Raw genomic sequence first — 72,089 nt, forward strand, 5'->3', positions numbered from 1 at the left:
AGGAATAATAGTAAAAAGTTAGGTAAATATCATGGATAAAAATTTTATGTTCATTGATAATTTCGCCTCCCATAGGGGGAAGGCGTTTTGACAGTAATCATTCTGTTGTTATTCTGTGTAATACCAACATTATTTAAAAGAACACAATACTTTTATAATTATAAGAATATATTTATGAATTCAAAATACTGGGTGTTTCGAAAAGACTAGTCTGATTTCAGAAGACCGTACTTTCTACATGTTTTAAGAAAGACACTTGGAGTGAATTTGAACTTGCAAATAGGACTACAAAGCTTTTATTTCCAAAGGACTCGTTTTACAGGATCTATCTGTTACATGTTTGCACATTGAACCTTGAGATACATGTCACAACTATCGTTAGGATCAAAGTTTTCAGTTACCACCAAAAATATGTCACGTACCTTGGAATGGACGACCCTAAGAAAATCCAAACGATAGTCAATCTCGTGTCATACTTGGCGAGCATGTCTGGAGTTACTGCATTCACCGCTGTTGCTATATGCCATCGTAGTTCACTCATAGTTGTTGGAAGGGGCGACACACAGACTGAGTCTTCAACAGTTCTACTGCACATGATACGAGTCACATCAGAGCTGTATGTAACATCTTGCAAGCAACATACTTATTACGGATGGAGGATTATCTCCGTTCGCCAGGAAATTCGGTTGCCGATTCAGTGCATACTGCTTCGGGAAGCTAGGTCCGCAACTGTATGGTATTGAGGAAAGTTGATGATTTTTATTTTGTCCGCCTCATTTATACAGTTCTTTTGCTCCAGTTGTTACCAGTTTCGGGCTGACACTCCCATCCTCAAACCACACACCTATAAATAATGAAGTAAGTCGTACAGCAATGTTTAAGTACAGTATGCATATCCATGTTACAAGCACTTACATGCTTGTAGATATATCTTATTATTAACCGTAACTGGTCATACAACATGGTGCCATAAGACATGAACAGCCTTTATACAGAAAGTTTAACTGTAAGTAACAAGTGCTCTCATTGAAACCCTCATACTGACAAATATAACTTCCAGTAGTCAACTGAACACATCGGTAGGTGTCGCCCTCATTCTTACGCACATGCGCATATGACTGCCTGGTAGTTTGCTATGATGCTGTCGCACCCACTGCCATTTACTGATAAAATTTTTAAAAAGTAGGAAAACGTCAAGTTTACATTATAGGAAATGTTAACAATTTTGTTTTACAGAGTAACGTAGCATCCAAATGAAACACACAACGCCAGGACGCGACGACATAGGGCGCCAGTACGTACACAACCCTGTATTTTTATTGCAAGGTGAACTGCTAAAAATTACTCCATTCCATGCAGTGAGTAATTGATAAAATCCAAAATATACTTTTTATTATATGTTACCTTCATATAGTCTACAGAAATAAAATAACGTGAAAGACAAAACAGTTACATCTTTTTTAAATTACACTATTTACGTAACCTTTAGTAGCAAACATCCAGGTACACAATTAGGAAGACATTACACAGGATCATACTAAGGATCCGACGCAATCGTCATCCATGGCGCGAAGGCCACATTCAAAGTCAAACCTTATTTGTAAAACGATAAAACATACGTAAAGTCGTAGGTAAAAGTCTTATATAAGAATATAACGTTAATGTATCATTACATAGGGCCATATTACAAAAGACCCTGTTACAAATAATGTACGTTATAACGACACAAGCAGATAACTGCCCATCTGACAGCGAACCAATAGTTCTGTACTGACAGGTTACTCTGTAACTGCAATATATGATCTAAAGATGGGCAGCTAGCCTGAAACCGGTCATTGAAAATAAAAAATAGCGATCAAAGACTGAAATGCCATATTTTTATTCAAAGAATGATCGCAGCAATCCCAATAAGACAATCATTTCAAGTTTTGATAAACATGTGCCTAGTCAGGCTGTGGGAGATGTGAAACATCTTTTAAAGCTAAGATTAATATTATGAACGTTAATTAAAAAATACAATTCAACAAGAACTGTTTGCAATTAGGTGTTGTACCGAAGTACGCAAAGGTAAAGATAAATAACAGCAGTATCTCAGCCAGAAAAGTAAAGAGGAGTGCAAAACAGTCATGGATAAGACAGGAAATCACATCAGGGTACATCGAGAAAGACAATCTCAATAAGCTAGCGTTCGATTTACATATGAAATTAGGTAACCTATTGTCGCCACTGCAGTTTACACAAGATGAAAATGATATTAAAGCAAGGATTCAGGTACATAGGGACGAAATCATAAAGAGACATAATAAGAAAATACTAATCTGTGTAGAGCAATAGAAAATGCAGAGAGGGAAACAAATAAAGTACAGTATGTACATAAATTTTATGACAGAACCATTAACCTAACAGATATTGTCTTTTCTAATGAAGAGCAGAAGGTTTTGGATAAGGGGCTTAAGGGGCTCCGGAAAGGCTCAAAATCATGAAAAGTTCAATTTTTACTTTTTTGCGTTTTCTGAATCTGCAGACTATTACCTTTTAATAGATATATAATTTATTCAATTCCGAAGACTACAACTATTTTTAAATATTTTTGGAAATGTGTTCTACATGGGCGTGACCCACTGTGGCGCTGTTAAACTGCTGTCAAATGGTGTTATTATTAACGTCCGCGTTCATCAGGTACATTTTAGTGATGTGAGATAAAGTATGTGTTGTGGCTAACCTGTGATGGTTCAATATATATCGCTGGTGTGATTGTCGATTGTTTCATGTTTATTTATTTTTTTATTATTTACTCTGTCGTTATCTCGAAAATATTCGTAATTAATTCTGTTTCTTGAGTCTCTGTTTTGTTGAAGTATAATAATGAGTAAAAGTAAAGTTATTAGAAATCCTCTGAAGGCTTTTAAGAAAAGAAGAAATGTTGGAATCTTTTTTTTCATACTTCTTCAACCGATGAAAATCCCCAACATAGCTTGTGTCCCAAAGAAGAAGACAGTTGGTGTAAATATAACAAAGGATTACTAACTGGTGAAGTGTACACTCATAAGCATAGTCTGCCTCATGCAATAATGGAGGTGATAAAACCTATTTTCAGAGACTTAGCAGCACCTGAACTGTTGAAAAAGTGTATTCACAGAAAACTCAAAACCCCAATGAAAGTGTAAATAGTGTTATATGGTCGAGAATCCCCAAGACTGTATTTGTTGGAATAGAAACACTTCACTTTGGTGTGTATGATGCTGTTGCGACTTTCAATGATGGCAACATTGTAAGGTGCAAGGTATTTAGAAATATGGGAATGAAGATAGGTTCTAACATGGTACGAGCGATGTTTGCTTTAGACAAGGAACGCCTTCGGGCTGCAGACAGGGCTGTAAAGAGTCTAGAAATACAAGCAAGAGTAAACAGGAGGAGGAACAAAAGGAAGCTGGAGGAGGAGTTTGCACAGGATGAAGATAATCCATCCTATGGACCTGGAATGCACTAAAAAGTTAATCCAATCTTTGTCGCTCGATTCCCAAAACTTTAATTTTCTCATACTAATTACATGTTTTCTAAGAATCTTCCAAACATATTTGTTTCAAACTTTCAGTAAATGTTACACAGTACCTTCTGCATAATTTAACACAGCCTTTTTCCAAAAACTGTATATTTTTGAATATATAAATAAAAAATTGTAAAAAAATGTTGTGAATTTTCATTACAATTGAAAAAAATTCGTCTTTAATAACTGAACTAAAATTTTATAAAATCCCTGTGTTAAGTTGTAGCCCATATTCCAATAAATAATCTGTAAAAAGTTCAACTTCCTACCTGAAATACTTTGTGAGGAAATATGTAATTTATAAGCGTTATTTTAACATTGCAAGTCTAGGGCGTTCCGGAGCCCCTTAAGCATAATTCGCGAACGAACTTGCAAGATCGAGACATCAAGAGAATGATAGCAGAAGTGAAGGTAGCATGTAGGGACGCTAAGTTAACTAAATTCCAGGAGACATGTATCGCCATCAAAGCTAAAGAGGCAACTGAATGCCAGAAAACATTACGTAACGGTAAATATAATGAGCTGAGGTTAGTGAAAGAAATTATCTTAAAACTGGATTCTAACAACGCAATCGTGATTAAGTCAGATAAGGGCAGTACCTCAGTTCTGATTTACGAAAAAGATTATGTATATAAGACAATGCAGTTTTTTCAAGAACAGAATTAAAGAAATCAAAAAAGATCTAACAAAGAAATTTCAGATAGATTTAAAGGCTAACGTAGGAGCAATAAAATTTTTATTCACTCCAAGTGAAAAAGCTAGATTAGTAAAGATGAATCCAAGAACACCTGAATGCGTGTTATTTGTAATGGAACGGAAGTCGTTAATGAGCTCTTGAATAAGGCTTTGTACCGTAAGCTAAAATCTACATAGAAATACCAGCAAGTTTACAACGTAAAAAATAGTGTGTGTTTCGGAAAGTGAAGGACATTCCAGTTCCAGAGGACGCCGTCCAAGCCTCGTTGGGCGTCGTGAACCTCTACACTAATATACCAATTGCAGAAACTTTGCAAATTATAAGGAAAAACCTGATAAAAATAGGTCAAAGAGCATGGGTGAAATCGTCGAACTTATGATATGCTAGAGTTCCCATGAGTTTTAATAGTTTCATCTTTAACGACAAGGTTTTTATTCAAGGTGGAGGTTTAGCTATGGGAAACAGTCTATCAGACATTTTAGCTGAAATTTTTATGAATGACATGAGAAAAAAGTTTTCAGCTCTTCTCCAGAAATTAAGGAGAAGTTAATTTATTACAGACGGTTATGTTGACGACACTATTTTATTATTTAAAGGGAAAAAAGAAGAAGTAGAGGAAATGACTAAAGTTTTAAACGAGCAGCATCCAAAAATTAAATTCACGCTAGAAATAGAGAACAATGGGGCCATTAGATATTTAGATTTGACCGTCAGAAAGGAGGGAGGCAGGCACGTTTTCGGCGTCTATAGAAAAGACACCTGTTGCGACAACATTATAGAAGCGACGTCGCACCACCCGGTCCAGCATAAAAGAGCGTACTTTCATGTAATGTGCAACAGAGCCCTGAGATTGCCACTAAAGGAAAATGAGTTGCGAGTATCAGTAATGATTCGAGGAAAATTACAGTTAAGAAGAAGTTTGTCACCCTGACATACAAAGGGCATGTGTAGGAAAGAATTGCTACAAGCTTTCCAAAATCATCGCTGTGGCATTCCAGAATGAAGGGCAAATAGCACATAGACTAAGACATAGACCATCAACAACAAAACAAATGAAATGAAACAATTCCGGGGTATACAAGATCAAATGTGCTGAATATGACAGTTATTATATAGGGCAGACAGGGTGGAATTTTGAAATTCGATACAAGGAACGTTGCAATCATAGCAAGCGGACAGCATTTGGAGCGCATGTAAAGAATAGTACACATGAAGGGAGCAACATAAATGAACAAATGGAGGGGCTACATAAAGCTCCAAGAAGTGTCTATATCAACGTGCTCAAAGAGATTGAAATATACGCTCATCAAATGAAAAACCCAGACCCATTACTTAATGAGCAAAGTGATTTTATGCGCAGGAGTTATTATGAGGTTTTTAAAGACATGTTTTAGGCTTACTCTTGAATGCAACCTCACGCTCCAGTAAGAACCAGCTGCAGCGGAACTGCCCTCAGCCTACTGGCGGCGAAGTGAATTGGGCGCGGCGGATGAGGACTTGGAGTGGCGCTGTATACGTTCTGACGTAGGGAAATCCTCTCCTCCACCAATCAATACAAAGAAGAGGAAACGCACATTTTCGAAAGAATATATAATATATATATATATATATATATATATATATATATCTTTTGATTATATTTTTAACTTCCTTTAAAAATTTTTAAGTAGTGTAAATTATTTCAGTTCATGGTCCACTCAAAAAAGATTATTCATATGTTTTTGTTTGTAATTGTCTTATTATTAAGAAGTATATTCGCCATTAATATGTATGGTGAAAAAATAATATCTTAGTACATATGCACAGTTCTTACAGATAGAGGGAACTTTTTACTTTTACCAATCAGGTTTCTCCAAACTGTGATATAAGGTTTTAACATATTAAAAATTACTTTCGTTATGACAGCGAACCAATAGTTCTGTACTGACAGGTTGCTCTGTAACTGCAATATATGGTATGTTGGCATTTAATACATTCCAAAATTACTTTTTGTAAAGTAAGATATATCTATCAGTAACTATATCTCTTTTGTTAATTATATTTTTAACTTTATCTAACAGATCCGAAGATGGGCATCTAGCCTGAAACCGGTCATTGAAAATTAAAAAAAAAGCGATCAAAGACGGAAATGCCATATTTTTATTCAAAGAACGATCGCGGCAATTTCAATAAGACAATCATGTCTAGTTTTGATATACTTAGTTGCCTCCAGCACCGTCCGTTTTTTTTTTTTTTCTTCCAAACCAAGGTGCTCACGGTACACCCGACGGCCTGTAGAAAGTCTTGCTCCATCTCAGCCATGAGACAAGCCGTGGGAACTGGAGCACTTTCTCTCAACGCGGCTCTTATCTCTATTTCACCTGTCAGTCACTAAATATAAGAAGCTAAATACTTCACTTCCACACTAACACTATGCAAGGAAAAGTCTCATTCTGTGGAGATAGTCATAACTGGAACCAAAGTAACATAATAATTACTGTTGTGTTATAAGGCACCTACAGTTTACACTATACAGGGTGTACCATATATAACAGAGAAAGCTTGCACGGTTGAATGTATACGATTACAGAAGCAAAAAACGTTCCCGACAACAGTGGCCCATAACGAGAGAACTGCGTCATTATTCTTTACACGTTGTGCAGAAGAAAATGTGATGATGTATACAGAACCAAACATTGTCGGAAGGTGGAGTCGTAAACAAAACAAACGCACAGGATGAACTTAAACAATATAATTTCCATTCTACGTCTACATCTATACTTCGCAAGCCACTTTGCAGTGTGTGGCAGAGGGTACTTTATGTACCAATGTCATTTCACCCTATTCCTCTTCCTGTTGCTAATACTTCGCGGGGCTACTACTGTCGGTAAGCCTCCGTGTGGGCTCTAATCTCTCTAATTTTATCTTCATGGTCTTGCGAGATATACGAAGGAGGAAGCAATATACTCTGCAAAGCAGGAGTAAAGCATCACTTTTTCGAAACCTTGTAATTGTTTCCCATTCAAAAGCATAAGTATGAAATCTGCTCAAAGGATTCTTACGACATTCCTCTATAATTGTGAAAAGCATGGCACCCTGCGACGTCACCCACGGGCTCCACGAGGCTTCGAGGTATCAACTCATGCGGAATAAAGACCACAGCTCAGAAGTTCATATGACGAGTAAAGTGGGTTAATGGTGTCATATTGGCAACAAATTTCACTAAAATTCTCCTCAAAGCTACCGTGGACATGTCACATGATAGCAAAGTCGTCATAGACCCTCTTACCCACATTTCACCCCTTTTTTTTGATCCCTCCATGATGAAGGTCAGAATCGCGAAGCCCAGCGTTGAAATCAAGCGGTTTTCCTATGAGTGGCCGAGGAAAACCTTTCAGACACACCGCTGCTCAGAATCGAAACGAAAAGGCCTCAGAGAGTGACATAAAGAGAATTAACGGAACCACCCCTTCCGTTGTGACGTTGATTAACGCACACTTCAAGGTCTAAAACATACATTCACAGTGCGATGAGCCAAAAGACGACGTTCTTGTCTACCTTTGGCACTGTTGACATCTCCTGGACTATTCAACTCTTCTCGACGGACATCACGAAGCTGTAGCCCTATTGAACGTCATCTCACCAATTTTGCTCTGGTGTACAGAGTGGAACTACTACGGACCATTCAAAGCCATTCGACAAAATCTGAACGTGATTCGAAGCAAGGGGTCCTTGGGCTTTTTCAGTGGTCCATTTTTGACACTCTCCTGTGTCCTGACAGCGGGGGGTTCGGAATTGACACACTCGTGAATAAAACGGAATAGGTTCCATCTAAGACCCCCAGGTCAGAAAAACTCTCGGTGGCATCCTCCCCATTTACTGAGTGTTTCAAAGATGTGCCTTCACAGAGAAAACCTGCTAAGTAGCCCTAGGCGGCTACAGACAGGCATTTCGGGCTAGTTCGCAAGTGCGGCTCTGTACAGGCACATTTTTCAAATCTTCAGTATATGTGAGTGAGTGCTATCAACAGTTTTGCTGAACTGGTCGCCTTAGAGGGTTCCTTTGTCGTTTTAGACTCGCATGTGTCAGTGTCACACCTCTCCGTTGTCACGCCACATGAGAGTGCCAAACACAAGCACTGAAAAAGCATTAGGACCCTTTGCTGCTTCGGATCAGGCTCAAATTCCGTCAAATGGTTTTCAACGATCCCTAGTAGTTCCAACCTGTACATGAAAGCTAAAATTGCGGTTTCACTCACTCAAAATGGGTGTGATCATATGTCCGAGGTTGTCAGGAGTGTCAAAAGCTGTCAAGTATGCCTTCTCGTTGCTTATCGCATAGCGAGCTGTTGTTTACGACGGCGAAATGTGTGGGAATTAGCGTCCCAATCAAAGAGTTTTCACCGCCTGAGATCTCTTGGTTTTGATGCTGAGCAGCAGTATGTCTGAAATGTATTTCCTCGCCACTCGTAAGACATTCGCTGATTTCAACGCAGGGCGTCGCGCTTCGGACCTCCATCACAGAGGCGTCAAAAGAAAGGGGTGAAATGTTGGCAAGAGGAGCTGTGACGACTTCGATATCTTGTGACACGTCGACTGTGGCGTTGCGTAGAATTTTAGTGAAATTTGGTGCCAATGCGACATCATTAACCCACATTACGGGTCACATGAACTTCAGAGCTGTGGTCTTTCTTATGCATGTGTCGACACCTTGCTGTTTGAAGCGTTGTTAAGCACGAGAGTGACGTTGCAGAGCACCACGCTTTTGCACCGTTACAGAAGAAGTCTGTAGCCACCTTAGAGCCAAATTTTAAATTTATACTTTGAAATGGGAGACAGTTACGAGGTTTCAAAGAAGTGGTCCTTTAATTCTGTTGCGCAGTGTACGTGTGGTTTCTTTAGGAAGGTATGCTCACGGAACTTCAAAATTAATCTCACCGAAATTCAAAACGTCTCGCTTGCAGCATCTGGCACTGGGTCCATAATGAGATCTTCACTCTGTAGCGGAGTGTGCGCTGATAAGAAACTTTCTGGCAGATTAAAACTGTGTGCCAGACCGAGACTCGAACTCGGGACCATTTCCTTCTGCAGGCAAGTGCTCTACCATCTCAGCTACACAAGCACGACTGCCGCCGCGTCCTCACAGCTTTATTTCTGCCAGTACCTCGTCTCCTACCTTACAAACTTTACAGAAGAGGTTCTGTAAAGTTTGGAAGGTAGGAGAGGAGGTACTGTCCCCCAACCGGGTCCTTTTGTGCTCGACGTCACAGCTTTTTCCGACCAATACATCTACATCTACATCTACATGGATACTCTGCAAATCACATTTAAGTGCCTGGCAGAGGGTTCATCGAACCAACTTCACAATTTTCTATTATCCCAGTCTCGTATAGCACGCGGAAAGGATGAACACCTATATCTTTCTGTACGAGCTCTGATTACATTTTCTAAGTGTCGTGCCAATAAAACGCAGCCTTTGGTTAGCCTTCCCCACAACATTTTCTATGTGTTCTTTCCAATTTCAGTTGTTCGTAATTGTGATACCTAGGTATTTAGTGTTTTCCTCTTATTTTGTGGAAACTCTTTCTGCCGATCGCAAAAGACCTACCATTAAACTGCGTCGAAATCTTGGCACTTTACTCCTTCCTAGTTCGTTTCCGCCAGTCGGACATTTTGTGCCCACTACAGACGTCTAAAAGTTACATGCGTACAGCATAAGCATACCACGCGCTGTCCACGTGATCAACTACATCACTGGTTTGTTCATATCCATTTGGAAATTCCGAAACCCTTACTAACACCTTTTAGTTCCATTGTCAGATTATTTTTCAGTTTAAAGGATCAATTATTTTTATTATTAAATTTTTTACCTGAAAAAAATCGTTTGTGGTAGAAGTAGCTTTAGGAAGCACCCTGTTTCGTTACACCACCCTTTAACAAGTGCGGGTGTGCAAAGTTTGTAAGGTGCTGATGTACTGTTGTGTTTCTTGTTAACTTTGGTGAAATCAATGAGATGGGAACTTAATCGAAAAGTTTACATATCAGACACATTTGCTCTAACAAGTACAATACTTCAAACCGAAGTCCGTGGCGGCGGTGCACCATTTCAGAATTTAAAAAGAAACGGTTTAAATGAGGAGGTAATAGATGTGGATGTGGACATAAATGTTGATGTAGATGTATAAGGGGCAATCACAAAGTTTCCGTTTTAGAGTGTTGTTGCAGCGTATATGCATAGAAGCACGACTCCGATGCGAGTATATAGTCACCAACATGTAGACAGGAGATCAGTGTGGCATTCGTGTATTTCCGACGTGCGTGCAGTAAGTTCGCAAAGGTGAACTATGGCGACATTATTACCAAATGCTTCCAGACAGGACGAAGGTGCTGATCGCCAATTCCTGCGCCAAAGTGGGAGAAACTCGAGCACCGGCCCCATAGCCCTGATCTCTCCCCAAGCGATTATTCTAATTCCATCTCCTCCTCTATGTGAATCTCCTCCTCCATTTCTCTGTCATCTATTCCTCCTCCTCTCTCTGCCCATTTTCTCCTACCTCTCTCGCTGTTCTGCCCCTCAGCTTTCTTTTCTGTGTCCATCTCCTCTTCTTCCCTCTTTCTGCCCATCTCTTCCACTTCCCTTTCTGTGTCGATTTGCACGTTCCCCTCTGTTCATCTCCTCCTCTGCCATCTCTCTGCTTGTCTCTTCCTCCCATTGTGTCTGCCCACCTCCTCCTCTTTCCTTACTCTATCTCTTCTTCTCTCCTCACTCTGTCCATTTTCCCTTCCTGTATCCCTGTCCACTTCCTTCTTCTCCCACCTGCGCCGGCCTCCTCATTCCGCTCGCTGTCTGTCCATCTCTTCTCCTCCCTTCTCTCTCTCTCTCTCTCTCTCTCTCTCTCTCTCTCTTTCTCTCTCTCTCTCTCTCCCTCTCCCCCCCCTCTCCACTTTGTCACACTCACACCATTAGGCGGCTGATGGTTCATTCCCCTACAGTATTTGTTTCGAGATTTTAGCTAATATGTGTGCTAAAACTCATTGACATCATTCCTGGGGTTTAGGATGACCTTTTACCTGCGGCTTTGCTAGCACATATTTAACATGTTTCACTCGTATTTGTACACTATTTCAGTTTCATTTTGACGCAGCTTAATGTTCATGAAGTCGTATCTCCTGAACTATACTGCACAATGATATAATTTTGTAATTAAATCCAGTGTTACATGTGCTTGCTGTCTGCAAAATGAGCTGTGAATAGAGTAAGTAGAAAATAAGTAATAAATTAAAACGTCACGCAAGATGCGGCAGTTTCTCATGCATCTAGTTGTTTGTGACGTCATATCTCATCAACTATGTGTAATACGATGATATATTTTTGTAGGGACATTCAGTGACATATGTGCTGCTTTATGCTGAATGTGTTGCGGTTGGAGATGGTAACAAAGAAATAATAAATTAAAACCACGCATGCGCTCAGTATTCGCCGTCATGTCTCTTGAGCCATGTGACGTAGAATGATACATCCATGTAGGTACATGTCTGAGAAATGTCTTGCGAATAGAATAAAAGCAAAGAAAGAAATATATTAAAATGTCACGCAAGATGCGGCAGCTTTTTTCCGCATCTCAGTGTCTGAAATCATCTATCCTGAACTATATATAGTACGATGATGTGTTTTGTAGGTACATTCATCGGCGAAGGCGAATACTCTCTGCGAAATGTGTTACGCATCAGTTAATAACAACGAAGAAATAAATTCAAACCTATTGCATAATGCGGTAGTTTTTACTCATTTAGTGTTTATGACGTCGTATTTACTGAACTAACTGTCATGCATTGATGTAATTTTTCTTGTACATTCAGTACTATATGTGAATACCGTCTGCATAATGTGCCACGAATATGAAATGAAACGATCGTATGGCACTGCCGACTGGGAGGCCGAGTGCGAGTCTTATTTCAGTCGACGCCACATTGGGCGACTGGCGGGCCGGTGATGCGGATGAAACGATGATGAGCACAACACAACACCCAATCCACGAGCGGAGAAAATCTCCAACGCGGCCGGGACTCGAGCTCGGGCCGCTGCATGGTAGGCAAGCACGTAACCACTCAGCTAAGCAGGCGGACCGTCACGAATATAGTTAGTAGTAATGAAGTAGTAAATTAAAACGTCGTGTTTCACCTGGCAGTTCCACTGTATGCACAGCGAAAATGTAGTCAGCGACAAACTGTTATCCTTCAACATGTTGTGTGGGTCGTCAGGAAGAAGAAGTTTCTTAAAGGTTTGAAACTGCGTGTAAAGTTTGTTGCAAGTCTCTAAGCGCTCTCATTCTAAAATGCTCGATAACTAAACTATGGGTATCCTCGAGACGCGGTCTACACTGTTTTTTCACACCTACCCCTTTTATAGGAGGGTGGTTCTTACCCCCACAGTGATTGTTTCCATACACTATTTTATGTACCAAGTTTGGTTGGAATCTTAACAGTGGACTAAGAAGGCATGTCTGCTCATCATCTTCAACATCACAGTTGTGCCAAAAGAGGAATGAGTCGAAAGGGTGTTCTCATTGTACAATCATTAACACCTAGGTACCTGTCATCATGAAAAATCTGATTATAATTTTGCAGTTCCTTATTTTTACAACATTTCGAAAGTTAGCGTTGGCAACTTGTTACACCTACAAAGGGTGTATCCAAGGTGGATTAGTCATATGGAAAGACGTTTCTTTGTAGGTAAAACACATAGCTGGGAAACTGTAGTTTGTATCTGTAACTGATTGATTACAAAACATTTTTGCGACCTATTTTTCAATACTTCTCAACTATGAAGGATCTTAATTAGATCAGAACGCTTGGTAGCATGAGCGTGTACTGTAATTTTGATGAAAATATAGAAGGATTTCAGAGAGGCGACGGACGAATCATGAAATATTTGACTACTTTGCATTGAAAGACTGTACTGGAAGAAGTCTGGTGGCACTTATTGCTATAAATCATTACAGAAGTTAATTTTAAAATAACAGTAAAGTGTGATTACAGAGGATACATAGGTCATTTTCTGAGCCGTTGTGCTACAAAACAGGGCTGTCACACAAGGAAAATTGTAACCATTAAGATACATTAAAAGGCGTATAAAAGCTTAGTTTGTAGAATAATGGAACATGTTTTGTGTTCTCGTATTATGACGTTCTTAGATAATACAAATCTCCTTCATCATAACCAACATGGATTCCGCAAACAGAGATCATGTGAAACTCAGCTCGCCCTATTTGCCCAAGAAATTCACAGTGCCGTAGACACTGGCGAGCAGATTGATGCCGTATTCCTGGACTTCAGGAAGGCATTTGATACGGTTCCGCACTTACGTTTAGTGAAAAAAATACGAGCTTACGGAATATCGGACCAGGTTTGTGATTGGATTCAGGATTTCCTAGAAGAAAGAACACAACATGTCATTCTTAACGGTTCAAAATCTGCAGATGTAGAGGTAATTTCGGGAGTACCGCAAGGAAGCGTGATAGGACCTTTATTGTTTACAATATACATAAATGACTTAGTTGACAACATCGGTAGCTCCGTGAGGCTATTTGCAGATGACACGGTTGTCTACAAGAAAGTAGCAACATCAGAAGACTCGTACGTACTCCAGGAAGACCTGCAGAGGATTAATGCATGGTGCGACAGCTGGCAGCTTTCCCTAAACGTAGATAAATGTAATATAATGCGCATACATAGGGGCAGAAATCCATTCCAGTACGATTATGCCATAGGTGGTAAATCATTGGAAGCGGTAACGACCGTAAAATACTTAGGAGTTACTATCCGGAGCGATCTGAAGTGGAATGATCACATAAAACAAATAGTGGGAAAAGCAGGCGCCAGGTTGAGATTCATAGGAAGAATTCTAAGAAAATGTGACTCATCGACGAAAGAAGTAGCTTACAAAACGCTTGTTCGTCCGATTCTTGAGTATTGCTCATCAGTATGGGACCCTTACCAGGTTGGATTAATAGAAGAGATAGACATGATCCAGCGAAAAGCAGCGCGATTCGTCATGGGGACATTTAGTCAGCGCGAGATCGTTACGGAGATGCTAAACAAGCTCCAGTGGCGGACACTTCAAGAAAGGCGTTACGCATTACGGAGAGGTTTATTATCGAAATTACGAGAGAGCACGTTCCGGGAAGAGATGGGCAACATATTACTACCGCCCACTTATATCTCGCGTAATGATCACAACGAAAAGATCCGAGAAATTAGAGCAAATACGGAGACTTACAAGCAGTCGTTCTTCCCACGCACAATTCGTGAATGGAACACGGAAGGGGGGATCAGATAGTGGTACAATAAGTACCCTCCGCCACACACCGTAAGGTGGCTCGCGGAGTATAGATGTAGATGTTTACAACGTTCAATACGAAAAAAGTATTCTCCAAATAGGCATTTTTACCTCTACATTGTCTCGCTCTCTCTTCTCATGTATACACTGCCATAGATCCCAGTGCATAGCTTCCAGCACAGGTGACCGATATTCGTGCAGAGAAAACATGTTGTAGTAATTGCTGTATCCAATATCGCCTCAGATATCGAAGCCAATGATGTTATCTACCAGGCTGTACGGCCAAAAACCTGGCACGCGAATAGCCTGCAACGGAGTGTCGCGGCTCTTGGTTGACACAGCTCTCTGAAGCATGTGGACAGATCCCGTCATCTCCTGGACAACTTTAGAGTGCAGGACTGACAATAAGTGGCTGACCAGAGATGATGTGTTGCTTTTCCACTCTGGCCACCTACTCCACAATTTATGTTTGCTAAACGGGAACAACGCTAGGGCAGATGATCATTCTGCAGCAAGAAGTAACAGAATTATTCAGTACATCTGAGCCTACACCTGTGGTCTCATCGACCCTATCATTTAAGGACAGAATTTCTGACAGGGGTATGTACCAGCATTGCTACACATAGCTTAAGGTATTTCAAGTAAATTATCCCTGTCTTCAAAAATCACTCTTCCTGTACCAGATGTCAGAGGAAGTAGTTTGTCTTCTGTATCATAAATTACAATCAGATTCGTATCAAGACTCGATACCAAATCAAAAAACGCTAAGCGGACGTCGTTATTTTATATGAAACAATGAACATATTTTGAGTCTCATATCAAGGACCAAGATGTGTGTACTTAGGCTTTACAGTTTCCAGATCTGTCTTCCGATAAAGTACTTCATATAATGCAGAGTTTTCAATTCATTTAAGACTCGAGAAAGCGGTGGTAAATATGTAACAAATTTTCCCCAACGCACACGACTAAATGTGACCAACAGCCGTCCCGGCCGGCGAGGAAATACACTAGCTGTGATAACATTAATAGTAAACAACGGAATTCGTGGAAATACATGCCTGCAGAAACTACTACAGCATTGTTCAGATTCTGAATCTTCCTCATCATTCAACTAGCTGAGAACCAGGGCGTTGCCTGGATATTTATTTATTCCACTCTCATTTTAGTCAATCCGCTCCTCCATCCTCTCTCTGTCCATCTCCTCCTTCCCCTCTCCCTGTCCATCTCCTCCATCCACCTCTCTCTATCCACCTTCTCCTCCCTCATCACTCTACCTGTCTTTTCTCTATCAACCTCTCCTCCCTCCTCTCTCTCCCCATATCTTTATCATTATTTGTCTCCTCCACCCCTTCCTCTCTCTGTCCCTCTCTACCACCTACTCCGTCTGTCGACCTCCTCCACCCCCACTTTCTGTTCACCTTGTCCCACACCTCTGCCCATGTATCTCCTCTTCTTCCTCTCTCCGTCAATCTTTCGCCATCTACTCCTTCCCTCTCCATCATCATCTCATCCCCCTCTCTTCTCCTCCCATTCTCTTTGACACTCTTCTCCTCCCACTCTGTGTGTCCATTTCCTCCACCCCCACCCACTCTCTTTGTCCATCTCCTTCACCCCCTCTCTCTGTTCATCTCCTCCACTTCTGTGTCCACCTCCTCCTCTTCCATCTCTGTTTTTGTCTCCTCCTCTTACCTGTCTATGCCCATTTTCTCCTCCCCCTCTGTCTATTCATTTCCTCCTCCTCCATTTCTCTGTCTGTTCCTTTCTTCCCCTGTCTCTCTCCATTTCCTTATCTTTCCTTTCTCTGTCTGTCTCCTCCTGTCCTCTCTCTCTATCTACTCCCTCTCCCCTATTTTTTACCATCTCCTCCTCCTCCTATCTGTACCTGTCTCCAACTTCTCCCTCGCTGTCTGTCCATCTCCTCATCCTCTCTTCTCTCTTCATGGTATCGCAGTTACCCCACTAAGAGGCTGATGGTTCTTACTGCTACAGGGGTTTCTTTCGAAACTGTAACTAATGTGTGTACAAAAATTTATTGGAATTGTCCTTGGGGTTTAGGGCGAGATTATTACCCCTGCCTACGCATTCGCCTATGTGAAATATTTCACACATATTTAACATATATCACGCGTATCTGTACATATATTTCACCTCTTTGTCTAGCGAATCCTCTCATGCAGTTTAATTTTGACGCATCTTAATGTTTATGATGTCATATCTCCTGAACTATGTGCTGTACAATGATATAATTTTGCAGGTACATCCAGTGATACGTGTGAATACTGCCTGCAAAATTTGTCAGAATACAGTTAGTAGTAAAGAAGTAATAAATTAAAATACCATGCTTCATGTTGTAGATTTACTGCATGAACAGCGAAATTGTAGTAAGCGAAACACTTGTTTATTTTTCCTTTGATCATTTTGTGGTGGTCGTCAGCAATTGCTCTACAGCTTCTGGGTGAAAACTGTGACTCATCATCTGTCAGCACTTTTATCCAGTGTCATATTATAGCTGAGACAACTGCACGTGTCATATTTCGCTGACACCAACATCAGCACTTCCTTATCACAAAGGCCATGCGAGGAATCATAACATCCTGCCACGTGGCAAGAGCAAGGAAGGGAGAGGAGGGGAGGGGGAATCCCCTGCCTCCATGTACTCTTGCAATTTTGCATGAAGCATCCCCCCCCCTTTTTACGGGTGCTCCCACTTTGCAGCCATTGATGTGCAAACTCAGCTCCCTGCCGCTTGAGTATTTTTAATAATAATGTGATTGCATGTGCATCATCATTTGTTGTCCACAATGAAGCACCACCAGTAGCAGCATCAGCAGTAGCGATCACTTGGAATGAAGACGAGGACTATCAGTATTATTATATCAATCCAGCCCTAATTCGTAAGTGTGTATTCTTCATTATACTTAGTTTTCTTTTGCTACAATTGTTACAGATGCACAGTAGCAGCTACACCCCACAGAATGTCCGGTATTGCTAGACTATGGCATAGCATCAACAGAGTAGCTGCTACAGGTGCTTATCCAGTGCTGAACGAGAACAGTTACATGTTTCCACACTCACGGTACAGTATGGTTGAAAGACGCCAGGACTGATAAATCAGGAAACCCATGAGTGGGCTGCTGCTGTGTCACTGCAGCCAGTAGTATGCAGATGTCCTCATCTAGCAGTTCTGCTACCACCAGGTCGGCAAAGCACTGCACTGCTGGAATAATAACAAACCATGAGTATATATTCGAAGATATATTTCTTAATATCAATATTAATAATCATATTAACTGTATTATTACGTACTTACTTTCAGATCTAAAAGTATTATTCCTCTTGTGCTTGAGGGTATTGGCTGGTTCCTGCTGATGCTGCTGGGGCTCCATCATCCTCTCAATATGAAGATGTGATCTCAAATGAGGGATCTCGGGCAGCTAGATTCGTAATGTAATAACGGAGCGGTGAGGAGAGCTAAGTTTCTATTATTCCCTTGGATTTCCCGCCATTTTACTGTGCTCCTATTGGCTGAGAGTGATAAGTAGGGTATTCTGGTAATTTTGTATCAAGTGACAACTATTGATCACTCACACAAATGTCTAAGCCTTTTGTGGGTTCCTCTGGGTGACTGATCAGTTCCCAGAGGTGCACCATGGAGCCCAAGTGCTAGTTGTGGCTCACATCAGCACCACCAATAATGCCTTTCACATGGGTACTGAGGCCATCCTCAGTTCATACAGGCAGATAACGGATGCGGTGAAGCTGCTGGCCTCACGGCTGAGGTGCAAGTAGAGCTCGTAATTTTCAGTGTTGTTCCCAGAGTTGTCTGAGGTGCTTTGGTTTGGAGCTGAGTGGAGAGTCTCAGCTAAAGGCTTCATCGACTCTGTGACAACCTTGGCTGCACATTTCTAGACCTAAGTTATAGGCTGGGGATTTGTAGGATTCCCCTTAACATATCAGAGGGTGCACAATGCAGGTAAGAGCTTCTCGAGTAATAGAGTACTTGTGGAGTGCACGTGGGGTTCTTCTAGGCTAGGCGGTAGTTTGAGGTACTCTGATGAATACTCGTCAATCGATACACAGAAAGCGGAGTAAGACCGCTCTCTGAGCAAATAGACTTCAGCTGTCAAAGTTTTACCAGAAAATGGTTAAGTATTCGTAATGAAGTTCCTGAATTTACTGTTCTCTATGGAAGTTGTCGCGCTTAAATTATTCATAGGACCAAGAGCTGGCTGCAAGCCCAAGTAGAAAGCTTTGAGATACTTGGCGAGTCATGGAATGTATATCGCACACAGAAGTCGCAGTTGAGTGTGACAGTGAAGTTGTCTCGTCGCGTATAACAGGTATAGGTGAATGTTTTTACCCAACACCCGATTCCGCTTTGGCAGTTCCAGAGTCATTCAAGTAAAGCCTATGGTCAGTAGTAAACACCCAGATCATGCAAAGCAGCTTTAACTTACCAAGTATAGACTGGGGCGTCTATTGGAGGGGAGGGGGTAATACAGGCAGACAGTTTGCAAAGTACTTTTGATACGTATTCTGAAATTCTGCTGACTGTCTCGAGCAGCTAGTTCAGCAGCCCACAAGCAATGAATATATCTTCGACCTTGCAGTTACAAACAGGGCGGAACATATCGTCAGCGTCACTACAAAGTCTCATTCAAAAGAGTACCGGCGAATGGTGACAGGCATAGGTTGGTATATAGTCGTGAGTCTGTTAAAAGATCTACGTGAAAACCATACAACTACCACCATCATAGCCTAGCAAACGATTGGAGGAGAATCCGAGAAAATTCGCATTCTGAGTAAAATCGCTGAGCAGATCTCAGACTTCCATCGAGCCACTCGTTGAGCAAACTGGTGTCACAGTTAAAAACATAAAAACAAACGCCGAAGTTTTAAATGTCGCGTTTAAGAAATCGTTCATGGATGGAGAATCGTATAAACATATCATCGTTTGACCATCGTACAGACTGCCGTATGGATGACATAGTAATAAACATTGATGGCCCAGAGAAACAAATGAAAGAGTTGAAAAGAAATAAGTCGTCATGTCTGGATCGTATCCCATTTCGGTTTTTCGAGGAGTACTCTACGGCATTGACCCCTTACTTAGCTTGCATTTATCGCGAATCTCTCTCCCAGCGCAAAGTCCCAAACCGATTGGGAAAAAGCGCAGGTGACACCTGTATACAAAAAGGCTAAAAAGCGGATCCGCATAATTATAAACCAGTATCAGGACAAATACCATAAATTTCCTTGAGACCGAGAAGATTATGTCTACGAATCAACGAAATTCAGCTTGCCTTTCTGTCACATGACATACTGCGACCTAACCCAGTATATGGCCCTCGACGGCGAGTGTTTATCAGGAGTGTCCCAAGGAAATATGATAGGACCACTATTATATTCCATACACATAAATGATCTGATGCACAGGGTGGACAGCAACCTCCGGTTTACTGACGATGCTGTGGTGTATGGGAATGTTTCGAAGTTGAGTGTCCGTTGGAGGATACAATCTGGTTTAGCCAAAATTTCTAGCAGGTGGAATTAATGGCAACTAGCTCTAAGTGTAGGAAAATACAAGTTAATGTGAATAAGTAGGGAAAACAAATCCGTAATATTGGATTACAGCATTAGTAGCTTCTAGAATGAGAATTTCACTCTGCAGCGGAGTGTGCACTGATATGAAACTTCCTGGAAGATTAAAACTGTGTGCCGGACCGAGACCCGAACTCAGGACCTTTGCTTTTCGCGGGCAAGTGCTCACCCATCTTTTTTTCGCTCTATTCGTCTTTCATTCATTTTTTTAATTTTTTTTCCCTCCCTTCTCCCCTTACCCCCTTACAGTCCAGCCAATCTCTTACCTGGGTTGTCTTCATTGGCCAGCTTCTAAGCGGTATTTGCAAATAAATCATTACAGTCTATTTGAAAAAAGAAAGCGCAAAAGGATGGAATTCCATTGATGAGGAAGGAAAAATAAAAATTTTCTCCAATTTTTGATGTGAGTGGAATTAACAAAAGTATATGTTATTTGCAGCCCTACGTTACGCAATATATGAAATGATACACTCCTGGAAATTGAAATAAGAACACCGTGAATTCATTGTCCCAGGAAGGGGAAACTTTATTGACACAGTCCTGGGGTCAGATACATCACATGATCACACTGACAGATCCACAGGTACATAGACACAGGCAACAGAGCATGCACAATGTCGGCACTAGTACAGTGTATATCCACCTTTCGCAGCAATGCAGGCTGCTATTCTCCCATGGAGACGATCGTAGAGATGCTGGATGTAGTCCTGTGGAACGGCTTGCCATGCCATTTCCACCTGGCGCCTCAGTTGGACCAGCGTTCGTGCTGGACGTGCAGACCGCGTGAGACGACGCTTCATCCAGTCCCAAACATGCTCAATGGGGGACAGATCCGGAGATCTTGCTGGCCAGGGTAGTTGACTTACACCTTCTAGAGCACGTTGGGTGGCACGGGATACATGCGGACGTGCATTGTCCTGTTGGAACAGCAAGTTCCCTTGCCGGTCTAGGAATGGTAGAACGATGGGTTCGATGACGGTTTGGATGTACCGTGCATATTCAGTGTCCCCTCGACGATCACCAGTGGTGTACGGCCAGTGTAGGAGATCGCTCCCCACACCATGATGCCGGGTGTTGGCCCTGTGTGCCTCGGTTGTATGCAGTCCTGATCGTGGCGCTCACCTGCACGGCGCCAAACACGCATACGACCATCATTGGCACCAAGGCAGAAGCGACTCTCATCGCTGAAGACGACACGTCTCCATTCGTCCCTCCATTCACGCCTGTCGCGACACCACTGGAGGCGGGCTGCACGATGTTGGGGCGTGAGCGGAAGACGGCCTAACGGTGTGCGGGACCGTAGCCCAGCTTCATGGAGACGGTTGCGAATGGTCCTCGCCGATACCCCAGGAGCTACAGTGTCCCTAATTTGCTGGGAAGTGGCGGTGAGGTCCCCTACGGCACTGCGTAGGATCCTACGGTCTTGGCGTGCATCCGTGCGTCGCTGCGGTCCGGTCCCAGGTCGACGGACACGTGCACCTTCCGCCGACCACTGGCGACAACATCGATGAACTGTGGAGACCTCACGCCCCACGTGTTGAGCAATTCGGCGGTACGTCCACCCGGCCTCCCGCATCCCCACTATACGCCCTCGCTCAAAGTCCGTCAACTGCACATACGGTTCACGTCCACGCTGTCGCGGCATGCTACCAGTGTTAAAGACTGCGATGGAGCTCCGTATGCCACGGCAAACTGGCTGACACTGACGGCGGCGGTGCACAAATGCTGCGCAGCTAGCGCCATTCGACGGCCAACACCGCGGTTCCTGGTGAGTCCGCTGTGCCGTGCGTGTGATCATTGCTTGTACATCCCTCTCGCAGTGTCCGGAGCAAGTATGGTGGGTCTGACACACCGGTGTCAATGTGTTCTTTTTTCCATTTCCAGGAGTGTATTTCTACTTGAGATATCTTCTTTCCAAAGTGGTAAACAGAAAAACTTATATTACACGAATGTCTATCACTTCATTGTTGAGGAAATTTGCTCTCCTGTTCTGCGAGAGAAAGGAAATGTAAGAACATTAAATGGGAACTAAAACTGTCCTCTGCAATAACAAGCGTCTGGAATAACATCTTAAAATTTCGACAGTAACTAAAGTCTCAGGAAGCCACTAGAGTTCTTATACATATAGAACAGTGTCAACTTGTACTGTCTGAAATAATGGATTTGAAGTATTTAACCGGTGATTATGATGGGCAGCATATTTCCAAATAATATCCTGCACTCATGATGTTGGCTTATAATAAGGTGTTCAGTTTCGATGTAAGAATAATAATCTAGGAAAGTAGCATGCCTATTCTGCCTAATAAACGATGCTGTGTGACCCATGATCCACGTTGCGGCTTTGTTTTTTGCTCGTGGATACCTCAGTTGTTGTGGCTGAATGATCTCTAAAAGGCCTACACTACTGGGCGTCGTGCGGTCCTTCACCGACAATCTTTGAAGAAGAAAAGTTGTAATTTCTTCTGCATGTTCGCGAGTGAGCCTACAAATTGCCGGCCGCTGTGGCCGAGTGGTTCTAGGCTCTTCAGTCTGGAACCGCACTGCTGCTACGGTCTCAGGTTCGTATCCTGCCTCGGGCATGGATGTGTGTGATGTCCTTACGTTAGTTAGGTTCAATCAGTTCTAAGTGTAGGGGACTGATGACCTCAGATGATAAGTCCCAAAGTGCTTAGAGCCATTTGAACCATTTGCCTATGAATTAGTGTACCGGCATTCCCGCATGCGTCACAGTTGGGCGTGGGATGAAGGCCTATCTTATGCAGCTTGTCATTCGTTGCTACTTTATCGTTGACTGTGAGATACCAGTCGGCTATGACACGTGACGGTAACATGTCGCTGTGGATATTCCGCCATACTATACTCCCTGTTATATGTTGATATTTGTCTTCGAGACGATTCCTGTGGTTTGTTGTCATGAGAAGGTTATAAAGTTTTCTGTTGGTCAGACTGCCGGTATCGACGATGTATCGGATGTAGCTCAGTTCCATGTAGTACAGTCGCACATGTCGGTAATAAAACGGAATGCCGGTGACATCAACGGGTGGGTCAGGGCTATGAAGCTTCCACCGCTGGATGAGATTTGTGATTATACTGGTGCCCCGGGTACAAACTTCCTTCCTGATGCGATTTAGTAGCAGGGTTACACATTTTGTGTGTACCTCAATGAGGTTAAGGCCACCTTTGGACGTAGGTACAGTTAATGCATCAAATTGAACTTTGAAAATGTGCCCTCTGAAATGAAACCAGCATAGCGCTTGCTGTACGCTCTTTGCTAGATGGTCAGATATAGGAAGAATTTGCACCAAATAATTCGTCTTGCTAGTAATGGCGATCCTTAGGTTCTTAACTTTGTGTAGTACGTTCAAATCACGGTCTGAGTGGAGTATCAAAGCAACACGCAATTTATTAAGCATTTGTGACCACTTCTTCGTCAGGAATTTGTCTGGGATGGCCTCAAAGGTTACACCGAGAGTTTTGTGACAATCCTTTGCATTGCACCAGGTAACATGGGATCTATCTCCGATATCGCTTCCGATGGGCAAAGCTGTGGTTTTAGTCCTATTTAATATTGCTCCTGAAAGAAACATGAATGCTTATAGAAGAGTTTCTGCTGACATAAGTTGTTGTGAAGATGAAAGAGCTACGCATATTTCGTCAGCATACGCGATGCATGGTATAGTAACAGAATCGATGCTAATCCGTATCCCACAGGGCACTAAGTTGTGCAATAGCGGCTCTACTGCAATGGCGTACAAAATCATTAACAGAGGACATCCTTGCCCAATGGAAACTTCTTTTGTAAAATGGCCATTAATGAAAATCCTGAAAGATACGTTTGTAATAAGTTTGCGAATTAATTCTATGAGATGAGGTCCAAAACCTAGTTTTTCCATGCTTTTAAAGATTAAGTCATGACGTACAGGATCATACGCCTTTTCAAAGTCTAGAAAGATCAGAGCTTCATTTCCTTTGGTTTCAGATTGCATTTAGGCCTTGCACTGCACTGTCTTGGTAATTACCTAAAACGTTGTGCATAACGGTTGGCATCCGAAGCTTAATTGATCTGGTAATGATTTTGAAATCGGCGTCCAGGAGTGTGATGGGTCGCATGTTTTATACCTTCCTGCTGTTACCTTTTTTCGTTAAGGGCAAGATGATACCTTCCTTGAATGCCTTGGGTATTACTTCCCGGTGCCAGATTTCATTCGCTCTCTCGAGGAGTGTCGCGCCGAGGATATTCCAATAGCGCTGGTAAAACTCAGCGCTGAGACCGTCGAGTCCTGGTGATTTCCCCTTCTTTGTACTGTAGACCACTAGTAGGATTTCGTCCTCCGTGAAAACAGATTCCATATTTGCATTTTCCTCGTGTGACAACCGGCAGCTCAGGATCCTCAGAAAATTGTCGCACAAGTGTTCATCAGCTGGTTGCTTCTTGTAAAGCTGATTATAATAGTCGCAGACGTGCGAGATGTCACGTTGCTTCGTGATGGCATTCTCAGCGTCATCAACGACGGCTTCAATCAACATGGCCTTACATCGTTTCCTCGTTCTTACAAGGGAACCTCCCCATCGCATCCCCCTCAGATTTAGTTATAAAATGGCACAGTGGATAGGCCTTGAAAAACTGAACACAGATCAATCGAGAAAACAGGAAGGTGGAACTGTGATAAAAATAAGCAAAATAACAAACTGAGTAGTCCATGTGGAATATAAGCAGCATCAAGGTCAATGTGACCGTAGGAGCCCCGTGGTCCCTCAGTTTGCGTGAGCAGCTGCGGAACGAGAGGTCCAGGGTTCAAGTCTGCCCTCGAGTGAAAATTTTATTTTCGCAAAGTTATGATCTGTCCGTTCGTTCATTTACGTCTCTGTTCACTGTAATAAGTTTAGTGTCTGTGTTTTGCGATCGCACCGCAAAACCGTGCGATTAGCAAACTAAAGGACGTGCCTCTCCAGTGGGAACCGAAAACATTTGATCGCAAGGTCATAGGTCAGCCGATTCCTCCACAGGAAAACACGTCTGATATATTCTATACGGCACTGGTGACGGCATGTGCGTCACATGACAGGAATATGTTGTCGACCCACCAAACTTGTACACTTGGCGAATGGGTAAAAAGATTCTTCTACCTTCTCGATTTAGGTTTTCTTGTGGATGTGATAATCACTCCCAAAAAAGTGATGAAAACATAAGAGTTTGTCACATAAACTGCAACAAATGAATGCAACAGTTTCACAGTCGCACAGTTTTCCCTGTGCTCTGTCAAAACATATGTTTTTAACGTTTTCAAATTTTTCCGTGTGTGGACCATCAAATCCTGCAAGCAAATCTGAACATGTTCTGGAATTCTGGAGAGCGAAGTTAATTATGTGTGAGTGCCTGAACTTTGATAATTGTCTGAAATTAAAAAAATTAAAGCTTTCACTCGAGGGAAGACTTGAACCAAGGATCTCTCCTTCCGCAGCTGCTCACGCTAACCACGGGACCACGGCGCTCCTCATCTCACATTCACCTTGATGTTGCGTATCTTGCACATCGACTACTCAGTTTGTATATTTTGCTTATTTTTTTCATAGTTCCACACAACTTCTTCCTATTTTCTCGATTGATCTGTGTTCAGTTTGCCAAGGCCTATCCACTGTGCCAACTTATAACTAAATCTGAGGTGGGTGCGATGGGAGGTTCCCTTGTTAGAATGTGGTACAGAGAGGCCCGTTCTGCGGTGGCAACGTCTTTTGGGTGGGCTCGCACAATGATTTCTTCCATTCGTTTGCGTTGTATAGCCGTGATTTTCGCTTTACATTGTTTGATCTTGACATCGACATCGCGAGAAGGATTGGTAGTGTGACTGTAAAGTTCTCTCAAACACTGATAATAAAATTCCATAGTCTATTTCTGCCAAAAGCTTTTTTGTCGAGGGTATGTCATGATGGTGAGGCGTAATTTGGGCTTGGCACACTGAATCCACCACTGTAGAGCGCTAGCGTAACGACGTCGGTGCCACTGGAGCTGTTGCCACACTATGTTCATCTCCTCTTCAAGTTGGGCATCCTGAAGAAGGATGAAATTCAATTTCCAGTAGCCTTTACTGGAGTAGATTTGCTGACGTTGTAGGTTAAGGTAACACTGATATGCGCAATGGTCAGAGACGTTCACAGGAGCTATGTCACAGTTCACAGTGTGTCGCTTGATGGCATCGAACACATATAACATGTCCAGGCGACTGGCAGAATGACTGGTTACGATGGTGTACGCTACCTGTTCACCGTGCAGTTTTTCCCACGTATCGTGAAGACGCATGCCATGAATTAAATGTTCAAGTTCTACACATCTGTTCGCGTTAGGAGTTCGGTCTCTGTCGTTAAGCACACAATTGAAATCACCACCAAGGATGAGATGTGCACGATATGCGCTAAGGACCATGGGAACCTCGTTTTTATAAAAAGTTGAACGTTCTCTCTTATGACTACTACGTAAGGGGGCGTACGCGTTAACGATCTGCACACCATTCAGTCGAAGAGAAATGCCGCGACTACTAGGCAGCCGTTGCACGTCTGTAAAGGGAGTACCTTCGCGCAAAAGTATGGCAGTGCCAACAGCATCCTGCATATTGACGTTATAATTAAGTACATAACCGGGAACTTCGAAGACTGTGAATACCTCCTGTAGCAGAGCAATGTCAACGCTGGTACCATACAAGAAATCAGTTAGCGATCGGAGTTTCACCGCACTTTGAATCCTGTTGATGTTAATTGTGGTAATATTTTAGGTTTTGTTATCGCACATAATGGCACATAGGGATCTTTCTTCTCGACAGCTTCAAACCAGGCTCGTTTTGCAACGACTGGAGTACGAAGTGCTACGTCAGAGCCATAACGTGTCAGAGAGTTGGAAAGGTCGCAGCGCGATAGTCACGCGCGAGAGCCGCTACTGCTGCATCTCCTCGTCCTGCTGCCACCACGGCTCATTGGTGTCGGGGTGCTGCGCGGTGCGCGCGCCGCCCTGCCCGCCACCGCCGGCTGAGTCTGTCAACGTGGACGCATCCGCCTGGCCATCACTCGTGGCTGCGACTGACGTCAGCCAGTTCCTCCGGGAGCGCTGCGGCAGCTGCTCGCTGCTCTGCTCGCTCTTCCTCTTAGCTGGTACAGCGCTCTGTTCCTTCTCGGCGCTCAGTAGTGCCTTCACATGTTGGGTTTGTTCACGAATGCGTTCTTGCCTCGCGGTGTTCTGTGCAAGAAGACGGAGGTTCCGTCTCGCTGCCGCTTTCTGACATGGCTACGGTTATCAAATCATCCGACTTTTCCTATTCCCTTTGTTTCTCCTTCGACGTCCTTTCTTCGTTTCTGCTGCATTCCCTGCCGGTAAGGGTGGTTCGGGCAAACTGATCTGCACCTGCTCCTGCGTCTCTCACGGCTGAGGTTCGGAGGTGGCCGGCGCAGCGTCGGTATCCAGTGCTAACTGTCCCGGTGTGGATGACGGGGCCAAAGTGCCGTCCATCCTACCGGAAATGTCTTTGTCACTGCTTTCCACTTGTACTGACATTGCCGCTTCGTTAACATGTTCCGGCTGCCGGGGTTGGGGTACAGTCCCCGCAACTACCTCACTCAATAATGTAACAAGTCTTTCACTACCGTCTGCAGGACGTTCCCCAGGAAGCTGAACTGGACGTCGACGAGTGCAGTTCATCCGCAGATGTTCTGTGGAATGGCAGATCGAAAAGGTAGGAGGTTGATCAATGTAAGTTACCTGCGCGCGACAGCCACCAATGACAACATACGAAGGTATATGCTTTTTTTAGTCTATACGTACACTTTTAACGCCGCTGTTAACTCGGTACAATATGCACTTGACCATTTTTCATAGGTAACCGACAAAACTACGCCGTACAGAGACAAAGAACGTGCAATGAGCTCATTAGGACACTGGTTGTTGGTTGGTTGCTTTGGGGAAGGAGACCAGACAGCGTGGTCATCGGTCTCATCGGATTAGGGAAGGATGGGGAAGGAAGTCGGCCGTGCCCTTTCAGAGGATCCATCCCGGCATTTGCCTGGAGTGATTTAGGGAAATCACGGAAAACCTAAATCAGGATGGCCGGACGCGGGATTGAACCGTCGTCCTTCCGAATGCGAGTCCAGTGTCTAACCACTGCGCCACCTCGCTCGGCAGGACACTGGTGGAACATTAAATACCCTGATGGTTCTCACCCCGTATCCCGAAGGCACGATCTGGACCTCACTAATACTACCATCAGTATGAGGAAATTGTCTCATGCCAGCATGCTCATCAACGAATTTCTCGTAAGCGTCACTCGAAATAAATTTGACAAATAACGAGAACTGCACAAAGTCCAACTGAAACGTGTCGACTATATCTGCAGGCAATTTCAAATTCTCAAAAATTCACTCGTGAATTTCAAACTCCGTCGGCCGCAATGCAGCGCGATCGAAAACATACTGAACGCTGTTGGCTCTGGTAATTGTCGACATCGTACTTACAACAGTTATAAAGAAAACAGACGTAAGCAACGCTCCCACACTCTGCTCGGCTCCCCACCTCGGCACCGCTCGTAATGTAAACACTGGCCCGCGCGACCATCCGTCACCGCGCGATGTGCACTGGCCGAGTGCCCGACAACTACTGTTACCATCTGATCTACCCAAGCACGACTCATGACCCCTCCTCACAGCTTCACTTCTGCCAGTACCTCGTCTCCTACCTTCCAAACTTCACAGAATCTCTCCTGCGAACCTTACAGAACTAGCGCTCCTGGAAGAAAGGACATTGCGGAGACATGACTCAGCCAGAGACGAGTTCGAATCTCGGTACGGCACACAGTTTTAATCTGCTAGGAAGTTTCACCATTAGTGGTGTTCCGCTTGTCACAGTCAAGTCATTTAAATATCTGGGAGTAATATTACAAAGTGATATGAAATTGGGCGAGCATGTGGGGGTTGTGGTAGTGAAGGGGAATGGTCGAGTTCGTTTTGTTGGGTGAATTTTGGGAACGTGAGGTTCATCTGCAAAGGAGACACCATTTAGGACGCCGGTGCGTCCTTTTCTCGAGTACTGCCCAAGAGTTTGGTATCCGTACCTCGTCCGACTAAAAAAAGACATCTAAGCAGTTCAGAGGCCAGCTGCTAGATTTGTTACCGGTAGGTTCGAAGAACAAGCAAGTCTTACGGAGATACTTCGGAAACTCAAATGATAGTCCCTAGAAGGAAGGCGACGCTCTTTTCGAGGAACTCCATTGAAATAATTTAGGGGATCGCCGTCTGAAGTTGACTGCAGAACAATTCTAATGCTGCCAACGTATCTTTCACATAAGGACCTCGAATATAGGTTACGAGAAATTAGGAGTAATAAGGAAGAATATGCACAATCGTTTTGCGAATGGAAGAGGAAAGGAAATGACTAGTGGTGGTAGAGGGTGCCCTCCGCGACGACGGTACGGTGGCTTGTGGAGTATGTGTGTAAATACAGCTGTAAGGTTTCAGGAAAGTACAGAAAGGGCTTCAACCTTAAACGGAGCAGGTAAAAAACGCGGGATGAGTGTACGCTTGGAAAAATCGGTATCATAATCGTAAATTTTCATAGCTGTGTTGGGAAAGAACTAGGAATCCTAGCGATAATACAAAGTACAGACGCCCCAAACGTTATAGGTACTGTAAGCTGGCCGAGGCCAGAGCTAAAATCAGCCGAAATTTGTACGAACGCCCTAAAGGTGTTTACAGGGGCAAGATTAAATTCATTTGGTGCAGGTGTGTTTGTTGCCGTTAGAAGTAGTTCGTCCTCTAGCAAAACTGAAGTAGATAGCTCCTATTAGATAGTAGGGTTACAGGTTGTATTCGTGTAACTGTTGGTTATTGTCATTTCGAAATGTTGGTGGTTCACATCCCACTACACCATAAAGTTTTTCTTCTAATCTTCGCTTTTTTAATAGATTCGGATACTTCCTTATTAGTTTAACATAATTATATACTATTATATCCGATGTTATGTAAAAATAAGGGCGCTCTATTTGAGGGGTGAGTGTGTTCCGTTGGCTTAAACTACAGGGCACCTTGCACTACTTACAGTAAGATATTTTGCCCTTTTTTTATCTTTTTAGTTTTGTAATTCACATATAGAGATTCAGCTACTGAGTAGGAAAAGTAATCAAGTAAGAATGAACTTAGGATTTTACTAAACAGTGAGAATTATGAAATAATTTTATCTGATGTGGAGAAATACTGTAAATTTGTATCGCACTGTTTGTAATGGAACTTTTACAAGCCGATATCCTCACTGACTGGACGTCGTACTTCCCTTTTTGCCTGATGCTATTTTCACGGATACTGAAGTTTTCATTTATGTGTACTAGAGACAGAACAACCTAACGAGTATGTAGTCAAGCGATAAAAGTACGTTTTAATAGAGCTTAATACGGGAATTTTACGCCTGTCCATACCGTAAACAAAATGATTTACGAGCCAGAAACAGCCGACAATTGCCACTGGAGCGCGCTAAGATCGCGTATACCACGTTGGGGCCCACGCACCGTGTGCGCAAGTCGCATCGTTTCTGAGCGTTCAGCATCACGTTGAACTCGGCACGTTCAACGTTGACCCGACGGCTTACCGTGTGACGAGCAGGAAGGATGCTTCTTCTTCTTCTTCCGTGTCCGGATGCACCAATTATATCTTCCCTTCCCAGTAATGAGCAACGTAGATTGCTTTGTCATTGACTTTAAAAATATCATCTTTAGTGCATGTTATAGACATATCTGGGCAGATCCGTAGGTGGTCCAATTCCTGTATTGCTCCGCATTCACACCTATCGCTATCACTGTAACCCCATTTAAATAGGTTTGATTTGCACCCAGTTACTCCAGTGCGCAGCCGGTTTAATGACCTCCAAGTTGTAAAAGGTAGTTGAAATCCTGCAGATCCCTCCTCAAGTAGTTCCATTGTGGAGTGTGGCACCATTCCTTCCCAAAGAGTTAGCCGCCTTGCGACGGGCTTGGTGGCGAGCTCTTCAGTAGTTTCAATGAAACTCCTGCGGGATTTCAGCCGGACACGTTGTTTTCGGTGCATATGCATCGGGTGTTGAGGATCATTCTTTTGTTTTGATCTTTCGATCTCGGCGGCTACTTGTCTGCGAATAGTGGGTGGTGCTATGCCTATGATGGGGTAAATGATGACTGTGGGAGTTGGTTTGAGGCATCCTGTGGCAATACGTACAGTTTCGTTTACGGCGACGTCAACTTGCTTAGAGTGAGCAGAGTTCCTCCAAACTGGCGCCGCATATTCCGCTGCTGAGATACTCAGCACCAGACCCGTGGTGCGCAAAACATGTGGTTGAGCTCCCCACGATGAACCTATTAGCTTCCGCAGTATGTTGTTCCTGGCACAGGCCTTTTTTTTAGTGTTGTGACAGTGCTGCTTAAAAGTAAGTGCTCTGTCCAATGTTACTCCCAGGTATTTTGGGCTGTTTGTATGTTTCAGCTCTTCCCCTTGCCACATGACTTGGAGTTTCCGTTTGGCTTGTTTGTTCCTAAGATGGAAGGCGGATAATTGAGATTTACTAGGGTTTGGTTTGAGATTATTGCCGTCGTAATAGGTAGCAAGTTCTGTTAAGGCTCCTGTGAGATTCTCCTCCAATTGTTCAAAGGTTTTATCCTGTGTGGCCACTGCTGCATCATCAGCATATATGAACATTCGTGTCTGGTGGTTGATGGGAAAATCATTGGTATAGATGTTAAATAATATTGGAGCCAAGACACAACCCTGTGAAAGGCCATTTTTCTGTGTCCTCCATCGGCTGTTTTTAGATTGTAAGGTTACATTGTAGCGACTGTTCTGTAGCATACATTGCACGAACATAGAAAGGGTGTAGTCCTTAGTGACATTATACACTTTCTGGGTAAGCAACTTATGGTTAACAATGTCATATGCAGCACTGAGATCCAGGAATGCGACCCCAGTTACTTCTCCTCTCTGATAGCCGTCTTCGATGTACTGTGTGAGATTAAGGATTTGACCACAGCATGATTTTCCTGGTCGAATTCCAGCTTGTTCGTTAATGAGGGCTTTGTCCACATAATCAGCTATGCGTTTGAGGATCATTCGCTCCAGCACTTTAAATAAATGACAAAGCAGTGAGACAGGCCGGAAGTTTTTAGCTTCAGCTGGGTCTTTCCCCGGTTTTAGTAACGCAATAACCCGAGCTTTCCTCCACAGTTTAGGAATTTGCATTGTTGTAAGACAGTTATTCATTAGCTCTAGGATCCATGCTTGTACTCCCGGTCCAAAATGTTTAATTTGCTCAGATCTCAGATCGTCGAGGCCAGCGGCCTTATTGTTTTTCAAATCTTTGATGGCATTTTGTAGCTCATGAATGAAGAACGGGCGAGCGAGGAAGCTAATCTCCTCGTTCAATTTTCTTTTAATTTTGCCATTCCTGATCTTCCTTTTAGTTTTTCCGTTCTCGAGTAGTTGGTGAGCTATCTGATCAGGTGTAACTTCACTGTAATTTATTTGTGGTTCTGTTGGGTCGTTGTTGAGACTTTTGACCAGTTTCCATGCCTTCCTACTGCTGTGCTTCATGCCCGTCTCTTGTAGGAGGTTACACCACTTTTCCTTTCTCGCTTCGGAGATACCAGACATCAGTACCTCATTGCTGCTACCATTGAGTCCAGCGATATACTGGGTGCGGCGCCCTCTAGGTATGTGCCGTCGAGAGATTTTCTTGACAAGGTCTATAAAAGTTTCATATGATTATGTCTCTGGTTTAATTTCCAGGATCTCCTTATCAAGGTCCTCTGTGAAAAGTTCCCAATGAGATTTTTTGAAATTGAAGCGTCTCTTGAAGGGCATTACATCTGATTTGATTACTGCAGTAATGCAGCAAGTTATTGCTCTGTGTTGCGATCTTGGAATTGGGTCCTCGATTTGCTTTACAGTTTGCAGGGATACTTTTTCGGAGACAAAGATGTTATCTGGATTATATCCTCGTGTCCATCTTCCGCTGTTAAATGATGCAGGCAACTTTGGGTCATGTATAAATTTCAGTTTAGCTTGGTCTGCCCAGGTCTCCAGCATTTCGCCATCGTCATTTGTCTCTTTATAACCCCATGCGAGACCGTGACAGTTAAAATCTCCTAGTAAAACTTTAATGTTTTTTGAATAGAAATTTCCAGGCTCCGTAAATTTGAACCTCGCACTGGGTGGTTTGTACACGGATGTTACAGTACATGAATGTAGCTCAGTAGTTAAAAATTTATATATTTTCTTCGCAGGTCAGAGCACAGGAGCATACGTCTAGGTTCGGTTTCACAAATATAGCACTTCCGTACCTTTCGTGTGGTCTCTCAAGAACTAATTTCATGCCCTGTTTTTTTGGTCTATGGCTAGTTGGTGCCCTGTGTGTTTCTTGTAACACTAAATATCACAGTTGTTTCGTTTGCACATGTCAGATAATAAAATTTCTTTATTTACAGATAAGCCTTCAATATTGCAGGAAGTTGTCACTAGTGATGGTCTTGATAAAGGCCTTTTTTGAGTCTGTTCGGAGAGTTGTTTTGTCATCTTTGGTTTTGGTGCTCCGGTGTTTGCAGGATTGGCTGACTAGGTCGTTTCCCGGGGACGCCCGATTGCTTGTTGTTCGAGTGGTGAACGCAATCTTCGTGGAGGCTCCTGCAGTGTGGAGGAAGCTGAGCGGCGGCAAGCAAGGCGGTACTAACCGTTCGAGAGCCCACTCCAAGTATAAATCGTTAAGAAAACATACTTGACCTTTTAACAACTAATAATCCTGCGCTGACGTCGTTTATACGCCTGGCATAAAATCAGTATCGGAAAGTTTTGGATGGGGATTGTACTAAGTGCTTTCTCTGAAGATTAGTTGGACTAAATAGTTGAAGAACCCACTCCAAGAGTAAATCGTTGTGAAAGCTAATTTGACATCTTAGCAACGAATAACCCTGCGCTGCACTGACGTCGGTTATACGCCAGGAATAAAATCAGTTTCGGAGCTTTTCGGATGTTTGGTGCAGCAAAATATTATACGACACTTTACTGTCATACTGCCACTTGGACCAGTCATATTTGGTTCTAACATTATATATGCTCTGGGTTCTAACATTATAAATGCTCTGCGAAATAGGAAAATATTTTTTTTAACTTTCTAACATTCTCCATTTTGCAACAGAGAACGCTTGTCTTTCATTTATGCCCACTAATGATCTTCTTTTTTACTAAGTCTCATCCCACTAGATGCATAATAACACCAATAAATGCAATTTTTTTAAACCTTAGAACTCTTGATACAGATGTTCCAGGGCCAATTTTTGTGGTCTTATTCTGCACTTTCGCACTTACTTCACAGTCCTTGAAAATGTATCGCTTCATGACGGATGAATCCAGAATAGTCTTTGGTAGGAGAAGTAATTGACTTACTGAATCTCTCATGTGACTTCAGTTTTAATGCTTCGGGGAAATATCCACTATGCGTTCAACGGTCTATTCAGTAACATTAAGTTAATAGTGGAAAATTTCATTACAGTCATATAGATTTTATAGAACTTTGAAGTAAGAAAGAAACAAATTAGTGCAGAGCAACAGACATAATATTAACAGTATGTTGTGAGGCACAAACAAAAAGAGTAAAATTTTGTAGTCAAATGACTCTGATTAGAAAACGACATTGAAAAGTTTGTAGACATTACGTAACAAATGTAGCAAAACCATACAGCAAACATCAGTGCGAACACTCAACAAACGTGACAAATTATAAACAGGCAAAGATGATTCGTATTGACGGAATCTTCCAAGTAGCAACAGAATCCACCATTCCACATACTTAAGTGCCTATAAAAGGCAGGAAGTACAAGAAATTGTTAATCCGACTATTATTTTAGGTATCTAATTATGCATAAAAATATGAGAAGCAGAAACATAAAATAAGCCAATCACGATTTGCTGAAAGTTTCAAACGTGACACACATAAACATTTTCAAAAAACTGAAGAAAGTTAGGGAAACACTAAAAAAAGAGCCTTCGTGTTTTCTACTAAAGTAACAGAAAAAACGCAATATATGAGCAGACAGCATTGTTAAAGCAAAGCCTCCGAAATCAGTTATAGGAGAAATGGAATGGACGACCCACACACACACACACACGCACACACACACACACACACACACACACACACACACACACAGAGAGAGAGAGAGAGAGAGAGGAAGAGAAAGAGGGAGGGAGACATAGATGGAGAGAGAAACAGAGAGACACAGACAGAGAGGTAAGAACACAGTCAAATAAAGGCACTTTCACAATTCTCTATTATTCCAATCTTGTATAGCCCGTGGAAAGAACTAACACCTATTTCTTTCCGCACGTGCTCTGATTTTCCTTATTTTATCAAAATGGCTCTGAGCACTATGGGACTTAACATCTTAGGTCATCAGGGTCCCTAGAACTTAGAACTACTTAAACCTAACTAATCTAAGGACATCACACACATCCATGCCCGAGGCAGGATTCGAACCTGCGACCGTAGCGGTCACGCGGTTCCGGACTGCAGCGCCTAGAACCGCACGGCCACGACGGCCGGCTCCTTATTTTATCATGGTGATCGTTTCTCCCTATGTGGGTCGGTGTCAAAAATATATCTTCGCATTCGGAGGAGAAAACTGACGATTGAAATTTCCTGAGATGATTCCGCCGCAACGAGAAACGCATTTGTTGTAATGATGTCCACCCGAAATCTTGTATAATTTCAGTGACACTCCCTTCCAAATTTCACGATAGTACAAATAATTGTAATTCCTGATATTTAGTTGAATTTACGGTCTTTAGATAGGACTCATTCATCGTGTAACTTAAGTTTAACGGATTCCTTTTAGCACTCATGTGGATAACCTCACACTTTTCGTCAATTGCCAATTTTATCACCACACAGATATCTTTACTAAACCGTTTTTCAGTTTGTATTGATCTTCTGATGACTTTATTAGTCGATAAACGACAACATCATCTGCAAACTCCCTAAGACGGCTGCTCAGATTTTCTCCCAAATCGTTTATATAGATGAGGAACAACAAAGGGCCTATAACACTGCTTTGGGGAACCCCAGAAATCTCTTCTGTTTTACTAGATGACTTTCCGTCAATTACTCTCTGAGAGGAAATCACAAATCCAATTATATACCTGAGATTAACTATAAGCCGCTTGTGTGGTACAGTGTCAAAAGCCTTCCGGAAATCCAGAAATACGGAATCGATCTGAAATCCCCTGTCAATAGCACTCAACACTTCATGCGAGTAAAGAGCTAGTTGTGTTTCACAAGAACGATGTTTTCTAAATCCATGTTGACTGTGTGTCAATATACCGTTTTCTTCGAGGTAATTCATAATCTTCGAACACAATATATGTTCCAAAATCCTGCTGCATATCAACGTTAATGATATGGGCCTTCAATTTAGTGGATATCTCTTACGAACTTTCTTGAGTATTGGTCTGACCTGTGCAACGTTCCAGTCTTTGGGTTCGAGAGAATGATAACCACGATAGCTCGACATGAATTATTTCAAACAATTATGAGACATAATCGTGAGGTCAGTTCGTGTACAAAATCCTGCCCCGGTAACACTTTCGAAGTTATGGACGGCTGTAGAATTAGCATCGCTCAGTATTTATGCAGAGGATTTCCAACGGCTTATTTAGTAAATGCCACGTCGGGTTGTTGTTGTTGTACGACGCTTGGCAAAAGGGAATCCAGCACGATATTAGTAGGTATCCCATGACATTTGTGACCTGAGTGTATATTGCCCTACAAGGTTAACTGTTCTCCCTATCAGAGAGTTAGAACATGCGTGTTTGCGTGTGATGAAGAGAAAGACCGACATGTAGGTCCGAAATGTACCAGTATTCTTACATTTGGAGCACCATTACGCGCTACTGGGGCAAATGACCACTGAAATGACTATCACCTTGTTAGAAAAAGTAAAATTGACTACTTTACTTTTTCTCTGCAGCTTACGGTACTTCGCTGGTAGTATAAGTATTAATTTTTATGTTAAATGGCTCTGAGCACTATGGGACTTAACTGCTACGGTCATCAGTCCCCTAGAACTTAGAACTACTTAAACCTAACTAACCTAAGGACAGCACACAACACCCAGCCATCACGAGGCAGAGAAAATCCCTGACCCCCGCCGGGAATCGAACCCGGGTACCCGGGCGTGGGAAGCGAGAACGCTACCGCACGACCACGAGATACGGGCTTTTATGTTAACGTCACAGTCTTCATCATCCGTAAATTCCGATTCGGCCGCCAGTTGTAATGATAAGTCTTTGTTCGGCAGTATGCCAGTATCTTAAGTTCCATTTTCCGCCAAAGTATGAGTAATCATCACGCACGTACAAAATGTTTACTACTTTTTATCTAAAGATACGAAAGCAAATGGTTCAAATGGCTCTGAGCACTATGGGACTTAACTTCTGAGGCCATCAGTCCCCTAGAACTTAGAACTACTTAAACCTAACTAAACTAAGGACATCACACACATCCATGCCCGAGGCAGGATTCGAACCTGCGACCGTAGCGGTCGCGCGGTTCCAGACTGTAGCGCCTAGAACCGTTCGGCCACTCCGGCCGGCATACGAAAGCAGAAAAAGAAAAAGGTATTTAAGCTATGGCAGATAAATAGTTATCGTATTACTTATAAGATTAAGCGCACATTGTTCTGAATATCAGTCTGGATGATATAATGATACAAATTAGAGATTAAATTTTTTTCCGTAGAATGTTGTGTATGGAATGTATAGGGTCTCTCTTCTAAGAGACGTCAGGAGCATTTTCTGAAGTGTTTCGACAGATATTTGCAGTTTGTTTTTTGCAACGTGAAGCTGGGACCAGCCCAAACAAACACTGCTCATCAAATCTTTAATGCGACGCCCAGCGCCGACAGCAAGTGATGGTTTGTTTCCGGTTACAAGCAAAATGATACTTAAAGTGGAATTTTTACATGTCCATTTGATTAGCGGTCCCAAATTAGTTTAGTGCGATATTTGGTTTATCGATATGTGTTCAGTGGGACAAGAAGACAGGAAGACTAACCAGTACCCCAACAGCAGTTCCTGAGTAGCGCTGCTGCGTGGCGGTACGAGTCAGCGCCGGACTTGGCAGTGCCCCCGCTGCTGAGTACTGGTTATTCTTCATGTTTACTGTCACTGTGAATATAGATCGATAGCAAGAATTTCGCACTAGAATACTTTGTAGTCGCTCAACCAAATAGGCACGTAAAATTCCGCTTTAAAAATCATTTTGCTTGTTGCGGGAAACAAACCGACGCTTTCTGTCGGCACTGGGCGTCGCATGAAGGACTTGAAAAGTGTTTGTTTGGGCTGACTCTAGCTACACACTGCAAAAGCGAAATTCTGAATATCTGCGGAAACATCAGAGAAAATACGTCTGGCGACTCGCTGGAGAGACACCAGTGAAGAGTGGCAACAGTTTCCTGACACTTGAATGTGGAAAATCGTCTATATTGGCACCTTTTAAAAGATAATCTCAGCGGAAAAATGTATTTGCCATTGTTTCTTCACAATGCTCCATGAGACAAAAACTTTCAATCTTTCAGTGAGTCTGTATTTACTTGTACAATTCACATTATGGGGAGACTATTGTCTCCATGCACAGTTACGTAGATAGTCTATAGAACACTTGAAATAAAGTATATCGTTCTATTCTGTACAGAATACCACCGTCTGGTTCTCTCTATTCCGTCCGTTTTGCCACCTAGGAAGCACATAGAGTTAAATTGTTAGTGGAAAGTCTTCTTCTGTTCGTTAACTAACTACGTTACATTAAAATCAAACCCCTCCATCTGTCTATGAACTCGTTTTCTCCGGAATGAATCTTCACTATGCAGCAAAGTATGCGCCGTTTCGAAACTTCCTGGTAAATTTAAACTATGCTCTCAACCAGCATTTGACCCTGGGACTTCTGTCTTCAGGGGACAAGTGCGCCAATTGGTGGTACTGTGGAAGTAAAGCTGTAGGAGCGTCTTTTGAGTCGTGATTGAATAGTGCCGACAAGGTAGATTAGGATGTTCATTCAAGGGGCTGGACACGCTGAGTGATCAGAGATGTCAGCGATATTCACCCAGAAATGATGACGAAAACGATAAAGAAACACATAGGCAGGAAAAAGGGAAGGAGAAGAAGAAGAAGTCAGTAGAGCAATTGCCCGCGAAAGGCAAAGCTACCAGGTTCGAGTTCCAGTCCAGCACGTGGTTTTAACCTGCCAGGAGATTTCAGTTCTTTTTCTGTTATCGATTTCTATAGATATACCTCAAAATTACATTGTCCACGCCTTTGTTCTTCACTTTCTTATATGTCCAGCCCCAGTAGAATGGTAGAGTCTACTGCCGGCCACCGTTGGGGCGGACGTGTGACGCTGTCGGCCCAGAGTGAAGAATTCCCGGCCTGAGTTCAGCGCGGCTCGCGGCCGGACGCCTTTATTCTACGGACTGTGGGTGAAGCCAATGACAGACAGACGCCAGGAAGCTGACGGTTAGGTTCGGATTCCCGTATGAGCAAGAGAATCCCAGTACTGATGCCGTTGACAGCTGGTTAATGGAAACTCTCGGTCTTTTTAAGCACGGCATTTAGTATGATTTCCTTACCACCGCGATTTACGTGGAAACAAATAACGATGTCGTATATGCAAAAGTGGTGGGCCACTTCGATGGAACCATAGATTTTTCAACTTTCACGGAAGACACATGCAAATAACCTGTGGCATCTGCCGATATGGTTCCGTAATGGCTCTTTTAGACATCCAGAGAGGCTATAAAACAGGTACTAGCTCCTTCCGGAACTGTTTTGAAAATACAGCAGGAGAAATCCTCCACAAACAAACACTTAAGCGTATGTAATGGTTTGTGAGCGGTGCAAGTAGATTTGAAGAATCATACACCCTCTGACTTGATCACAAATGGCTGAGAGGCCCAGCCCCGCATCTGTGTGGCGTGCGGTGGTACAGAAAACCTATGCAACAAAAAATGGTTCAAATGGCTCTGAGCACTATGAGATTCAACATCTGATCTCATCAGTCCCCTAGAACTTATACCTACTTACACCTAACTAACCTGTTGTTGTGGTCTTCAGTCCTGAGACTGGTTTGATGCAGCTCTCCATGCTACTCTATCCTGTGCAAGCTTCTTCATCTCCCAGTACCTACTGCAACCTACATCCTTCTGAATCTGCTTAGTGTATTCATCTCTTGGTCTCCCCCTACGATTTTTACCCTCCACGCTGCCCTCCAATATTAAATTGGTGATCCCTTGATGCCTCAGAACATGTCCTGCCAACCGATCCCTTCTTCTGGTCAAGTTGTGCCACAAACTTCTCTTCTCCCCAATCCTATTCAATACTTCCACATTAGTTATGTGATCTACCCATCTAATCTTCAGCATTCTTCTGTAGCACCACATTTCGAAAGCTTCTATTCTCTTCTTGTCCAAACTATTTACCGTCCATGTTTCACTTCCATACATGGCTACACTCCATACAAATACTTTCATAAATGACTTCCTGACACTTAAATCTATACTCGATGTTAACAAATTTCTCTTCTTCAGAAACGCTTTCCTTGCCATTGCCAGTCTACATTTTATATCCTCTCTACTTCGACCATCATCAGTTATTTTGCTCCCCAAATAGCAAAACTCCTTTACTACTTTAAGTGTCTCATTTCCTAATCTAATTCCCTCAGCATCACCCGACTTAATTCGACTACATTCCATTATCCTCGTTTTGCTTTTGTTGATGTTCATCTTATATCCTCCTTTCAAGACACCATCCATTCTGTTCAACTGCTCTTCCAGGTCCTTTGCTGTCTGTGACAGAATTACAATGTCATCGGCAAACCTCAAGGTTTTTGTATTTCTTCTCCATGGATTTTAATACCTACTCCGAATTTTTCTTTTGTTTCCTTTACTGCTTGCTTAGTATACAGATTGAATAACATCGGGGAGAGGCTACAACCCTGTCTCACTCCCTTCCCAACCACTGCTTCCCTTTCATGTCCATCGACTCTTATAACTGCCATCTGGTTTCTGTACAAATTGTAAATAGCCTTTCGCCCCCTGTATTTTACCCCTGCCACCTTTAGAATTTGAAAGAGAGTATTCCAGTCAACATTGTCAAAAGCTTTCTCTAAGTCTACAAATGCTAGAAACGTAGGTTTGCCTTTCCTTAATCTTTCTTCTAAGATAAGTCGTAAGGTCAGTATTGCCTCACGTGTTCCAGTATTTCTACGGAATCCAAACTGATCTTCCCCGAGGTCGGCTTCTACTAGTTTTTCCATTCGTCTGTAAAGAATTCGTGTTAGTATTTTGCAGCTGTGGCTTATTAAACTGATTGTTCGGTAATTTTCACATCTGTCAACACCTGCTTTCTTTGGGATTGGAATTATTATATTCTTCTTGAAGTCTGAGGGTATTTCGCCTGTTTCATACATCTTGCTCACCAGATGGTAGAGTTTTGTCAGGACTGGCTCTCCCAAGGCCGTCAGTAGTTCCAATGGAATGTTGTCTACTCCGGGGGCCTTGTTTCGACTCAGGTCTTTCAGTGCTCTGTCAAACTCTTCACGCAGTATCGTATCTCCCATTTCATCTTCGTCTACATCCCCTTCCATTTCCATAATATTGTCCTCAAGTACATCGCCCTTGTATAGACCCTCTATATACTCCTTCCACCTTTCTGCTTTCCCTTCTTTGCTTAGAATTGGGTTTCCATCTGAGCTCTTGATGTTCATACAAGTGGTTCTCTTATCTCCAAAGGTCTCTTTAATTTTCCTGTAGGCAGTATCTATCTTACCCCTAGTGAGATAAGCCTCTACACCCTTACATTTGTCCTCTAGCCATCCCTGCTTAGCCAATTTGCACTTCCTGTCGATCTCATTTTTGAGACGTTTGTATTCCTTTTTGCCTGCTTCATTAATTGCATTTTTATATTTTCTCCTTTCATCAATTAAATTCAATATTTCTTCTGTTACCCAAGGATTTCTAAGAGCCCTGGTCTTTTTACCTACTTGATCCTCTGCTGCCTTCACTACTTCATCCCTCAAAGCTACCCATTCTTCTTCTACTGTATTTCTTTCCCCAATTCCTGTCAATTGTTCCCTTATGCTCTCCCTAAAACTCTGTACAACCTCTGGTTCTTTCAGTTTATCCAGGTCCCATCTCCTTAAATTCCCACCTTTTTTCAGTTTCTTCAGTTTTAATCTACAGGTCATAACCAATAGATTGTGGTCAGAGTCCACATCTGCCCCTGGAAATGTCTTACAATTTAAAACCTGGTTCCTAAATCTCTGTCTTACCATTATATAATCTATCTGATACCTTTTAGTATCTCCAGGGTTCTTCCATGTATACAACCTTCTATCATGATTCTTAAACCAAGTGTTAGCTATAATTAAGTTGTGCTCTGTGCAAAATTCTACCAGGCGGCTTCCTCTTTCATTTCTTAGCCCCAATCCATATTCACCTACTACGTTTCCTTCTCTCCCTTTTCCTACACTCGAATTCCAGTCACCCATGACTATTAAATTTTCGTCTCCCTTCACTATCTGAATAATTTCTTTTATATCATCATACATTTCTTCAATTTCTTCGTCATCTGCAGAGCTAGTTGGCATATAAACCTGTACTACTGTAGTAGGCGTGGGCTTCGTGTCTATCTTGGCCACAATAATGCGTTCACTATCCTGTTTGTAGTAGCTTACCAGCATTCCTATTTTCCTATTCATTATTAAACCTACTCCTGCATTACCCCTATTTGACTTTGTGTTTATAACCCTGTAGTCACCTGACCAGAAGTCTTGTTCCTCCTGCCACCGAACTTCACTAATTCCCACTATATCTAACTTTAACCTATCCATTTCCCTTTTTAAATTTTCTAACCTACCTGCCCGATTAAGGGATCTGACATTCCACGCTCCGATCCGTAGGACACCAGTTTTCTTTCTTCTGATAACGACATCCTGTTGAGTAGTCCCCGCCCGGAGATCCGAGTGGGGGACTATTTTACCTCCGGAATATTTTACCCAAGAGGACGCCATCATCATTTAATCATACAGTAAAGCTGCATGCCCTCGGGAAAAATTACGGCCGTAGTTTCCCCTTGCTTTCAGCCGTTCGCAGTACCAGCACAGCAATGCCGTTTTGGTTATTGTTACAAGGCCAGATCAGTCAATCATCCAGACTGTTGCCCTTGCAACTACTGAAAAGGCTGCTGCCCCTCTTCAGGAACCACACGTTTGTCTGGCCTCTCAACAGATACCCCTCCGTTGTGGTTGTACCTACGGTACGGCCATCTGTATCGCTGAGGCACGCAAGCCTCCCCACCAACGGCAAGGTCCATGGTTCATGGGGGGGACCTAACTAACCTAAGGACATCAAACACATCCATGCCCGAGGCAGGATTCGAACCTGCGACGGTAGCGGTCGCGCGGATCCACACTGTAGTGCCTTGAACCGCTCGTCCACACCGGTCGGCCCTATGCAACAAGTGCCTGGCTACTGCTTGAGCCTGGCAAGTACTCAGCTGAAATCAGACTTCAAAGGAATATTCTTACGCAGGCCGTTTGATTAACGGACGTCCTGTATCATAAGAGGTGGCTGGCATCCACCAGGTCTCGAACCCGCTGCCTAGACAACAGACGCGCTTACCAAACCCCCTGCTGTCTCAGCCGCCCGTTCGCTCTCCACTAGCTTGATAGCCTCCGCCACGTTCCAGATCCACGTGCCTTGCAGGAGAAAAGAGAACGAACCAAAACAAAATATACATTCATCTGAGACATCGATCTCTCCGCAGCTTACCTTTGTGGCGCGTAATGCAGCGACGGCCTTGAGGCCATATCTGTCGCCCTCACAAACGTGATCCTCAGCACCACAAAGGGCTCGCGCTCACCCGTTGTCGCTCCCTAACGAAAAGACTGGTCCCGAAATATCCTGGCTAAATTGGCCTAGACATGCGCCACTGTACGTGGATTCCCCAGACATCCGGCGCAAAAGACACGCGGAGCTAAGAGAAATTCTAACAAAATGGACACAGATGATGTGGAGTATGACATAGTACCCCCCACTCCAATACAATTGAGGCACAATAACGCCCATCAGTCGCAGATTGCACAACCGATAGAGATCAATCAGTTGAGTTGCACTCTACCTAAACTAGGACTCGGTAATTTTGGTATAGTACATAAATTATGTCGTAAATGATAGGAGTACCGGTAGTGTTGGTAACATTGGCAGGGTAAGAAACATAATGTATGCAATGATTTCTCTCCTTTTTTTCACATTACTAAGACCGCACATTGTTCAGTGTTGGTCGGTTGTTACATTTTATAAGTAATAAAAACTGGTTGAGCGCACAACTTCTGAACTTTTATTTAACCAAAGCTATTACTTTTGATGTAAGTGAAGCTCACATGCCGAAACATAAAAATCTGTGAAATTATTGTTGTCATTTTGTACTCAAGCAACGTTCATCATCAGGATCAGAGGCTAGAGTTTCCAGTTATTATCGATGTGTGAGAAAGTTGTTTGTGAATAACAGAAACATATCTTTTTTTAAAATTTTTGCTATCAAATTCCTCTGTTTCACGTTATAAATCAACAATTTTCGACTAAGATCTGAATTAAACATTGACAGTTTCAATTCTTTTATACACACTATTTATTTTTAAGTGACAGACAGGAGGATATCTATGTAGTACAAAAATGTCCCTCACGTTACATTGTCCTTTATACTTCCTCATTCAGTTTCTATACGGTTCACCACTCTTGGTTTCTATGAAAATCTACTAAGACACTGATCGCATATGCAAACTATGGAAACTGGGTAACGTCCAACAGGTATGCATCACACCTAACATACAAGTAATGCATTTGTCATCTTAACAAACCAAGGTTACTAATACCATAGTCCACACTTACTTCTGAAAGTCTACGGTAGGTTTACCACTCTATCAGTCAGTGTCGAAACTCAGGCGGTAAGATATCATGGGCTGAAGATACAGAAGACTAACTGAAGATTCACATGCAAACCTACAAATGTGCCACCATAAATCTCAACAGGTTAGCGTCTGATACCAGCGTATTGAGATTCCAACAGTATTTTTATGGTGCTGATGTAGACGTCATCTTTCTTCGACGTACCAACATTATCAAACTAACCGTCGCCACAGGCTACGACGCAGTTATCAATATCGGAACCGATGCAGGCGCTATGATCATGTTCGATCAATGTAACTTTCAAATACTACACCTCTCAAGAAGAGGCATAATCACTCGATGGCATGACCTGCAGTTAATAAATATTTATGCTCTCTGGGGAACGAATCACAGAGCGGAAAGGTGTGACGTCTATGATGCTCAAATAACGCAGCTTATCACATCTTTGCTTGTACGCCAAATTCTGGGTGGATATTTCAAGTGTATGATGTCTAAAGACTATCAAACACCAGGTAAGATATATATAACTTAAAGCATTAGTAGTCGAAATGGCATTCAGAGATGTTTGGCGATGACTGAAACCGAAAACCATTGCCTACACATATGTCAAACTAACTTCAGCCAGCTGCCGTGATAGAGCCTACGCACAAAGGGAATTCCTGCCAAACATCGTTGACTGTGAGACGTGGCTTGTAAAACTTTTCAGATCATACTGCTTTCGACATTTCTGCACAATACTGTCTCAGGAAGTGTATTCGGGCCAAGGGCTCTGGCACCTCGATTGCAGCCTTATGGCGCCGCAGACTTGGAAGCCGAAGGAACGAAAATCCCTGTTTAACGTCCCATTGATAACGAAGTCATTGCCATAGGTATAAAATGACGGGGAATTAAAAACCGGATGGGACATTAAAAAAATTCAAAACAGAGAAACGTTTGACTAGTGTTGACAGAATCTCACCACTTCCTGACACTGACTTTGAATCGCTACAGCTATTGAACTGAACGACTCAGTTTATGCCTAAATAATCTACCAGTATAAATGTGACCGACGAGATTTTTTCTAGAAGTTTGATACAGATTTTCACAGTAGGGCATTCACTGCAACTCACGGAACACAGTTCGTTGTACAGAACTGTGAATGTCCCCAATCTACAGATACATAAATAACAGGAATAAACATCATACTTTTGTGAGGGATTTCTAAATCATTTGTGACTGACACCGTCTAAGAACAGTTTTGTAGGTTGACAGAAGTAGCGTGGAAGTCTTGCACAAACAAGCACTGTAAACAGCACTAGATACGTTGATGATGTATCTATAAAATCTCTGTAAGTCTTGAGAATGGTGCTCCTTCTTAACTGCATAGGTGTTTCAGACATGCTTTTGGTTTAACCATCCTTTAACTACCATCTTTTCATAGCTCATTACCAGTTGCAGTTACAAAAAAATGACTCTTATCAATACATACACTCCTGGACATGGAAAAAAGAACACATTGACACCGGTGTGTCAGACCCACCATACTTGCTCCGGACACTGCGAGAGGGCTGTACAAGCAATGATCACACGCACGGCACAGCGGACACACCAGGAACCGCGGTGTTGGCCGTCGAATGGCTCTAGCTGCGCAGCATTTGTGCACCGCCGCCGTCAGTGTCAGCCAGTTTGCCGTGGCATACGGAGCTCCATCGCAGTCTTTAACACTGGTAGCATGCCGCGACAGCGTGAACGTGAACCGTATGTGCAGTTGACTGACTTTGAGCGAGGGCGTATTGTGGGCATGCGGGAGGCCGGGTGGACGTACCGCCGAATTGCTCAACGCGTGGGGCATGAGGTCTCCACAGTACATCGATGTTGTCGCCAGTGGTCGGCGGAAGGTGCACGTGCCCGTCGACGTGGGACCGGACCGCAGCGACGCACGGATGCACGCCAAGACCGTAGGATCCTACGCAGTGCCGTAGGGGAGCGCACCGCCACTTCCCAGCAAATTAGGGACACTGTTGCTCCTGGGGTATCGGCGAGGACCATTCGCAACCGTCTCCATGAAGCTGGGCTACGGTCCCGCACACCGTTAGGCCGTCTTCCGCTCACGCCCCAACATCGTGCAGCCCGCCTCCAGTGGTGTCGCGACAGGCGTGAATGGAGGGACGAATGGAGACGTGTCGTCTTCAGCGATGAGAGTCGCTTCTGCCTTGGTGCCAATGATGGTCGTATGCGTGTTTGGCGCCGTGCAGGTGAGCGCCACAATCAGGACTGCATACGACCGAGGCACACAGGGCCAACACCCGGCATCATGGTGTGGGGAGCGATCTCCTACACTGGCCGTACACCACTGGTGATCGTCGAGGGGACACTGAATATGCACGGTACATCCAAACCGTCATCGAACCCATCGTTCTACCATTCCTAGACCGGCAAGGGAACTTGCTGTTCCAACAGGACAATGCACGTCCGCATGTATCCCGTGCCACCCAACGTGCTCTAGAAGGTGTAAGTCAACTACCCTGGCCAGCAAGATCTCCGGATCTGTCCCCCATTGAGCATGTTTGGGACTGGATGAAGCGTCGTCTCACGCGGTCTGCACGTCCAGCACGAACGCTGGTCCAACTGAGGCGCCAGGTGGAAATGGCATGGCAAGCCGTTCCGCAGGACTACATCCAGCATCTCTACGATCGTCTCCATGGGGGAATAGCAGCCTGCATTGCTGCGAAAGGTGGATATACACTGTACTAGTGCCGACATTGTGCATGCTCTGTTGCCTGTGTCTATGTGCCTGTGGTTCTGTCAGTGTGATCATGTGATGTATCTGACCCCAGGAATGTGTCAATAAAGTTTCCCCTTCCTGGGACAATGAATTCACGGTGTTCTTATTTCAATTTCCAGGAGTGTATGTCATTAGCCACCGTGATGAAGGCAAGATCCTTGGGGATACAGAGAAATACAAGGGATCAGCATTTGATGTCTGAAGTCAAACACCAGGCTACGTTAACGTTGTGAGCTAGAACAGACCGATCACCACAATCTCTCTCTCTATCTCTCTCGTACACACACACCCACCCACAAACACACACACACACACACACACACACACACATACACACACACAAACGATGACCGGCTGCAAGACCGTAATTCACTTGAAAATTTCTACAGTGGTGTCCTCCTGATATACCTGTGCTCCTCAAACCACAATAGAACTATCGAATCTTATAGTTGAGCCAATTATGAGTGTGCTACTGTAGGAAAATGCACTATAGTAGCCCTTAAAGTTGTGTGGACGAAGTGGCTCAGATAGTAGAGCACTAGAGGTTTTGTAGAAGTACAGTCATTCCACAGATACAAACAGTGGATCTCATGACGAATTCAATAAGATAGTAGTGACAGAGTCTTACTATAGATTGCAATAAATTCCCAACCATCTGTAGTAGTAGTAGTAGTAGTAGTAGTAGTAGCAGTAGAAGAAGAAGATTCATAACCATAGAATCTCAACTACGCGTATCACAGTGACAACACATACTTATGGCTGACAGTATTATTCTCTAACAGAGAGGTATGTCTTGCTGTGTTAGAAGTTTTGATATCGATGTAGACAAAACGTTAAGCTCAATCGTCTTTCCTATAAACAGAAGCTAATCTCATTTCCAGGCTAGCATTGCCTTTTCAGGTGATACCACACATAAATTTCACGTTCTTTACGTTGTACGTAAGACTGGTGGGGTAGTGGAACTTCTATTAGCAACCATATATGGCCCCATAGGTTTTATGAATCATTTTCAGATGAATGCCTGTATCGTTCCTCCAACAAGTGAGTTTGTGCAGCAGATCTTTCCGCTGGTTAGCGTAGTGGTTGTCAGGAGATGGGGAAATTCTAAAAGCCCACTAGGTTGTAGAGCACTGAAATATGTTCGACTGTAATGAAATACTGCTGAAAAAATATTGAATTTAAAGTTGTTCAAGGTCATGAAGATTCTGATTTTATGAAGGCTGCTCTGAAATATTTTGGATGAGGTTTGGACTTTAAGTGTTCCACATGAAGCGGGATTATGGCGGGAAATTGAACAACTCGTTCATTGCACAGTGGAGACCACATCTCGCTTCACCCCATACATTTACATGTTACAGCAAAATTTATAACGAAGTGCCGTTCAAAAACAGTAAACAAGATGACTAAACCTAATACGGTCTGCATGGCGAGCATCCCATGGTAGTGATCCTGTAAGTACTGCCACAGTCTGCTTGGTTCTAACTTTAGAATCTGAAATAGCGATCCAAGATGGCGATCCATGATTGCATCGATGATGTTAGAATACAAGATGGCGACCTATACTGGTGGACCTGAGTACAGTCTGCAACGATATAAGTGCAAATTTGTTGCTCCAATTTCTGTGGCACTGCAGTTATTTACCACCACCATTCATCCTCAGTATCCTCAAGCGGACCCACCACTCTTGCTCTGTACTCCATTGTGAAAAGGTGATCACCATCAGGAGTGTCATCAGAGATGTACTACCTCCAGAGAGAAAAAAAATTACTTGTGCAGACGATTGTATGCATTATACTATTCCTCTCTCTCCGTATACAGGGTGGTCCATTGATCGTGACCGGGCCTAATATCTCACGAAATAAGCGTCAAACGAAAAAACTACAAAGAACGAAACTTGTCTAGCTTGAAGGGGGAAACCAGGTGGCGCTATGGTTGGCCCGCTAGAAGGCGCTACCACAGGTCAAACGGACATCAACTGCGTTTTTTAAAAATAGGAACCCCTATTTTTATCGTATATTTGTGTAGTACGTAAAGAAATATTAATGTCTTAGTTGAACCACTGTTTTCGCTCTGTAATGGATGGCGCTGTAATAGTCACAAACATATGGCTCACAATTTTAGACGAACAGTTGGTAACAGGTAGGTATTTTAAATTAAAATACAGAACGTAGGTAGGTTTGAACGTTTTATTTCGGTTGTTCCAATGTGATACATGTACCTTTGTGAACTTATCACTTCTGAGAACGCATTTTGTTGCATCGTTATTACCTGTAAATACCATATGAATGCAATAAATGCTTAAAATGATGTCCGTCAACCTCAATACATTTGGCAATACATGTAACGACATTCCTCTCAACAGCCAGTAGTTCGCCTTCCGTAATGTCCCACATGCATTGACAATGCGCTGACGCATGTTGTCGGGCGTTGTCGGTGGATCACAATAGCAAATATCCTTCAACTTTCCCCACGGAAAGAACTCCGGCGACGTCAGATCCGAAGAACGTGCGGACGACGTGCTTCGACGACCAATCCATCTATCATGAAATATGCTATTCAATACCGCTTCAACCGCACGTGAGCTATGTGCCGGACATCCATCATGTTGAAAGTACATCGCCATTCTATCATGCAGTGAAACATCTTGTAGAAACATCGGTAGAACATTACGTAGGAAATCAGCGTACAGTGCACCATTTAGATTGCCATCGATAAAATGGAGGCCAGTTATCCTGCCTCCCATAATGCCACACCATACATTGACCCGCCAAGGTCGCTGATGTTCCACTTGTCGCAGCCATCGTGGATTTTCCGTTGCCCAATAGTGCATATTATGCCGGTTTACGTTACCGCTGTTGGTGAATGACGCTTCGTCGCTAAACAGAACGCGTGCAAAAAATCTGTCATCGTCCCGTAATTTCTCTTGTGCCCAGTGGCAGAACTGTACACGACGTTCAAAGTCGTCAGCATGCAATTCCTGGTACATAGAAATATGGTACGGATGCAATCGATGTTGATGTAGCATTCTCAACACCGATGTTTTTGAGATTCCCGATTCTCGCGCAATTTGTCTGCTAGTGATGTGCGTATTAGCCGCGACAGCAGCTAAAACACCTACTTGGGCATCATCATTTGTTGCAGGTCGTGGTTGACGTATCACATGTGGCTGAACACTTCCTGTTTCCTTAAATAACGTATCTATCCGGCGAACGGTCCGGGCACTTAGATGATGTCGTCCAGGATACCGATCAGCATACATGGCACACGCCCGTTGGGCATTTTAAACACAATAGCCATACATCAACACGATAACGACCTTTACCGCAATTGGTAAACGGTCCCTTTTAACACGGGTAATGTATCACGAAGCAAATACCGTCCCCACTGGCGGAATATTACGTGATACCACATACTTATACCTTTTCCGCAATTGATAAACGGTCCATTTTAACACGGGTAATGTATCACGAAGCAAATACCGTCCAGCTGGCGGAATATTACCTGATACCACATACTTATACGTTTGTGACTATTACAGCATCATCTATCACAAATCAAAAAACGTGGTCCAACTAAAACATTCATATTTATTTACGTACTACACGAATATATAATACAAAATGGGGGTTCCTATTTAAAAAAAACGCAGTTGATATCCGTTTGACCTATGGTAGCGCCATCTAGCGGGCCAACCATAGCGCCATCTGGTTTCCCCCTTCAAGCTAGACGAGTTTCGTTCTTTGTAGTATTTTCGTTTGATGCTTATTTCGTGAGATATTTGGCCCGTTCACTATCAGTGGACCACCCTGTATATTATATTTTATGTATGAATGTATGTGCGTGTGTATGTCTTTAATGTTTTGTTTTATTTTTCCCTCATCAGAACAGCTCCCTGACATATCCTATGCAGTGCTTGATTCATCTGAACAGCAGCAGGAATCAAGTCAGCACACATAGCAACTCCATGATGCAGCACCTGATACATTCTACGAAAAAAAAAGAAAAAGAAAAAAAACGACAAACCATGAATGAGTTATACGAGTGGTCACAAATTGATATTCTAACAGGTAGCGACGGAAAATGCAAATTTGTAATTTTTGGCTGCCAGCGGATGAAAGTGGTCAATACCAGGGCATGAACTCTTTGCGTCTTTAATTATGTGTACCCAGCTGGACAGTAACAGTGTCTCTCACACACGCGTGTGGGCTATAAACGCAGATATCAGCATTTGATAGAGGAACTGTAGTTGGGCTCAAGGAAACCGGCTGGAGTAATCAGCGAATCGCTCTACATTTGAAGTGAAGTCATCTCACTATATGACGATGTTGGTAGGAATGGTTGAACCACGGCCAAACACAGCAGCGACTAGACAGATGACAGAACGTGAGAACCAAGATGTCGTCAGGGAGGCACTAAGAGCCCCGGATTCGTCATTATCTTAGATCCGACATACAATTAATGCTTTAGTGACCACAAGGACCATTAATAGGGAGCTGACGGAATGGGGGCTGAGCTCACGGGCCTCCTTGAACTGATTACTATTGACCTCTGTACCTCAACGAGCCAGTTTGCAGTAGTGTCAGGTACTTTCGACCGCGAATAGAACTGCCTTCAGTGACAAGACTTGTCTGGAGATGCCCTATGCAGTGGTGGGATACCAACTGATTGCCGCGCCCCATGCAGCCCCACAAACATGAGTGATGGCCTGGGGTGCTACTTCATTTCGTGCCTGGACCCCTTTGGTTGTCATACACGGCACCCTTATAGCACAGCGGTACGTCAACGTTATTCCACTCACCGTTTTATTGCTCTTCATGGCAAGTTGTCCTGGGCTTACATTCAGCAAGATAACGCCCACTTGCACACGCAAGAGTTCCTACTGCTTGTCGTCGTGCTTACCAAAGCCTACCTTGGCCAGCAACGTCACCGGATCTCTCCACAGCGGAAACGTTTTGATCATTTTGGGCAGTGCCCTCCAACCAGCTCGGGGTTTTGACAATGTAACGCGCCAATTGGACACCCACTGGAAGCAGTTAATGCCATAAATTATCTGGGAGTAGGCATTAGGAGTCATTTAAAATTGAGTGACCATATAAAATTAATCGTCAGTAAAGCAGATGCCAGACTGAGATTCATTGGAAGAATCCTAAGGAAATGCAGTCCGAAAACAAAGGAAGTAGTTTACAGTACACCTGTTCGCCCACTCCTTGAATACTGCTCACCGGTGTGGGATTCGTACCAGATAGGGTTGATAGAATAGATAGAGAACATCCAACAGAGAGCAGTGCGCTTCGTTACAGGATCATTTAGTAATCGCGAAAGCGTTACGGAGATGATAGATAAACTCCAATGGAAGACTCTGCAAGAGAGGCGCTCAGTTGCTCGGTACAGGCTTTTGTTGAAGTTTCGAGAACATACCTTCGCCGAGGAGTCAAGCAGTATATTGCTCCCTCCTACGTATATCTCGCGAAGAGACAGTGAGGATGAAATCAGGGAGATTAGAGCCCACACAGAGGCATACCGACAGTCTTTCTTTCCACGAACAATACGAGACTAGAATACTAGGGAGAACCAATAGAGGAACTCAAGGTACCCTCCGCCACACACTGTCAGGTGGCTTGCGGAGTATGGATGTAAATGTAGATGTAGATGTGGTACAATATCCCTCAGGAGAACATGCAAAACTCTGTAAATCACAGCCAAACCGAATAACTGCTTGCATAAGCGGCAGCGGTGGTACAACGTGATATTGACTTGCTCAGTTTCTGAAGTTCTTCCTCGTGCATAAATCATCCGGTTTTTCTAAAACTGTAGTTATTAGATTGTGTCTGCATGTACGTCACATCTACTGATTTCCGTCCCATTAGGATAATTCCTTTGTGGTGCGTGTTTTTTTTGTCTTAGAGTGTGTATCGCAGCACAACACAGAATTGTTTTCAGACTTCGAGATTACACTATAGCGAATGTTTGCGCTATTTGTTCAGCTGCTACCGCCATTTAATGCATCTATGAAAATAGTGTTGTGCGCTGCAATATACAAGCGGAATGCGAGTGACAGCAAACACGTAGTTGCAGGCATCCTCTCATAACATGAGTTACAGGAAACGGTAATTTTTGAAAATCCACGAATTAGTGATGTGAAAGTAGTGCTCTCAGACTATGAATGGTATCAACTATGTGAAAGATCAACACAAATAACCGAAAAATCTAACGCTAAAACGCCCATAGTGTTACTGATTTGTCATTCAATGTGTACTGGGGACAGTCCAAAACAGTGAAAATATACAACAAGAATACCACACCTTGCAGTCATTTGAGGAATCTAATTTCAGAAACTTGATGTGAACTAGTTCAGCTGTTGCGAGCATGGTGTATGAGCATGTCGATGGTGTCCATCCATATGTGGTATGCCCGTACAAAGCTTTCACGTCACAAAACTTCATAGGAAGTCTCTGATACAAAATTCGATGTTCGTCGAGCTTCCACCAGTCGATTACGAATACATTTCACACAGTGCTCACATCTTCAGATCCCCCATTTGTCACCATATAGAAATCAGCCAGATACGTCCGATTTATGATGTATAATATTAAAAAAAACGCAATTTATGTGCGAAAGCACCTAAAATGCGATTTTCTGTTTATAGGAAGATTGACTGTGCTTAGCATTTTGTCTACTCGATATCAAAATCGGCCTGGCTTGTCACGTTGCTCGCAGATGGGTGGCTGTACAAACTTTACTTCCCAGCTGATCCGGCAACCATGAACTTAGTGACCGTGTGAAAGGGCTCTCTCGTGTGTAATTTTTTTTAATAAAGACTTAAACATTCCTATCTGTTCTCAGCGTGGCACAAGGGGACAGATCAGATTTTCTCGGAACTGGATTTAACTAGGGAGAAGCAGTATGTGTGACCTAATGGAGGATGGTAATACCCGTAAGTTTCATAAGTTACATGACTGTCATAAATATCCATAGAGGTTTGAGTTCATAATAGCTCAAAGAAAACATGTTATGCGTTCTTTCACGTCGCTGAAAGTAGGTAAACAGGCAAGTCCAAACTTGTTACTACTTCTATGCTCAAAAACATGTTTATGTAGCCAACAAGCTCAGATTGACATCGATTGTCTGACAGATTTGGACTGCAGGGGAAACGGATACGTTTGCCTCAGGTGAGTGACATCAGGGGAAAACCCAGGAATTCTGGCAACAGTGCAGGCTGCACTCATATTCATAGTCAGTTAGCTCGGAACGTCGTCGTGGATTCTAATGTCATAGAGCTGCGTCAGAATCCTAGCTCAGCCATCTTGGATGGGCGTCTTGGATTATGGTGCCATAATGCCTGTGACAGTATGCAATAGTCGCCAACTTGAATTTTTCCACTTCACGCCATCACGAAAATGCGCCACTTTGGATTTTTTAATGTACTTCCGGTTTATACTTAGGAGGGCAACCCTATTTCCACAGTGGAATCATAGGAATAGGGGAAAATTCCGCTTGTGCAATGGCGCTGTTTTGAATTTTCCGCATTTTTTTAATTTTCCTACCAATTTTTGTATTTCCCACTGTTCTGTATATAGGTCAACTGGCCTATTAGGAGCAGTCTGGAAGTAAAGCATGTCGCCATCGATGATGTCGTAATGGAAACGGTAGTCTGGTCACAATGCACTATTGGCTGAAACTGGCACAGCCTACCTTCTCACATCCTCGAAATCAAAAGCACATGAAACTCTTACGAAACCAACCTTTTTTTTCAAAGAGGACTTCGACAATGTTGCCCTTTATCCACGAGTTATTTCTTAGTCACCGTGGTACCCTTGCTATGTCATCTTCACCATACTCAATTGGGCACCAATCTATGCAGCTGCAAAATAGTTCTCCGAGCCTATACAGGTGATGTAACCTTGATGCTCCAACATGACAGAGACACATAGCTCGCCCAACGGTTTCTAATAACTTCCAACAACACAACGGTGTACACTTGAATAAACACTAATCTTAAATCCCATCCACAGGTCTGCATTACCCTTCGTTGCAACGACCAGACATCTAGAAACGCTCAGACATGTTCTTTACTGCCTGTCCTAGGATATGATGAGGATCAATTGGCGCAATAAGGTGCAAAATATAAAAAGGTATCTTATGAAGACGTAACAGTAGGCACATCGATCGCATCTAGAACTACATCTTCATCAACCGCTACGTTCTTGAGCGATTTCAGCATGCAGCCGCAGTGCTATCCATGTCTCATGCGATTGCACAGTAAGTGCTGACATCAAAATTTTGGTACGTCTGCCAAAACAATGTAGTCAGCGTACCGCCACACCCAGCAAGTGAGGGGGAAGCTGGACTTTAAAACCCAGAAATCCAATACATATATGTGTAATTATGTCTCACTTTAAGAGAAGATAGCTTTAATTTCAACAACTTCAATTCACATCGGCAAGGGTTCACGTTGGCACTGGCGGAGAGCCATCCGTGCAGGTAACGGATTTACTTTTCAACTGCCTTTATGGAATAACGATGAAAATTCTAGAACGGAATAAGAAGCCGACGCTAATGAAGAAGAAGCCGACACACATGAAGGCTATTTAAAAATGAGTAAATAAAACCATAGAACTCAGTCAGTAAAATACTTGCCCATGAGAGGCAAAGGTCTCATGTTCGAGTCTCAGTCGGACACATAGTTTTAGTTTGACAGGAAGTTTAACGAGAGTTGTCTTCGCTGCAGAATGAACATTCATTCTTCAAACAGTCCCTCGCATTGCGGCAAAGCCATGTCTCCGCCCTGTCCTCTCTGCCGGAAGTGCTACTCCCGCAAGATATCCAGGAGAACTTGTGTGAAATTTGGAAGGTTAGAAATGCAGTATCTGGCGGGAGTAAAGCTGTGCGGGCCGGTCGTGAGGTGTGCTTTGATAGCTTAGTACGTAGAGTACTTCCCTGTGTAAAGAAAAGGTGCCAGGTCCGAATCTCCGTCCAGCTCACAGTGTTAGTCCGCCAGGCAATTTCCGATCTTTTTCTGTTATCGATTGCTATGCTTACATACCAAAATTATAGCGTTCACCACTTTTCTCCGCAACTTGCTATGGGCCCTGCGCTAGTAGATCTTGCAAGGACCGGAAATTCACTACGGTCTGTCCAGTAATATACAACTCACAAAAATGGGAAAGACTAAGTCAATGTACGAAACGTTGACGAAATTAATTACTTCTTTTCCTCGTACATATAGAGTACAGATGTAACTGCTGGAAATAGAAGGAAGTTGTAAAAGACTGATAGCGTAATGCGCGCCTGTACACTGATGAGTGTCTTTGAGAAAAACTTGTGCTACAGATATTATAAAAGATCAGGTGGATGAATCAACATTAAAAATATGTTGGAAATACCGAATATAGACAAATGATTAAATTATGAGCAATGTATTTCTTGTTATTCCATGTCATGGTTGTAACTACAGCATATATTATAGGCTCCTAAAATTACAGAACTGAAGATAATATAGGAACCACAATTGCTCAATGAAACTACTAATTTATTGGAGGAAAGATGAAAATAATAATGATGGGCTACTGAATTAGAGTTGTAAATTAATACCAGTAAATGAAGTCTGCGTGTAATCTTGACAACATCTACCACGAACTGAAGTGATGTCGCAAAAAATAAATGTGTTAAAGACATCATCAGTGAAAAGTAGCTGCAGTCTATTATTATATGGAAAGTAAGGTAACAGGTGTGAAGTAATACTCTTCATTGGGTGTCGTAGATATTTTTAACTTCTTAACACAAGGCACATTTTTAGAGTGTGTCGTTATACTAATTATTTATCCCTCAGTGCCTGTGGTCAGGCCGGCCGTTATGGACGAGCGGTTCTAGGCACCTCAGTCCGGAACCGCGCTACTACCACGGTCGAATATGTGTGATGTTCTTAGGTTAGTTAGGTCTCAGTAGTTCTAAGTCTAGGGGACTGATCACCTGAAATGTTAAGTCCCATAGTGCTTAGAGCCATTTGAACCTGTGGCCAGTCACAGATAAAATAACGAGTTCTGAAGCACATGATGGAGAAAACTTCTAAGAAAACCGGCACAAGAACCCGTAGTTTCCTGAGCTGTAACAGGTTGCTTCCACAAGTGCCTCGCTAAAGCGAGCAATTACCGTCTCGTTCAACCAGCAGGTAACCGGTTTGAGTCGTTCTGCTGGGAAATATTTTCATCGCCAGCATTTGGCAGCAACGAGGAGGTGACATGGCGGTGTACTTCTCATAATTATCGGACTGAAGCGGAGACACATATCACTGTTGATGACTATCGGTCCACCGAATGGAGACTTGATGATAACTGGTCCTTTCGTGGTATTCTAGAGACCTTGACAATGTAACGACACTGTGTTTTTCCAATTTCGTTAACAGTCTCATTATCATCAACAAAAACTTAAATCTGACGTAACGCTCTACTAAACGCATCCTAGTGTTCAATATTAAACAGTTATGCTAAAACCACAAATATCATGTACTAAGAAGGAAAGATGCCAAAGTGAAGGACGGCAATCTTTCCTGACATTTGGCTGGGCATAACTCTAGAGGTCTTCCGCCGTTTATTAAATTGTTTCTGATATGAAATGTTAAAGTGTTATAGAATTACACTTTTATTGAGAGACTTGTTCATTCCATCCACATTAATGCCATTCAGACTGCATCCCACGGGAAAAATACATGGGAAACATGGTCACAACGGTCACAATTTTCACCTACCCAACTATTTTTCGTACATGTATGTTCACTGACACGTATATTTCGTAAACTGTGCAGCTGAAGTTACAGATGCTGTTGCCCCTGTGACTCGCCTCTATTTCCCAAAAAGCATCTTCTGTGCTATGAAAATATATTCGTAAATGATGTGTATTATTTATTACACTTCCTGCTGTTTAGATCCGTGACGTTTTAGCAACGAAATTTAATTTTTTCGTGTGAATTTACAAAAAAAAAAGCGCTTTGCCAATGTTTCTCATTCACACAACTTAGCTGTTGACTGGCTCTCCATTTGGATGTTCTGGTTCCAGTTTTCACAGTATTTCGTAGAATCTCGATAATTATTTGTTTATTACGTTTATCAGCTGTGGCACTATTGAGCTTTATATGTGTCCAATGCCAAGGGCGCCATTTCGTATTTATAGAGGGAGGCGGATGGGGAGGGGTAGCTAGACTTGTGGATCTGGAGTATTTTTAATGTTCTGGAAGACGATTGGCAACTTGCAAGTAGCCATAAAAATGTTCCAGTTCGGATCCTGTTAAAAACTTTGTCCTGTTACTAAAATACTAGGCTACCGTATTGATACTTTACAAAAAAGGATAGCACGTTTTTGAAACAAAAACATCTGACAACACTAACTTTTGTCCTTTCTCTCAGTGCTGAAGTTGAGGGTCGCCCCCACCCCCTCCCATGCCCTGGGCATTGTCGTCCTTGATAAATGCACAAAGCAAAAAGACTAGATTTTTTATGTAATGTGGACGTAGAGGTCATTAGAGATAGTACTTCACTAGCTCCGCAAAAGTACGAGAAGAAGGCCTCAACTAATCATGGGAACGGGAAGAATCAAAATCAGTATAGAGGGGGGGAGGGAAGGGGGGAGGGATTTGAACCAAGGGACATCACCTGTGTGTTGATGGCGTCATAGTGGTTCAAATGGCTCTGAGCACTATGGGACTAAACTTCTAAGGTCATTAGTCCCCTATAACTTAGAACTAATTAAACCTAAATAACGTAACGACGTCACACACATTCATGCCCGAAGCAGGATTCGAACCTGCGACCGTAGCGGTCGCGCGGTTCCAGAATGTAGCGCCTAGATACGCTCGGCCACCCCGGCCGGCGGCGTCGTATTGAAGAGAGTGTAGGGAGGCAGAGGAGGAATTTGGGATGATAGCCATCAAGTGCACGTATATGTAGTTTCTCCCTCTCTCTTTGTCGCTTTGTCTCTCTTTCTGTGTTTATGTGTGTATATCCGTGAGTGCGTGCGTGCGTGCGTGCGTGTGTGTGTGTGTGTGTGTGTGTGTGTGTGTGTGTGTCCATTTCACTGTATTAGCGAAAAGGATCATCACCGAATTCCAATTGTGTAGACAGATTCCAAACATGAAAAAATTAATCCACTTGCTCTAGAGAAAAGATTCGTTATAACATACTGAAATACTATTCTCATACATTTGCCCTGTTCAGTGCGTCATAAATCCAAATTTCAGCGTATGCATCTACAACTGGCATCATTATTATAGGCTTCGTTTCGTTTTCTTCGAATCTTTTACCATGATGTGTTCGAAAAAATATCTACAGTGCGCTACAGCAGCTCCTCAGTCGCTACATAAACTGTAAATAAAATGAAGTTCTTCTGTTCTCAGTTCTTTTTGCGATCTTCAGTCTGTCAAACAGTTACATTGGAATGTGGATGTCATTTATTAAAGTAGGAAAGTGGTTTCCGTTGGTGATCGTCTTGAATTGTCTTGTAAAATATTTCAGGCGCTGTTTAGCAATTAACTTCACTGCGAAAATTAATCGGCAAGATATACATAACCCGTAAGGAAATCTCCAGCACGTTCAACTAACAACCTTGCAGCTGCGACCCCAGTACGTTCATTGTGCCTGTCTGCAATAGCTACAAACGAAAGGTAGTCTTACGCTCTCTCCAGCTACAAGCAGAAATGAACTTTCACAGCAGCTGTTGTTGAGCACTTCGTTCGCTAGCGAAAGTCGCCTGTGTTATCCGCTGATGAGTGTTTTACCTTCGAAAATACGCCGTTCGAAGGGCGCCGATGGCATTTATATTAAGTTCGGCAACTACTGTCGTTGGGGAAGTTGTGCGCCGCAGTCCATGTGTTTGAGGATACGAAAATAAGAATAACTATAGAGTTTCGATCTGAGTGTGATGACTGATAAACTGATATTAATGATGATTAATAAGTTTCATTTTCTTGAATATTTTCTTAGCCGTTTGGAGAAAGACGCAACTAATCGCTAGTATATCAGTTCAAGTGATAACATCGAGCTCTCTGGTGCCAGCTTTGTTTCTTTTATCCTTATACTTCATTGCTCTAACGAGTCCCCGCGTGTTGTGGGTGGCATTTGAACATTCATGAAGCACTTTACCTTCTCTGTCCAAGGTGTCTTGTGGAGTCAACTGTAAAATTATTGGTAGTCGCTGTCATGTTTGAATTGCGCTCTACAGATAAGGAGTTTCTAATATAATTGCCAAAAGCCAAACATAGTGTACATTACACCAAAGGTGAAGCATAATAACGTAAGGTTAATCATTACCCTTAGTGAGTGACGAAGTTTTCACACAAATCGTAACTGTTCTATGTGCATAGAAGTAGTATACAAGGAATAGGCACGTTATGCTAAGGTAGCAGTACGTTACATTGATGTAGTTTCAGTACTGATGGCGCTTTAGTTGCGTTTAGGAAATAGCCTCACCGACCGTAGGTAATCTCCATCACGTTCAACTAACAACCTTGCAGCTGCGACCCCAGTACGTTCATTGTGCCTGTTGGTGCCTTTCTGGTTGATGAGCGTACAGAGAGCTTCTTCGTCATTGATGGTCGAAGGGATGCTGTTACTGTGACTGTATAGAGAATTTCTTGATAGTAAGTATTCAGGGTGTTGTCTTGCATACAGGAGTAATCGGCAGTAGCAGAGAAAAAGGGGTGCCACAGTGGATATGCTGGGACTCTTGTTATTCATTTTGTTTATTAATGACTTGATAGAGAACATTAATAGTAAACTCAGACTGAACATGATGCAGTTATCTATAATGAAGGAGCATCTGAAGAAATCCTGCAAGGTTTGGTAACTTTTCAATGTGGTGAAAAGATTGGCTGCTTTTTTCGTTCGTGGGACCCATACCAAACAGGAGTAACTGGGTATATTAAACGTATACACAGAAGTGCAACACGGGTGGTCGCAGGTTCCTTTGACTTACGGGAAAGCGAGACAGCATGACCGGAGACACAGAACAACTAAAATCTCAAGTGTTTGAAGACAGGTGTCAGTTATTCTACGAAAGATGGCTTATAGTTTCAAGAAGAAGTGCTCAGCGAAGAAGCTAAAGATGAACTTCATCCCCCAGTGAATCATCCTCTAGAGACGGACGGGGTTACACTTGTTGCAGCGCACATAGAGGGAGGAAAGCCATCATTCTTCCTGTAATTTAAAATCGGAAAACCCTAATATTTAGTATGATCATAAGTACCCTCTGCAATTTACATCACAGTCATCAGCAGAGTATGCATCTGGATTTAGATACAAACGTAAAGAGACGGGGTAGCGTAAACACGTGCTTGAAATTTCAGAGCTGCATCGATTCCACACAATCTCTTCCTGCACGATAGTTCGGGTCTACATCTAGCTCCACGGAAGCATTAATTTTCCGTATATGGTAACTGCATGGGATATTTGTGATACAGGGAGAAGAAGGACTGTATCGTATCAGCTGTCACCAGGAACTATTCTTGATCTGTACACAGTTATTGTCGGAATCGATAGCCAGCGCAACTTTACGGCTACGTGGCTGCCAAACACGTGCATCACCTTAGATATTCACAATCACTCTTAGTTGTCTTGTTTCTGTGAAAGAGATTTTTCCAGTTTTATTAATTTTTATATGTGTCTTCCGCTTCAAAGTTTGTTTAATTTCGTGTTTCTAACACATCATCATCAGTTTTCTGCTATATTAGCAGATTCTTTGCCTCTCCGTTTACTGCGATCCATTGCTTCCTTCTTAAGGCTGCTGTATGTTGCACCGTCCATCACGTCATCCAGTATCTGAAATCTTTACCTTCCTCGCTTCCTTTTCCCTTCTATATAACCTTCTAAAACTGTTTCTATCAGTCCGTCATTCTTTCTTAATATATGCCCAATCCAATTTATTTTTCATCTTCTCTTTATTACATCTAGTAACAGTCTTTTCTCTCCCACTCTTCTCAGAACCTCTTCATATTTTACTCTGTCCGTCCAACGTCTTCTTTCTTTCCACCGCCATATCCACATCTCAAAAGCCTCCATCCTTTCTCTGTCTTTCTTCCTCAAGGTCCATGTTTCAGCGCCATACAGGATAACGCTCCATACAAAACATTTTATGAGTCTTTTCCTCAGTTCTCTGTCCAGACTGCTGCAGAAAATTCTCCTTTTCTTATAAAATGCCTATTTTGCCATTACTATCCTTGTTTTAATTTCTGTCCTGCACTTCCAGTCGGTGTCTGTGCTGCTTCCAAGATATTTAAAATCTTGCACCTGTTCTAATATTTGTCCATTCAGCATAATTTTTATTTCTTTATTTCCTCCTAGTGCCAATAATTTTGTTTTCTTTATGTTAATTTTCATTCCATAATGTTTTCCGTTAGCTTCAATGGTATCCACTAAACCCCGTAATTCTTTTTCCCCTATGTCTAGAAGGACCATGTCATCAGCAAACCTGAAACACCCTACTCTTCTTCCTCCAATTTCTACTCCTTTGTCATCTAACGATCATTGATCAATGATATTCTCCAAGTAGAGGTTGAAAAGGGTAGGTGATAGACAGCATCCTTGACATATTCCTTTTCCTAGTCCGACCCAATTGGTACTTTCTCCTCTCATTTTAACTGGGGCTTTTTGAATAAGATATAATGAGTTTACAAGTCTTCTGGTTTTCAAGTCCACTCTCTTTTCCCTCATTATAGTCGCCAACTTGTCCCAAAACACATTGTGAAATGCCTATTCTAGATCGATGAAGCACATATAGAGGTCTCTACCTTTTTCAATCAATCTTTCTCCCAAGATTCGTAGGAGCCCTATTGCATCTGTGGTGCCCGTATTCCGTCTAAAGCCAAACTGCTCCTCACCAAGATTCCCCTACATTACTTTTTGCAGACTGGACTCGCATTCGGGAGGATAACGGTTCAATCCCGTCTCCAGCCATCCTGATTTAGGTTCTCCGTGATTTCCCTAAATCGTTTCAGTCAAATGCCGTGATGGTTCCTTTGAAAGGGCACGGCCGATTTCCTTCCCAATCCTTCCCTAACCTGAGCTTGCGCTCCGTCTCTAATGACCTCGTTGTCGACGGGACGTTAAAGACAAACCTAACCTAACCATTATTTTTCAAGTCTCTTAATAATTATTCTTGATATCACTTAGACTGCATGTGAAATGAGGCTAATTGTCCTGTGCTCACTGAATTTCTTGGTTCCTTGTTTTTTCGGTAATGGAATCATTACTGTTGTCAGAAAGTCATCACGCCATTCACCACTGTCATATATTTTCCTACATAACCTCAATATTTCTCTTATTCCATCTTGGTTCAAGCATTTTAAAATTTCTCCCGGTATCGTATCTGTACCTACTGCTTCGCCATTTATCATTGCAGCTATGGCAGACTTTACTTCTTCCATTATGATGGTTGGTCCTTTCTCGTCATCACTTACACTGTTCAGTGATTCAAGTTCCAGAGTTTCTGGTTTGCGAATTGTGTCATATAGCTCTTTTAAATATTCTTCCCATCTCTGGAGGACATCGTCACGATCTTTGTACACTACCTCTTCGTCTTTACTAAAAATTTCCATAGTAACACTTCCTGCTCTGTTTTGATCCCATTTCATAGTCTTTACTCTGTTATATCGTAAGTCGTATCTTCCCTTCCTGTCCAGTTCTTCATCTGCATCACATTCCTCTTTTAGCCACTTATTCCTAGCCTGCTCTGTTTCTCTTCGCAGTTCATTATTTAACCTTCGGTACATCTTTCTTCCATCATCAGTGTTCTTGTTTTTAAATTTTCTTCTCTCCTTCATCTTGTAAATTATTTCTTGTGTGACACTTTTTTTGGAGTTCCTATATTTTGCTGTCCTGCTTTAATGATTCCTTCTTCCAGCATATTCCAGTACTCGTTGACATTATCAGGTGGTTCTTTGTCTCGTAATGTGTTTAGAACCTCAAGTGACAGTATTTCTGTAATTTGTTCTTTGTTCGATCTTATCTTCTCTAGATCCCAGTTCAGCATCATAGTCGCCTTCTTCAGTTTTTTCATTCTTATTCCTATTTCTGCCATAAGTAAGTTGTGGTCATTATTAATATCTGCACCTGGTAATGTGTGCACCTTCTTGATTCCATTCCTGTATCTTTCTTCTACCAGTACAAAAACGATTTGGCTTCTGTGTTTATCCCCTGGTGATTTCCAAGTGTGGAGCCTCCTCTTGTGGTTCTTGAACAATGTATTTGCCACTATCAGCTGCTTTTCCCTGGAGAAGTCAATTAGCCATTCACCGCTATCATTTCTCTTTCCAAGACCATGACTGCCTACTATGTTTCCCTATTTCCCTTTTCCACACTGGCGTTCCAGTCTCCCATTACTATTTTGCAGCATTTTTTATTTTCGTTCATTATTCTCTCTATTACATTGTACGTTTCATCTACAATTTGGTCATCATGTTCTGAAGTTGGCATATACACCTTGACAATCAGTAAATCTTTTTTGCTCCTTTCAGCCTTACACCAATAACCCGCTCATTTGCATAGTCCACATATTTCACACATTTAGCCAATCCCTTTGTAATAATCATTCCTACTCCGTTCATTCCTTTTACTTCTTCTCCTGAGTAGTACAATACACGTTCATTTGACTGTAACTCTCAACATCCGTTCTATCTTACCTCAGCAACTCATACGAGGTCCATATGATTCTTTTCTATCTCTCTTTTAAGGCTTTCTAGTTTTCCTGCTTGTAGCAGAGTTCTAACATTCTACGTACCAATTCTCGTTTTGATTTTTTGCCTCCTTTCAAGTTTTCCACCCACCCGGAGATCCAAATTTGGAACTATTTTACCTCCTGATACTGATTTAACATGAGAGCAAGCCATTTTTGTGCATAAAATGGTGACTGCACTATGCAGGGAACATAATCTGCGGTGGTACTCCGTTGCCTTCCTCAGTTCTGGAGGCCGCCCCTAACATGGGATACAGACACCTTTCGCAGCCGCCCGCTCCGTGTCAGACGCTGCATGAGAAGTATAGGTCGGGAAATGAAAGACCCCTAGCCCTCGAAACCAAATAGCGTCAGGGTCGGAAAAGAACAAGAGTTGTCCGAGGGTGGCCAGATAGGAAAGACGAAAGTGAGGAGCCTGGCATAAGTAAGTGGAAGCAATGCCTGGACTCAGCACGGGGTCCCGTGTGAACATCCATCTACTCGATAGGTGTGAGTCCCTGAGGTAGTTTTCTAACACAGGTAGGTTTCTAAGACAGATGTAGCCAAATGAGTTGTGACTAAATTTCAATTTGTTCCGTAACGCTTACGGGAACCTTTTCAAGAATCGTGTTCTAATTTTGTATTAACAATCGAAACTGTTCCACTGTAGTGTAGTATAGTGAGTTAAAGATCGATTATCTCGAGGTAATATGGAACTGTGAAACACGCTGTTTCGAATGATTGCTCCCTAAAACAAGGAAACTACTGGTTTCTCACAATTAATTTAGTCAGACATTTAAATGAAATTAAACAGGAAGTAAGAATTGTGGATTACTATCAATCCAAACAGTTTACCTTGCTTCGTAGTTCGAAAGGTCACGAAAAATATGCAACGTAAGCTCTATGTAAGAAAATTAAGAACGTAGTACACTGAAGTCAGTAGTAATCTATACGTGTCATGCTATGTTGGTGTCTACTGAACCTAAGCACTGCGAGTTTTGCTTCTTCGTTGTGCGGCGTGTGTGTTTACCCGTGCCTCCCTCCCAGCTCTAACAGTGCGCCTGTCGCGTTTGTGGCAGGTAAGCGCTAGACCAACAACGTAATAACCTATTGCGGAGTAAATACCTTCATTTTCCTATTATGCATGTAGCAATAAGAACGTGTAAAGGGAATTGTGAGAATTAAATATGTGTCTCAGTTGTTACTTAAGTACAGTTTTGTAATCCTTGCTGTTCTTGAAGTTACTCATTAAAGTAGTTAATTTTAAGTATGAAAAGGGAAGTACTTCCGAACTGTGTTAATGGTTCCGATGCAACACACAATACAAATGTTATCTTAGCAATAATGTTTGTCCGTTGCGCTTTATACGCCATTTAAAGGGTATTCGCACTGTTTAGTATATGTCCAGCATATGTAAACAGACGTGTATTGTGCACCGTGTTTGTATGATGTAACAAGCATCTGTGAGCAGTATGTATATGGACATGGCCTTTCTTACAAGGTGCTTTATGTTTTTAAATATTTTTAGGATTACAAACCTTCATAATCTGCCGATTTTTATCCAATTGACATCTTGTGCGTGAGGTTCGGCGTAAGATGAACATGTTTCACAACAAAAAGATTTTAAGGTATGTAAATGTACAGATCCACTTCCGATTATTATAATACCAAACTAAAAATCTTATACAAAATGTTAAATCTTAGCTTATGAGACATATTCCATGTGTATGCACTTTCTTACAGACCTGAAGATGACAGCAAAGTCCGTGGAAACTGTTTGTCTTAAATAAAGAAATATTTTATGCGTACTGGCTCCTGAATGTTTTTACAATTAAAAAATATCACTCTTCTGGGTTCTCAAAATGAGAAAATTCAAAGTAATGTAAGAGGCCTGCAGATGACATGAATGATATCAATCGAAAGAAAAGTGTTTAGGAGTCTACATCAGTCTTCAGAGCACCCAACGTATCCACCTCTCCAGTCTGGCTTATACACTGAGGTGACAAAAGTCGTGGGATATCTCCTAATATCGTGTCGAACCTCCTTTTGATATGTGTAGTGCACCAACTAGACGTAGCATAGACCCAAATCACTGGAAGCCCCATGCAGAAGTATTGAGCCATGCTGCCTTTAGCATGGCCGACCATAACTGCGAAAGTGTTACCTGTGCAGGATTTTGCGCTCGAACTGACGTGTCGATTATGTCCCATAAATGATCGACTGGATTCATGTCTTGCGATCTGAGTGGCCAAATCATTAGCGCGGACTGTCTAGAGTGTTCTTCAAACCAGTCACGAACAGTAGTGGCCCAGTGACATGCCGCATTGTCATCTATGAAAATTTCTTCCTTGTTTGGGAACGTGAAGACCATGAATGGTCTCCAAGAAGCCGAACATAGTCATTTCCAGTCAATGATCGGTTTAGTTGGACCAGGGGACCCAGTCCGTTCCATGTAAACACAGCAAACACCATTATGTAGTCGCTACCAGCTTGTACAGCGTCTTCTTGACATCTTGGTTCCATGGTTCATGGGATCTGCGTCACATTCGAACCCTCCGATCACCTCTTTCCAACTGAAATCGTGGCTCATCTGACCAAGCCATGGTTTTTCAGTCGTCTAGGGTCCAATCGATATGGTCACAAGCCCCATAAAGGCAGTGTAGGCAATGTTGTGTTGTTGGCAAAGGCACTCGCATAGGTCGTCTGATGCCATAGGCCTTTAATGCCAAATTTAGCCGCACTGTCCTAATGGATATGAAAACCCTGCTGCTCCCGATCGTTGAGTGAAGCCCGTCAGCCACTACGTTCTCCGTGGTGATAGTTAATGCCTGAACTTTAGTATTCTTATTATATAATGTCAATTATTAAATAAGAATAGATTCCGAATACAGACGCGACAACAATACAAAAGGGATAGGGCTTCTCTTACACGGTCGGACGCCGCAGTTTTATGCATAAGGAAAGTACTGTTGCATGCATAAAAATTGGGAATTTATCCATTCTTGGTCTAATTGTTGGCAACTGACTTTTAGCATAACGAGTAATATGCTTATTCACACATTCTAAAATACTCTATATTATTTCGTTAAATTATCGGTGAATAACTGCTGCCATCAGTCAGATCTCCAGTTATTAGGGGGTATCGATCTGGAATGATTTAGGTGTATTCACCAAATAATTCCGGTTGTAGGGGAAGTAGGGGTGTAGTTAATCCACGAATTTCTCTTGTAGAACTCTCGTATGATAGACACATTAAGATCTGATCATCAGTTTGGTACTTTACCATTTTAGGTGAAGAGACAGAAGTGTATAAAAAAAAAGACTCACTATTAGGTACATGTTCGCTCAGTGAGGTTATGGTGTGATAAGAGGTCGCGCTCGCATTTGTGAAGACGACGGTTCAAAACCCTATCCGGCCACACAGGTATAGTTATCCCGTCGTTTTACTGAACCGCGCAAGGCCAATATGGAATGATTCTTTTGAAAAGGACGTAGCTGAATTCCGTCGCTAATCCGAGCTTCTTTTCCGTCTGTAATAGCTCGTCGCCGACGGAATGTTAAATCTTAAACTTCCTCGCTTGTACAGTTTACTTTAGAAAAGGTATAACGTTAGAAAAATGTTCAACAAGCTTCGGCGGGAAGAGGCTATGGAAAATGTATAGGACGTAACTTAAAATCTAACTGTTAAAATTTCAGAGAGTGTGCGTCCCCACTCAAGAACTGTAGTGACGCTTGCTTCTCCAGGTGAGTATGTGATGGCCCTGAAGTGAAAATGAGGCAAATTTGGGTTTATAAGAAGGCTGTTGACCATCTTTCCCCCCGAGAACGATCTGAGGATGGAGTAAAAGACGGTTAGATGATAATGATACTCCTGCACACACATTATAGATGCTTGTCTTCTACAATTGTAAATGTGCTCTCAGCTCCAGCAGTGTCGTAGCTCACTACCCACATTGTCAACAGTATAGTCCTCTTCGACGGGGAAGTTCCCCTCGCCCGCTCCCACTGTAAGGAAATTGTTTACAGGGCACAACGAGGACAAAATTAGTAATCCATGATGACCTAGAACTTCTGGAGATAATGAGGCGAAGCCCATTAACGTCCGTGTTGAGTCTCAAGCTTCCCCGTCAGATTGTGAGGAAATATGATAGATATGAATTTGGAGCATCGTAGCTATTACCTCGTGCGTTAGTCAAGAAAATCACTCTCGATTTACGGAATTATGTCACCCAGAGCGTCATATGTTTGCTTGATATGAAGACAAAGAAAACGTGGAATTGTTCCCAGGCCGTAAGAAGTTCACATGGAGTATACGATAGCGCTATAACAACGACGAACAGACGATAATAGTAGTAATAGGGACTTACCACAGCGTCTGAAATAGTGCGACGACATGAAGGAAAGTCATGTCAGGGAGTTTCAAGCACACAAGGCTTTGCTTGACAAGGAAATAGAAAGCTCCCTTGGTTATATATAGAGAGGAAAACGAAGATTTAAGTTTGAAGGGTGCAGAATGATATATATCATCATGTTTAAAATGGCGGTTTGTTACTTATGCGTTAAATGTGGCCATTTCCTGTTCTTCAAAAATCTCTGAAGCAGCAGTTTAGTCCGGAACGTGACTCACGTCATACTCGTATATACCCACATATTACTTATACGTAACACGACTACGAATGAGAGATTACGTCATATACGTCAGAGATTACACATGAATAACATTTATTTTATTTACATTTCGTCTAAGACTATACGTTCTAAATACTGAAATTATATGTGCAGCTAATTTATGTTAGTATCTGTCAGCTGAAAGTTCAGACTGAGAGAAGAAAAGTTCTGTTCGATCTACTTTTGAGGGTTCTGTTTCCGTACAGACTCAACGCCCCACAGACAGCCAGGTCATTATCGGTCGAATCACAAAATCTATTTCACTAGTACAGAGAAAGACAGCAGACCTCACATTGCATAAATTCATTAACCTTTCAGTTTCTCCCTCAGTAGCGGGTTCATTACCACTCCACTCCACTCCACTCCACTCCACTCCGTCCACAGGCCACAAGTGGCCCATCGGGACCATCCGACAGCCATGTCATCCTCAGAGCAAGATGCGGATAGGAGGGGCGTAGGATCAGCACACCGCTCTCCCGGTCGTTATGATGGTATTCTTGAACAAGGGTTCATTACAGGTGTGCTAAAAAGAAAAACTGGACTGTAATCAATCACAGGTTCAGTTCAAGCCAGCTTGTCAAGAGCCAGCAAAAGTTACAAGTCAACTCGCAATCAGAAACTGAAACCGAATTCCTCATTGACCTGAGAATAATAGTCGAGTTGTATACTAACGGAAATCTAAAAGCGCATCCTGGCTGATCTGATATGAATCTGTGTAGCCCATGACTAAAGGCTTCACAAACAGTAAGTTAGCTAAGATCCTGTTGCTAATTCATTTCATTAGGATTGCTTGCTTTCTTTCCTATTTGAGGGATAAATCTCCCTTGCTGCCCTTATCTTTGATTTCCTCATCTGAGACACGGTTGTCATCAGTTACTCTTCTTTAATGACTGCGGTCTGCTACAGTGCTCGCTTTGCCTTGCATAACGAGCCAAAGGCTCTTCTCATTTACGTAGCCGCTGGAGTTGAAACCAATGCTACAGCCTAAACTACCAAAGGTAGCCCACATACAACACTAATCTGACGGTTGATTTTTGCTGCAAAGACTCCATTACTCATGTTGAGATGTATACAGGACACTTTCCTTAAACCATGCTGCTCGCTCCTCTGGCAGAAGCCTTGTTGTGGTGTGACCATACTATCAACCAAGCGCCTCGCTCCACTGACAAAATTTATGATTACCATATCGGTATCACAAAGGCGGAGACTGAATGATTTCATTTCCTCATTTCTATACAGCGAGAGTACTAAAATCGTAGAGTAAAAGGCTGGCTGGGAGGAATGTGTAACAACCAGTACAGATCGTTCCCTCAGTATAGTTATAATGAGATTTCTAGGGATTTGCCAGTGTAACTGAAACGAAGCTTGTTACAGATTTCATTTTAGTGTACAATGTAACACAGACTGACCGAGCAGTCTTCATCAGGTATTCTGGCCGACAGCGTCAGATTACGTGGTTTTGCTAACAATCATAGAAGTTTAATGTTGTAACGCGTAAAATGTCGATATTTTATAAGTGTTCTGTTATTGGCGGTTTTTCTCATTATAGTTCTATAATACCCCTTCTCCCTCCCCCCCGCCCCCATGCACAATGGACCTCGTCGTTGGTGGGGAGCCTTGCGAGCCTCAACGTTACAGATAGCCGTACCATAGGTGCAATCACAACGGGGGGGTATCTGTTGAGAGGCCAGAGAAACGTGTAGTCCCTGAGGAGGGGCAGCTGCCTTTACAGTAGTTTCAGGGGCAACAGTCTGGCTGATTGGCTGAAATGTCCGTGTAACGTCAACCAAAATAACATCG

The sequence above is a fragment of the Schistocerca cancellata genome, chromosome 4, assembly GCF_023864275.1.
Source record: "Schistocerca cancellata isolate TAMUIC-IGC-003103 chromosome 4, iqSchCanc2.1, whole genome shotgun sequence".
NCBI classification, from domain to species: domain Eukaryota; kingdom Metazoa; phylum Arthropoda; class Insecta; order Orthoptera; family Acrididae; genus Schistocerca; species Schistocerca cancellata.